This window comes from Lactuca serriola, chromosome 8 (assembly GCF_051521515.1).
Source record: "Lactuca serriola cultivar US96UC23 chromosome 8, Lser_US96UC23_V15, whole genome shotgun sequence".
In the NCBI taxonomy this organism is placed as follows: domain Eukaryota; kingdom Viridiplantae; phylum Streptophyta; class Magnoliopsida; order Asterales; family Asteraceae; genus Lactuca; species Lactuca serriola.
The window spans coordinates 84000696-84072784 of record NC_136415.1 but is presented as its reverse complement, the minus strand read 5'-3'; the positions used below and the strand labels follow the sequence as shown (position 1 = coordinate 84072784).

General features: G+C 35.4%; 2 protein-coding genes and 2 long non-coding RNA genes across 6 annotated transcripts; 1 reads left to right on the top strand and 3 right to left on the bottom strand.

Annotated features, from left to right (window-relative positions):
• Positions 1-33453: 33453 nt before the first annotated feature.
• Positions 33454-34175, bottom strand: LOC145068934 (uncharacterized). Its single transcript, XR_013689177.1, has 2 exons — positions 34117-34175; positions 33454-33999 (listed from the first exon to the last, which is right to left on the bottom strand). It is a non-coding gene; the product is annotated as an uncharacterized LOC145068934 (long non-coding RNA).
• Positions 34176-46147: 11972 nt separating this feature from the next.
• LOC145071041 (2-oxoglutarate (2OG) and Fe(II)-dependent oxygenase superfamily protein) lies at positions 46148-48209 on the bottom strand. The gene is made up of 2 exons (XM_079017981.1): positions 47826-48209; positions 46148-47377 (listed from the first exon to the last, which is right to left on the bottom strand). The coding sequence occupies exons 1-2, from the start codon at positions 48096-48098 to the stop codon at positions 46409-46411; spliced, it is 1242 nt and encodes a 413-aa protein (XP_078874107.1). The 5' UTR covers positions 48099-48209; the 3' UTR covers positions 46148-46408.
• A 463-nt stretch (positions 48210-48672) lies between these two features.
• On the bottom strand, positions 48673-53997 carry LOC145065656 (serine/threonine-protein kinase Nek2-like). 3 transcript variants are annotated; one of them, XM_079012688.1, is made up of 15 exons: positions 53758-53997; positions 52732-52853; positions 52577-52643; positions 52354-52419; positions 51978-52024; positions 51856-51901; positions 51664-51744; positions 51526-51568; positions 51380-51429; positions 51228-51309; positions 50974-51023; positions 50715-50788; positions 50552-50603; positions 49546-49977; positions 48673-49406 (listed from the first exon to the last, which is right to left on the bottom strand). In XM_079012688.1, exons 2-15 carry the CDS (start codon positions 52815-52817, stop codon positions 48894-48896), a joined length of 1689 nt encoding a protein of 562 aa, XP_078868814.1. In that variant the 5' UTR covers positions 52818-52853; positions 53758-53997; the 3' UTR covers positions 48673-48893. The 3 variants fall into 3 exon arrangements, with proteins under 3 accessions (XP_078868814.1, XP_078868815.1, XP_078868816.1); XM_079012689.1 differs by having other exon boundaries at positions 52732-52850; XM_079012690.1 differs by lacking the exon at positions 53758-53997 and having other exon boundaries at positions 52732-53631.
• LOC145065657 (uncharacterized) lies at positions 49348-58637 on the top strand. Its single transcript, XR_013688505.1, has 2 exons — positions 49348-49450; positions 58475-58637. It is a non-coding gene; the product is annotated as an uncharacterized LOC145065657 (long non-coding RNA).
• Positions 58638-72089: the final 13452 nt, after the last annotated feature.

Below are 72089 nucleotides of genomic sequence, written 5' to 3'. Positions count from 1 at the left end.
CATGAAAAGGCCCAATATACCGGGGCCCCAACTTGCCCCTCTTCCTGAATCGAATCACTCCTTTCCAAGGAGAGACCTTCAGGAGTACGAAGTCGCCGACCTGAAACTCAAGCTCGGACCGGCGTCTGTCTGCATAACTTTCCCGTCGGCTCTGGGCGGTCAATAACCTCTGTCTAATCTGCTGAATCTGCTCTGTCGACTGAAGCACGATCTCTGTACTGCCCATCACTCTCTGTAACTGAGAATTACCCAAGATGCAATTCTGCTCTAAATCTCAACAATCACTCGACCCATAAGGGTTAGGAAACCATGAACCACCGAATCCCCGATCCAAAGCCCACTTTGTCCATTCCGGACCGACTGAGAGACCCATTCTCACTCTCAGAGAAACTCTCACGAGTTCTCCTCTTGCAATCACATACACCTGCTGAACTAGCCCCCAACACCCGCAGGTTGGAAGATCTGATACACTGATGATATCCTCGAACATCTCCCAGGATGAACTGCTAATATCCACCCTATACCCTGATCAGAATCACACTGAGAATTCAAGATTCTCTCTCCCCCTGCATCCCTTCTGAGCCTCAACAGACATCCCAAACCGGATGGGTTCCTACTTCACTGCCGCGCACACGATGCTCAAAACCATACTCGAAATACTCTAACCATAACTCTGCTCTGCAGCTTTCACTTTCGTGAACTTGCACTCCCCTTCGGAGTTACGCACCTTTCTCTTTTCCTTTTCCAAGGAACCCTCTTGGCCATAATGCCACTCCAACCAGTGCCACGGTGCTCGCCCCAAGCGACACCACCCTTTTTGCGTAACCGCTATTCACATACTCTGGCTCTCATTGCAGGGGCTCTCAAGCCCATGCACTCTCTCCACTCTACAAAATCACTACCTCAACTAAACAAAATCACTAACCCGGGGCCAGACCTTCCAATGTAATCACACTGCAACATACACAATCCGAAATCTCAAACTGATCCAACAATACCATCAGAGTCCCCAGCATGACTGGACCGACTCTCATAACACACACTAGCCACTCGAGGCTATATCTCTGTGGGTCCGTACACCTAAACTCTGTGAACCCTCAGGTTCTAACTCTGGGAACCTTCCGGTTCCAACTCTAGAAACATGCACAACATAAATCCCGTGGGATTAATGCAGTACAACCCATCACGTACCTCAAGCATACAAATACTCTGATCACATAACCCCGGTTACTTACTCAAACTTGATCCCGGCCTGCTCCCAGGCCTCCACAATCAATTGCCCTAGGTCTGTACCCCGCCCCGCATACCCGACACTCGCTCTCGTCGGCCTATACTCTGAGCTGACAGAACACTGCTGAATCCCAACGACTAAGCACCCTCACATACTCATCGATCTCCCGGAGAATTCTCCAATTCTCCCCCACTTAAAGCACTGACTAACAGCCACCGATCGCCATTAACGACCTTCCAGAACAACCTCGCACAAAGAGAACACTTACACACTGACCGCTTCCCAAAACCATAAGCAACCCTCAGCAAAACACATCTCTTCCCTGATCAATCCGCTCAAAAGAATCCGCTCTTTCGATTATCCACTCCACGACTGCAGATGCTACCCGACATTCAACCCAGTGCCGCATCTCCACTATCAACCCTCACGAATGATAACCAATGGAATTCCCAAACAATAACTCATACCCAAACCCACAACATGCAAAAGGATGAATACCGCATCGAAAACCGCACAAGGATACCGGCACCAAAACAACAAACTATAACCATACCCAAACCATCAGGGAACAACGAATGCCAAAGCGAAAACCTGAAGCACCAATCCATAACCATGCCAAACCCGCGAAACAACGAATACCGCATCGAAATCCACACAAGATACCGGCACAAACAATACGCCACAATCAACGCAATATAATCAAGACATCGAGAAAGCATCATACCCGCAGCTGCCTCCGGCACTGCTCCGACTCCCTCTGCCGCAGGCTGATAAGCACGACCCTGAGACCTTGGGGCTCCGCTCCATCCTGTCCCCCTCCTGAACTCCTCAAGGCGGTCGGTGCTAGAGCCTGCACCGGTCCTGCAGAAAGCTGTGGACAGTTGACCCTCAAATGTCCAACCTGCCGACAATGATAACAAATCCTCAAATCCCGAATCGGCACTGACTGCCGACAATCCCGCGCATAGTGCCCCTCCTTTTCCGCACTTGTGGCATGCACCACCGGACCAGCAACTCCGGTGTGATCCCTCCCACACTTCCCACAAGTGTGGCCGCCTCGATCCCCCACTCTAACATCAACGGTACTGGACCGTTTCGGCGCTGGCTGCGACTGCATCGGAGCCTGCCTCAGCTCGCGCAACTGCAACTCAACCTCTAACTCACGCCGCATGGCGGCCTCCTGCAACACCGACAAGGTCTCGCACCTCTGCGCAGACACGAACTGTCTGATATCCCCCTTGAGCATGCTCAGATATCGGGACATCTGAGCCTGCTCCGAAGCGAACTCAGGGCAAAACATCGCCCTCTCAATAAACATCCTGGTGATCTCAGTCACCGACTCCGAATCCTGCTTCAGCTCAAGGAACTCCTGAGCCAATCTCTCCCTCTCATCTCGCGGAACATAGCGAGTACTGAACATCTCTCTGAACTGATCCCGTGAAACCGCAGCCCTCTGCGCATCGGAATATGACTCCGTGGTCAATCTCCACCAATCCTTCGCCCCGAGCCCCAATAGGTCCAGAGCACCCCTCACCCTCTGATCAGCAGGGCATAAACTCGTGAAGAAACACCCCTCCACGTCTGATAACCATCTCATGGCGAGAATCGAGTCCTGAACTCCATCGAATGTGGGAGGCTTCGTATAATAGAAGTCCCGATACTGAAAACTCCGACTAGCTCCTCCCCTTGCCGCTGCTACAGCCGCTGTAGCCACCGCGGCAGCCGTCTCTGCGAGAGCCACATATCGCTCATCAAAATACTCAATCATGGCGGTCTTGATCGACCCAAACAATTCCGGCAACTCAGCCCGGAACAATGCAGCAACCCCATCACGCAGGATCTCGCGAATCCTCGCATCCCGCTCGCTCGTGCTCGTCTGATCGATAACCTCCGACAGCACAGATCCACCCGGAACTCGCTCTCCAGCTCCCAATCCTGATCCGGATCCACTATCATCATGCCTTGAAATCTCCATACCGAAGACACCATACCAATCTCAGACACTTCCCACAATCCTGGGATCCAACTCTCGCAACCCTACCCTAGAGATCATGGTTTTCCTGATACGCGTATGGGTCCTGTGCTTTCAGTAGTACGGGCCCATACTACCTTCCACACCTACCCATATTTGTATGAAGTACTACCACAATACCCTAGAGAACATGCATAACAACTATCAACCCTCACCACTAGAGGAACACTGCGAATATCCCATAAGGGACCCTAGGCTACAGGCATCACAAATCAGGCAACATTATCATGAATTTCTGAAGATCCCTAGCCTAACTTTAGCATGCTGTTCTATCAAGCTCAATAAAACAAATATCATGTATGGTATCTTGGGGTTACTTACTGGCTCCGGCTGATCGTACCTCCGCGTCCTCCTTTTACTAAATTTGAAAACCATTTTAATTTCTCTTTTTAAAATCCTCCTCGATTTGAGACTGGAGTCACACGAATGTTTCCCCCAATTCACTCAAACCAAGGCTCTGATACCAACTTGTAACGTCCAAAATTTCAAAACAATTAAAACTTTTCAAAAACCACTCATTTTAATAACGTTGTTACAAAAGGTTTTCAATACATTATTTAACAGAGTATTTTCCCAGGTTCATATCATAAACATCAACGCGAGGAACGGTACGATCATGCCTTTGCCTTGCCACAGACTCTTGAGAACCTGAAACATAAAACCACAACTGTAAGCCCGAAAGCTTAGTGAGATACCCCCAAAATACCAACCACATATACGCCCTTCCAGGCCACGACCTTCCGGTCCATGTGTCTCAGGGGACTTCCGTCCCTGCTGGGTAAACCTTCCGTCCTACACACGCCGACCTTCCGGTCCACAACACAACATATTTCCTTCCGGCCCATAACATATTGCCTTCCGGCCCATAACATATTGCCTTCCGGCCCATAGCATAAAATGCATACATAACATAACAAATCATAGAACGACCCTACATATCGGGTCACACCCCAGATCTAGCAATCATAACACATAATCATATAGCAGTTCACAGACAACAATCGATCAACAGATCACATATCATAGCATTACTCTAAACAAGATACAGGTCTAGCCGGCCACTAGCATAACATTACCCTACGAATCAGTCAACATACTAAATGCATACATACGCCTTTCCAGGCCATGACCTTCCGGTCCACATAGCAATGCCTTCCGGCCCATAACATGTAATGACAACTACCCGGATTTCCATCCGATAAAAGGGTAGGCCTTGGTGCCATAAACCCTAGCGATATAGTGAGGATAACTCACCTCGAGACTGCCGACTGAACAGATAGCTCAAGCTGCTCCGATCACTGATACGATCTCCACCTCTGGACAGCCACCAATGCACTGAACTCAAACAATAAACAACAATTACCAAAATACCCCTGGAACCACTGGTCAATCCTTGGTCAAAGACAAGGTCAAAGTCAACCCCTAACTGACCCTACTCGCCGAGTCAACCCTATGACTCGCCGAGTCCCCATACTCAGAACTTCACTCAATCCGCGATCTAACTCGCCGAGTCACCCCAAGACTCGCCGAGTTCAACAACTCTGAGTCCACTCGCCCTTGACTCACCGATTCTCTAAGATTCCCTTTCTACACGTCGAGTATCCCCCTTGACTCGACGAGTTCCTCCTGGACGAATCGCGGGGCCACCCCGACTCAACTCGCCGAGTCTGAAGAACAACTCGACGAGTCCCAGTTAATCTTCAAGCTACTCGCCGAGTCTGTTCATCGGAATCGGCGAGTCCATGCCATGCAACCGCTCAAACTGCTTTCTAAGGTCAGAACTGCTCCGACCATTCATAGGTCTGGCCTTCCTAGACTGATTCATCACGTAAGGTCCTCATTTCGGTGCTCATAATACACCCCATGACTCATAATTACATTTTGACCTAAGGTATAAGGATTCCAATCCAAAACCTCCATTGATTCCCGAAATACTCAGGCATGGGACATTCTGGACTTCCAAAGGTCCCAATACAGGGTTCCAACCGCTTGGGGGACTAAGGTAACACTCAATCTAGCCACAAAAGGGTTCAATAAACCCTAAATCCATAAACACATCAACATAGAAGAATGCAACTCGAAATATTACCTGAATAACGTGCTCTCTGTGTCCCCAATCCTCAGAATATGGCTTCTCTTGTTGTTCCCTTAACCAAGCCTCCTCTTCCTTGCAAAACAACACTTCCAAAATCAACAATGGTCTTCTACCTTGCTCCAGATGCTCTCAATCGAATTAGGGCTTCACTCACAGGACTAGGGTGAACAATGACGGCCATAAGGCCCCTTATATATGTCCCCAAACCTGGATGGTTAGGGTTTCGCTAAACAGCGTGGAATCGCCGAGTCCATATCCGGACTCGTCGAGTCCAGTCGCGAACCCGTGACCAGATCTGTGATCCTACTCGGCGAGTATGAGTTCCAACTCGCCGAGTCCCCTCTTAAAACACCCAAAATCATAATTATAGCAATATCTGGAATTCCGGGCTGTTACATGCACCATCGGACCTACAAACCCCGGTGTGACCCTTCCTACACTTCCCACAAGTGCGGCTGCTATGATCTCCCAATCCAGAATCAACGGTCTTGGACAGTTTCGGCGCTGGCTGTGACTGCACCGGAGCCTGCCTCTGCTCTCGCAACTGCAACTCAATCTCCAACTCACGCTGCCCGGCGGCCTCCTGCAACTCTAACAAGGTCTCGCACCTCTGCGTAGACACAAACTGCCTGATATCCCACTTGAGCATACTCAAATATCGGGACATCTGAGCCTGCTCCGAAGCAAACTCAGGACAAAATATCGCCCTCTCAGTGAACATCCTGGTGATCTCCGTCACCGACTCTGAATCCTGCTTCAGCTCCAGGAACTCCTGAGCTAATCTCTCCCTCTCAACTCGCGGAACATAGCGAGTACTGAACATCTCTATGAACTGATCCCAAGAAACCACAGCTCGCTGCGCATCAGAATACGATCCCATGGTCAACCTCCACCAATCCTTCGCCCCGAGCCTCAAAAGGTTCAGAGCACACCTCACCCTCTGATCAGCAGGGCATGAACACGTGAAGAAACACCCCTCCATGTCTGAAAACCATCTCATAGCAACAATCGGGTCCTGAAGTCCATCGAAGGTAGGGGCTTCGTATTATCGAAGTCCCGATACTGGAAACCTCTACCGGCTCCTCCCTCTACCGCTTCTATAGCCGTTGTAGCTACCGCGACAACTGTCTCTGTAAGAGCTGCATAACGCACATCAAAATACTCAACCATAGCAGTCTTGATCGACCCAAACAGTTCCGACAACTCAGCCCGGAACATCGTAGCAACCTCATCATGCAGGATCTCACGAATCCTAGCATCCAACTCGTCTATGATCATCTGACCAATAACCTCGGGCAGTACTAACCCACCCTGACTACCCTCTCCTACTCCCGATCCTGATCCGGATCTGCTCCCAGCATACCTCGTAACCACCATACTGAAAATACCGCAAAACATCAAATACCTCCCACTAACCCGGGAACCGACTCTCAACCCAGACCTAGGGGTTGTGACTTCCTTGATATGCTTATGGGTCCTGTTCTTTCAGTAGTACGGGACCATACTACCTTCCACACCTGCCCATATTTATATCAAGTATCACCACAACACCCTAGTGAAGAACAGGCATAACAAGCACTCAACCCTCACTCCTAGAGGAACACTGGAAATCTCAAACAGAAAGAAACCTTAGGCTAGCAGGCATCATAAATCAAGCAACTCTATCATGCAATTCCTGAAGATCCCTAGCCTAGTACTAGCATGCTATTCTATCATATCTCAAAACAATGATCTTGTATGGTATTTTGGGGTTACTTACTAGCTCCGGCTGATCGTACCTCCGTGTCCTCCTTTACTCATTTTGAAAACCATTTTAAATTCTCTTTCTGAAAACTCTCCTTGATTTGAGACTGGATTCACACGAATGTTCCTCCAATTCACTCAAACCAAGGCTCTGATACCAACTTGTAACGCTTTAAAAATCCAAGCCAATTTAAACTTTTCAAAAACCACCCAGTTTCATTAAGTTATTACAAAAAGGTTTTCAATACATTTATTATCAGAGTATTCCCACAACCATATCATAAAACAAGAACATGAGGAGCGGTACGATCACGCCTTAGCCTTGCCACGATCTCCTGAAGTACCTGAAAAACATTAAACCACAACTATAAGCCCGAAAGCTAGGGGTGTAAGTGAGCCGAGCTACTCGTGAGCTACTCGGGATCGACTCGTTAAAAACTCGACACGAGATCGAATTAAACGAGCCTGAGCCGAGCTCGAGCCTAAATATGAGGCTCGTTTATTAAACGAGCTCGAGCCGAGCTTCAGTTAGTGGGCTCGCGAGCCTAAACGAGCCTATATATATATATATATATATACACACACACACATACATTCATACACACATAAACACACACACACACACACACACACACACATATATATATATATATATATATATATATATATATATATATATATTTACATGGACGCTCGTTTAGGCTCGATTAGGCTCGCGAGCCCACTAAATTGTTCACGAGCCGAGCTCGAGCTTGGTCAGGCTCGGGCTCGGCTCAGATCGTTTACACCCCTACCGAAAGCTTAGTGAGATACCCCCAAAATACCAACCACATATACCACGCATAACATATCATAACCGAACAGAACAGCCATGCACTTCGGGTCTACTGTGTGACTGGTCTGCCGCATCGGGCCTTCAGTCCACCTGGTCCACCCTCCGAGTCTAGCCATATCCAACGAGTCTGCAGTGTGGTTGGTCCGCCCGCACTGGGACTTCAACCCACCTGGTCCACTCTCTGAGTCTGCAGTATGACTGGTCCGCCCGCACCGGGCCTTCAATCGGCCTGGTCCACTCTCCGAGCCTCGGCATGTCTGGTCCGCCCTCGTGGGGCCTACAGCCTATCCGGACTGCTCGCTGGGACTTCGGGATAACCGGTCCGCCCTGGGTATGTTGGCCTACAGCAAAAAGTAGGACCCGCCTCAACCCAACCCCAGTCCAACAACCATGTGCACATAAACATACAATCATATAACAATACATATCCAATCAAACCGATGTAGCAGATCACATAACATAACATCATCCTAACCAGGATACCGACCTAACCGGTCACTAGCATAGCATCATCCTATATACTAGGATACCGACCTTAACCAGGTCTTTAACATATACCATCCAAACTACCAGGATGCAAACATAGCAAAGCAATAACATAACAACGATACCCGGATTACAATCCGATAAAGGGCCGACCTTGGTGCCTTAGACCCTGTTGATATAGTGAGGATAACTCACCTCGCCACTGATGACTGAAAATATAAGATCACGCTGCTCCAACCTCCGATACGAACTCCACCACTGATTAATACCAAAAGACTGAGCTCAATAAGTACCAATATTTACCAAAATACCCCCAGAGGTCAACTGGTCAACTATTGATCAAAGTCAACCTTCCGGACTGACTCTACTCGTCGAGTCAACCCGCTGACTCGTCGAGTCCCTATACTCAGAACTCCCAGATCACGACTCAACTCACCGAGTCGCCCCAAGACTCGCCGAGTCTAACAAACTCTGAGTCCTTTCTCGCTCAGCTCACCGAGTCGTCCCTCGACTCACCGATTCACAGTTCAACCAAAAAGGTTAAGACTCCAAGACCAGACTCGCCGAGTCCAAGAACAGACTCGCCGAGTCCAAGGCAAAATTCAACATACTCGCCGAGTTGTTCTTCTAACTCATCAAGTTCCTGTCTATCTTCATCCAACTCGCCGAGTTCACCCATGTGACTCGCCGAGTACCTCTAGTTCTTAATCCATACAGTGGCTTTCCAAACCATGCAGGGGCTCCAAACCATAGATCCACTCCCCTACAACCCATCCATCACGTAAAGTGGCAAACTTTACGTGAATCCTAAGAGATCTAAGCATAATACACTCTTGGGCTAAAGTTTGGGACAAAAGAACTTCACCTACATCTCTTGAATATAGACTTTATGGCTCCTTGGGTCATTACAAGCCTAGATCTGAGATAGCAACCTCAGATCTTACACCAAACTCGAGATGGACCTCATTTATGCCCCCAAAACCCTACAATTGATATATCTAGATGCACAAAAGCTCAAGAACAGATCTATTACCTCCAATGCAAGCTCCCACTGAAGTAGACCTCGAATCTATACCACTCCCTTGCTGCAATCCCTTAGTCTTCAAGTTCCCTTTTCAAGATTTCCTTTCCCAAAGCTCCAAATTCACTATCAATGGAGTTCCACTCGATTTCTAGGGTTTTCAGGCTCTCAAGGGTGGTAAGGAGGCTGAAGAAGGAATGATATGTTCTTTATATAGGGCACAACCCTCGGGATTAGGGTTTTCTCCTTTCAGCATCAACTCGTCGAGTCCCAGCTACTGACTCGGCGAGTTGGTTACTTAACCAGCGACCAAATCCCGCTCCAACTCGACGAGTCGGAATACCTACTCGTCGAGTCCCCTCCTTAATTTACACTTTAGCCCTTGAACAATACTTCTTATTTTTCGGGATGTTACAAATACCATCTTCCATTTTATACTTGGAAGTTGGTGTTTTTCAGAAGTGATTATAGGGCAAAATGGTGGTTAATAGTAGGGATGAGTAGTTTGTCCCAAATTCCGATCTCGTACCGGTACCGGTACCGAACCGTACCGAATGTAAAAATGTGAGACGATACTCGGTACTCCAAATACATGAAATTCAGGAATCGGTACCGCTGGTACCGGTGCCATTCCCGATACCGGTACCGATGATGTTAATTCGGTTCGATACTCAGGATTGACTTTCGACCAAATTTGGTTTTCAGAAAATCAGGAACGATACGGGTCGGTACCGATTCCGTCCCACGCTCATCCCTAGTTAATAGTAGTAAGTAAGAGAAAAACTATGGTTAGGGGATCTGCCTCTTGGAACCCTATACATAGAGGCGTTGTCATTCGACTCTCGTATTCCCGAATCTATATTTATCATTTCGAGTGTGTATCATGCACATTCAGTCTCAAATAGTAAACCGAACTCAATCTGTCTCTTTAGTAATAATAACTACACTAAAATATGTTAATAACATTAAAATCACCGACATAAGAATTAAATGATCAATTAACTATAAATATTACAAATATTATATATGTTCGTTGCAAACCTATTTTGTAATACAAAGATATGAATTTTATTTAAGTTTATGGTAAATCTTGAAACACGTTTAATTACACTTTTTAGAATTACATTATCACAAACAAGAATTTAAAAAAAAAAAAAAAAAAAAAGTAAGTTCCTTATCATAGTTTGATTCAATGATTACGTTGATATTTTAAAGTGGCACATTAGTGTTATTGGACACTCAAATCTAAAGTTTAGGTCTCGTTCCATAATCATCATTGGGAAGGACCCATACGGTTTAACAGTATCAATAATAAAAATTATATTGCCTTCTAATATTTGTTTTAATAAATTTATTTATTTATTTATCTAAATGATAATATTTGTAATATTTAATGTTTATTTAATGAAATTTTAGTATATTAATATAAACATATTGTAAACTAAAATAAATCGATTAATGCAAGATAATTTTGCATTAGTTTTCAATAGTGTTTCTTATAAAATAATTATTATTATATTATTACATATAATAAAGTTGTACATGTCAATAATGAGATCTTGATTTTGTGAAATATTTACTCTTACATCCTTTTGATAATGAATATTGAATACCCTTTCGCTATATAGATGTTTTTTTTCATCCACCTTTTTTTTAATATTTTTTTTTATGATTGTTCACTTTATTCACTTAATAGAAAAGGTATTTTGAGTATCTATTTAAGGATCATTTTTATTATTATTTAGAGTTAAAGAGAATAATACTCTTTTGGAAAGTAATTGCTTATTATAGGGTCATATTATTATCAAGACAAAGATTCTCATCATTATTGTTGAAACTTCTATTAATAATTATATAATCTAAAACAATTAAAAACAATAAAAAGTTATTTCTATATGATAATTTTGTCAAAAAAATTGCATATATTTTGAAAGTTACGAAATTCTTATCGTTGGGAAGAATACAACAGAGTTATAAGGTGAAAATATATGTTTGTCAAGAAACTAGTTACATGGTCCAAATGCATTTTAATATATGTATTATTAGACTATATCCAACCATATTTTACAGCACTGAAATGATATAATAATCTTTTCAATTAACTGTATACCCAGATTTGTGTTTTAAACTTTTAGTGCAAAAAAAAAAAAAAGAACTAATTTATTACAATGGATTTTTTTTTCTTAAGAAACCACTTTAACAAGAACTACTAAATTAATGTATGGTATGAGTTAGATAAGTTCTTAATTTCTTATCCATATTGTAGTATATTTCTCTAAAAAAAATTACAAAAAGATAAAGAATTTAGATTTTATTTTTATTTATCCGTTTAAAAAGGGTGACTAAAAAGCCCTACCCTCGGAGGCGGAGCGGCCGCTTTTGATTATATTTAATCACCCTCATCATTTTCTTAATCAACTTCTTGTACCCAAATCATCACCTTCTTACAATACTAGATTCCCTATAGAACTTGATGGATTCGATAATTTTGATCTTTTTATCAGCTGGATAAGGTGCTTTTATATTTAATTGATTACATTAGTACAAAAAAAAAACTGTCAAATGGCTTGTAGGAGTTGATGTTGGTCCAAAGTGTTTACAACATCTAAAATTGTGTTATGGAAATTTATATTATTATCTTAATACTATACTGGAACAATAATTTTTAAAATATACTAATCGTCTATGAATTTTAAAACAGAAGTAAAATTATAATCGAATTGAGCAACGTGAATTAATTTCATATCCTTTTTTATTAGTGACGGAGCTTGAAGTTTTGATTTAGGGGCCGAAAATAGAATACGTATAAAAATTGAAGAACACGAGGGCCAAAGTCAAATTTTATAGTTTTGGGCATAACATATAATCTTTTATATACTTATGGACTAATTATTAAAAAAATAATAATAAAAAAAATGAGGGGGCCACAGCCCCCCGGCCCTATATAAGCTTCGTCAATGTTTATTATGGAAGTCTGGCAATTAAGGCACGAAATTACACACAAGAGATTGAAAGTTCAAACTCCGATACACCCATAATATTGTTAGTGTTCTTAGAGATTTAATTCGGGCCGAAACCGACCTTGACCGTACCGTACCTGAATAACTCGAAACTCGGAATTGGAAGAAAAGTTGGAACCGAAATCCGGACTGATCATACTAATGTGGGACCGGTTCGGTTCGAGTAATACGGGTTTCGGTTCGGTTATTAACTCGAAAGGACCGAAAAAATACGTACACTATGCTTTTGAACTTAAATGATCCGAATAACCCAAAGAAACCGAAAAACCCATATAACTACTCTTTTCAACCGAAATGACCTGAATAACCAAATTAAACCAAAAAACTCAATCATAAACTATAAGGAAATACTATATCTAGTTCAAGAAAAAAAATATTATATTGTTTGTTTAAAACATGAACGATTTCAATAAAGTCGAACATCATTTATTAAACATTGATAATTCATATTCCAAAAATTCATAATTTATTTTTAAACATTAAACAGTAAATAGTAAACATCTAAATTAAAATATAAATCTTAAGTTTTTTCCAAAATAACAATGACCAAATACAAATTAACTCTTTTACGACATCATCATCTTTTAAAACTTCATCAATGTTGTCTACAATTTGTTTTTTGATTTCCTTATCTAATCTTGGGTGCAAATCAAAGTCTCTACTACTTTTACGAACCAATTTCTTCTATATGGATCTAATATATGTTCGCTTGTACTAAAAGCCGTCTCGGGCGTCATGGTAGAAATTTGTAGTCCAAAAATATCTATTAACACAAACAAACAAAGTGTTAAAATATAATTATAAAAAAAATATAAAATAAATAAGGTTATAATTTCCATCATACAAGATAGAATAGAGTCAAGAGATGCATTTTTTTCCACCAGAGTAGAAGATCAAAATCGTTATTGTATTTAGGCGACCACTCGTTTAGGTATCATGTTCACTCTATTTCAATTGATGTTGATGGGTAATCCGTTTGTACCTCTCATGAATTCATTCACGTCATCAAGCATAACTACATCTTCATGAGCACATATTTGACTTCAAGAAGACTCGGTATTGTCGAACTTTGCTTTGTAGAAAATAAAAAAATTCTCAAATCTTTTTTCAATATCTTGTATTAAGGCTTTAGCCTTCAAAGTGACTTCCGAGTTGAAGATGAGAGTTTTTTCGGTATTCTTCAACTTAATCCACTTCTCAAAGGCTTGTTAAAGAAACATAAACTTCAACTGTGGATCTAATACGACCGCAAAGTACAAAATTTCGTTTAATTTTCAAGGTCACCCCAATACTTATCGTATTTCTCAATGATATCCTTCCCGGTCAAACAAAATTGGGGACTTGCCACCCTATCTGTTACGTGTTTGTACACATCGCATATTTTTGTAAAAAACGATGTGTCATTGGTTTTGTTGACGTCGATATTATGTCGGTTTTCACCTTGAATTTCTCGAGAAATCCAACCATAACTCTACAAATTTTGAAATCTTCTTCTATGGGGGACACAACATCTCGAACATATGTAGGATCTATTACAATAAAGTAATGTTAGTTCAAAAAAACACAACTTCAATACCTCCTATTTAGAAGAATGTATCTCATCAAATATACAACCAAAAAAACATATAAATAGTGTAAAAAGTAGGTTAAATTATGAACTGCATGCTAAGAAAAATTAGGCAAATCGTACAACCAAAAAAACATATAAATAGTGTAAAAAGTAGGTTAAATTATGAACTGCATGCTAAGAAAAATTAGGCAAATCGTACAAATAATGAAAAAGCTATGATAGTTCAAAGTTGGCATAAAAATCTGCAAACATGCTGAATCAGAAAGCACAACTTCAACATCCCCTGTTTAGAGGTTTGTATCTTATTGAATATAAAACAAAAAATAGCATATGAATAGTGTAAACAGTAGGCTAAAGTGTGAACTACATGCTGGAAAAAAATCAGACAAATCGGACAAATAACGAATACGGTATATCAGTTCAAAGTTTGCATAATATATATATATATATATATATATATATATATATATATATATATATATATATATATAACAATAGAATGGAATATATAATTACCTTTAGCTTTAAAACATTTCAAAAACCTTTTCTAACTCTACCACAATCTTAAATAACTTGTATGTAGAGTTCCATCGAGTTGAGCTATCATTGCACAAAAACTTCTTGGATTCAACATTTAGTTCTTTCATGCATTCTTTAAACCTTTGTATCCGTTAAGTGGAGTTCCTAATATACCTAACGACCTTTTGCATGCACTTAATGATTGAGATTAGTGCTCAGAGCCATAACAAAGTCTATTGGTATTACTATAAATAACAATATCCTTTTGGGTTACAGGCAAGAATAAAATGAAACAGATCTAAAAATATATTTATTTGAGGGACTTTTTTGTTGATTAATTAATAGTAAATAAATAGAATAGGAATATTCAAGAATTATTTGAATACCATAGATAATTACTATTATATTTGGTATTTATCTCTACGGTTTCAAAGCATATCCTTATAAATAGAGGGCTCTAAATCCGGTTTTGACACTTTAGAAATATACATCTAAGCTACCAAAGTTCGGAATCCTCAAAACCCTAAAGAATCTTGAACCGTCGTTCTCACGTCATGACAGCCTGATCTTCACGTCGTGGTCGATGAACAGAATCAAGATTTCGATTTTGTTTGAGCCTGAAGTTCGAGGATTACTTGGATTTGCTTCTTGTTTGCATATTGGGTACGATCACAAAAGAGGAACTCTTTTTTGGGTTCTCTAGTTCAATCTATTGGCTCGACAAAAGAAGAAACTAACTAAGAAATAAAATATATGTTTTCTATAAAGTTATACTAACTTGCATAGATTGGTGAGTTTAGATCCTTTAGATTTCAAGTTTAGATCATATTTGTTTATCGTTTCTACTGCTATTTGTTTGATCTAATGATGCTCAAAACTTATCAATGGTATCAGAGCGTGGTCAACTCAAGTCTACTGCACTTAGAATTTGTTCTTTGAGTAAGTTAGCATTTGTATGTGTAGCGTTTCTGTTTTAAATCGTTCGAGAAGTCTATAAATTTGCCTTGATTAAAATAGAATTTGTACATCGATGTTTTAGTCAACCGGCCTCTTCGCCAAAACATGGTTGATCTTCCACCACGTTGTGGTATCTACATGGATCACGACTGTCTTCGTCGCCATGTCGTGGTCACCTCTTGGCCACGTCGTTGTTTGCAGTTGAGAACTTAAAATAATAATTTTAATTAAATCGTACGTTTCCTATGTGCCACAATGTGACACACCTTTTTCCCACATCGTGTAACATGGAGTTCTAGATTCTTCTAAAATCATTTTTATCTTTGGTTGATCATCCTTTTCAATTTAATCACATACAAACTAGCCTTTATACTAAAAGACAAAGTTACATTTGATTTGATTATAAGATTAATTAAATGACAAAATATTAGAACTTTTATAATTTAATTGTTGACTTCGAATTAAAAGATACATAAACCTCATTTATGTTATATATATATATATATATATATATATATATATATATATATATATATATATTGTAAAATAGTATTTATATGTATAACATTAAAATAAACATTGCGTTCTCATAGGTTTTTTATCCTGATGTGCGTTTTTCAGACTTATCACGATGAGGCTCATCCACTTTATTATTATAAGGGAGGTTTAAGGTAGGTCTTTTTGATTCCTAATAAGGCCGGCTTTTAAGAGACATTCATTGCTCGCCATCCTCACCGCCTTCTTGACGTTTGAAGTGAAGTTACCGAAAGGGTTTGATAGGAAAATTGTGTGAAAGTTAAAAGTATTAACTATATAAGTAATAAAACAAAATCCTATTATATATATATATATATATATATATATATATATATATATATATATATCTTGCTATTCTAATAAAAGAATAAGTTTATTCTTCTTGCGTCATGTGTCACTCTTTAGGTCAACTAATTAATATCATGCTACTTGTCAATCTATTGATTCTCCATTTCAAATTTTAAATTTTAAAATTTTCCACTCTAATTAAATTAAATTAATAACATTATAATAAAAATTAAAATAACATTAATACAGATTATAAGATCACGTGTTTATTTAAATAAACGATTATAGTTTTATATGACTAAAAAATTATCTCTAAATTAACAATTTATTTAAAATAAATGATTAATATTTTTGATTTTTTACTATGAAAATTTAAATAATTTTAGAAGCGTGATTTCCACGGGTTTATCGGCTCATCAAAAGAAGAACATAGTCAAAGAATGATATATGGTGATCGCGATTGTCAAACGTTACTTGAGTCGAATCTTATTGTAACTCCGCATGGTCGATTCACCATTTGGATTTATGATCCTCGGTTATTCTAGTCATGAATGATAAATGAGAATTAGAAGAGATTAAACATGCTATTGCCAGAAGTCAATAAATCCCATATAGATTGAGATCGACAATAGTTTGTACACCTAAATAACTTTATTTCGTAATTTTCGGCTAATTCACTTTATTTTGTGAAGTCAAATATGAGTCCTAGCCTTTTGGTTAATATTTGTTATCGGGTAATTATAATAAAAAGATTCTTGATCAAACTAATTGTGTTTCTTTTCTTAATAGATGACCAATAGCTAAGGTGCTTCCCTTCCTCCTCCTCCTGAACCAACCACTTCATCAAATTTCTCTCTACTTCAACTCCTCTCGCGAGATAAGCTTACTGGTCCAAACTACCTAGATAAAATTCATAACCTAAGGATCACTTTGAGGTATGAAAAGAAGGAGTATGTCTTGGATGAATATCTTGAAGAGGATCTTCCTGGCGATGCTACTGAAGAAGAAGAAGCCAAACATGAGAAGCATCGCTATCACTCGATTGAAATCTCATGTGTAATGTTGGTAACCATGACTTCTGAACTCCAAAAGAGTTGTAAGAACCTTGGGGCATACGACATAAATGGGCAACTCAAATACATGTTTCAATAGCAAGCATGAACAGAGAGATTCAAGGTGATGCAATCTAGTCTAAGTTGCAAGCAACAGTAGAATGGTTCTGTAAGTGCCCATGTGTTAAAATTGAAAGGGTGCTTTTATAGACTCGAACATATTTGCTTCCCATTTACTCAAGAATTGGCTATTGATTTTATTCTTAACTCTTTAACTAGTGCAAACAAGCAATTCACTATGAGCTACTATATGAATGGTTTGGAGAAGAGTATCATGGAGTTACATGGGATGCTCAAGACAGTTGAAGAAAGCATTGTTCCACCAAGGAACACAAGTTCAACCACTCATGTATTGGCTATTAGGTAAGGTGGTGTCAAGAGAAATAGGTCCTATCATCCCAATTTTAAGGGAAAATGGAAAGGAAAGGTGGGTGCTCCCAATTCCAACCCTAAAAAGGACGTTTCTAACATACCACTAGTGAATGAACCTGAGGAAGCCCTTTTCTACTTCTGCCAATAGAATGGTCATTGGAAACGTAAATGCCCTAAGTATCTGGAGGATCTTAAGAAGAACAACTCCAAGGGTGTTGTTGTTTCATGTATGTTTACAATTGAATTACATTCGGCTTCTACTTCTAATGATTGGATGCTTAACACGGGATGTGGAACCCACATTTGTTCTGATGTGTAGGAATGAAGTCGAAGTAGGAAACTAAGAGATAGAGAGCTTGACTTGATCATGGGGAACAAGAGTAGAGTGGCTATTACCAAGCTTGGATATTAAAAGCTTTCATTACCTTCTAGTTTTTCAGTTGTTTTAAAAGATTGTTGTTATTCACCTTATATGGCAAGAAACATTATTTCATCCTATGCATTGTGGATGGATGGTTTTACTTTTACTTTTGCATTTGCTAATAATGATGCCTATATTTTGGTTTACAAAAATAATGCTATTTATTTTAAAACAAGTCCTTGCAATGACATATATGAATCTGTTATTGGTATAAGTAGAAACAATAACTTAATCTTAAATATTAATTAAACTTCTTTGGATAAATCATGTCTATGGCATTGTCGCCTTGGCCATATATGATGGGTATTATGCCAAACATATAATTCTTATGTGTGCATGCAACCCTAATACTTGATTTACGTTTTCTCTAATTGAATATACAACTTTGAACGACAAAATAGAAAAACTAGAACACTAGCATATTTTCATAAAGATACAAATAAGGTTAGAAGAATCATACCTAAATTGTTATATAGTAATAAAATGAAAATCCTTGTGTTGTTGAAGCCTTAAGAGCAAGCATCACAAATCTCACACCTCTGATGGATCACACCCAACACTAGTAATGAAAGATGATTGAGAAGGAAGCGAGAGGCTCTAAAATTCAGTTATCCCTTCAAAAGAAAGAGAGTGGCCAAAAATCTTAGGGTTTAGTCTATATATATATATATATATATATATATATATATATATATATATATATATATATATATAGTGCAGTCAGGAAACCCTAGATAAGCTCTAATCCAAGATTATCTTAAACAAGGTAATCATCCACTTTCCTGTTTATCCACAAGGGATCATTCTAGAATCCCTTAGGCATGAAGAACCCGTCCATGTCTAATGAAGGGTTCTAGATTGCCTCTTGCTCAAATATTAAACAATTGCACTTCAGCCCCTTCACTTTTAATTAATTCCTTTAATCCCAAAATTAATTCCAATTAATTTCTGGTTAGATATTAATTAAATATTACTATTTCAAATTAATATATTATTCTCATAATATATTAACAAATTATTTTTTCAATTTATTAATCAAATAATAAATCAACCTCTCTCTCCAAAATCTTCATGTCTAGTTGCTAGTCTTGAGAGCAACCCAAAAGAACTGTGCTACTATCAATTTAAGTGTATATCAATTATAGTTATGGGCTTAGACAACTAATTCAACGGTCTCCCACTTGGATAAGTCTAATAACTATAGTTTCCGGTGTAACTTCTAAAACTGATTAGCAAATTGTAGCTCTCAAAAGTCACTGTCGAACTCTGACCTAGTCAGTTACGTGTCCTAAGTTAAGTGATCAAATATTCCTCCATTATACAAGATATCGTACAGACATGAGATATGAATTATAATCAATATCATTGTCCAAGTTTTGTTTCCCGATATCTGATTTATGATGATTGAAATCAGACTACCAATTAAACACATCAATTCAGTCCAGGCTTGGCTAAGCACTTTAGATGTCATCATCAAATCATCGAGGGACCCAAAGATATCGATTTTTCCCGTCAGGGCAAAAGGAACGAATAAACTCTGACATATATGCTTGCACTATTTACTCATCAAATCATGCATATAAGACGTTTTATAACATCAAGTTACTGATGCGTTTACACATTATTGATGCACAACCGACTTGTAAACAACAACTCATATATCTCCGTTTCAAGAATATAAGATATTATCGTCTCATAATTACTCGTGATAAAATCCATGAAGTAATTCTCTGAGCATGGGTTTATCCAGTACTCAAAATCCCCATTTTCTAAGTACTTATGAACATTACAACAAAAGTATTACTATGTCTAATCTCCATAGACAATCTACAATCCAATTCATGACAATCTTAATTCGCTACTTACTTCCAAAAGTACGATCGACTGTGGATGTTTGAATAATCAAAGTATTCAGGAAGTAAAACAGGCAAAGTGAAACACAATAATAACCTAATTAAATATGGTCTCAAAACTATTCAATATAAATAAAACTCATATTACTTAATCACCGTATTAATTTAGACTTTATTCATTGTATAATGTTTCAAGTAACCAATTAAATACTTGAATTAAACATCAATCATGCAATGTTATGAACATGCATGCTATGTCTCTCTATGGTCCTTCCTTTACGAACATATCGAATGGACAATATTCCAATGATGATCAATTCATAATTCCAAATTCTTGTCACTACGTAAAATGTGTTAGAATCCCAACCTTTCATGCATTCTCCTTATGAGATTTCGAAGCTTCAAAGTCACAAAGACTTAGCCAACGATATTATAGAATGTTCCATTGGTACTTTATTACTAAAAGCAATTCCATGGTATGAAGTCTCAAATTCAAGATACACTCCTTGAACACCTTCCTAGCATTAAAGTTTCCAACTCACGTGTAGATTTTAATAATCAACTCTTACTATGGAAATATTTATGTATTCCCATATGGCAATCAATTCGGATCAAGAACCATCTCAATCTAAAACATGTCAATATGGTCCTTCCAACGAATACTATATTTCTAACTGTCTACAAGAAACCAATCCTTTGGTATAACCTCAGAATGTTCTTAACAGTCATTTAACTCTAGTCACACAAACTGCTAGTCCTTTACCCTCTCAATGCCCAATGCATTTGGAAAAATCAGAACACGTGAATATTATAGCATATGTAATCAATCCTATATACAAAGCATATGGGAATCGATTCATAATGTCTTACATAAAGATCTGATATCTGATCAGTCTCTTGCTATGATATTTTCCGTATATCGAATTTCCTATGTTGAATCATTTCAACATGATATTCATATATCCATGACTAAGTTCTATTAAACTATACAATCTAAACTTTTCGATTCGAAACGAAGTATGATTTCCCTCTTCCTTAAGCCTTTTTATAGCGAAACAATTTTCAAACTTTGTAACTTGCAAATTTGCAAACTTTGTTTCCTACAAATAGTATTGTCAACTTGCAACACTTAGCATAACAATTATGCTCACACTAGCATAACACTTATGCTCTCACTCGCATAACAATTATGCTCCCACTAGCTTTGACATGTACCTAGAAATTAACTGAACTTCTAGAAATCAATACTCTTGACTTTCTTACTAAAGTGCAGATTTCTGATACGTGATGCTTCGATAAGTCTTCAACTAGACTTCTCAAGCTTTTACACCTTTCATTACATGGTATATGTGTGAGTGTGTGTTTAAACCCTTTCAGAACATATGTCCTGAAAGTTCAAACAATTCCTTGTCATTTCTCACAATTCGAACTATGAAAAGGGATGCCGTAATCATATTGCAAATTTGAGAATGCAGTTATCACAACTACTAACCATTATGATATTTATCAGATCTTTAAAAACCTACTAGCAAAAGTGTTTCCTCATAACTATTCTCATGAATTAGAGCGAAACCTTTTGCCACCTAGATTTTATTATGTATGCGTTCCCATCCATGTGAATTTATTATCATTTTTCAACCTACAATCATAAGACAAGGTTTATGGCAAACCAAATTCAAATTTAGCTCTCATGGAATGAACTTTTCTTATTCTTAATTTCTTACCATCTGGTAGCACAAGGGCCTACCAGTGCTTCCATGTTGTTAAGCATTTCACCCATATTGACCAATGCACTTTCACTGATCATGGTGCGCTGCCTTTTGTAGTCAAATGAGAACCATAGAACTCATAAGCACTGCTAACCCAATTGGAAGGTGCACAGAAACAAGAATGTATCAACATAACATGATGGGTTATCAACCTCAGGTCGTGTGCTAATAACTAAAAGGTTTATTCTTGATTGATTCCTGAAACTCTTGAAGATCATTAAGACTCCTACTGACTTCTTGACATATAAGTTTCTATCTCAAGGAACATTCCTTGACGAGCAAAACAAATATTCAAAAGTTAGTGTGGTTTCTCGACAAGAAACACTTTCTGGAATTTGCATTAGTTCATCCTTGTTTTAACAAAAACATCACAACTTCCAATTCCAAATGTGCTAGAGTAAGAAAACATTATTACTCCACATTTCATGAGGTGTTATAAACCTACTTAGTATGAAATAAGTTTCAAGAGACGATGTGTAGTAACTAGAGCATGACTCTAAAACTTGATTGCAAAACGAAGTGTTACTCATCTTTTGATTTGAACCATTTCAACAATATCCGATTCCTTTTCGTAGTCAAACAATTTACAAACGGTAATATTTTGGACTGTTTAAAAACGGTCAAAAAATTTATTTTTTCAACTTTAACTCTAATTTTTACACCTATATATACACATCTAAATTTATTTTTTTTACCTACAATCCAAATTATTTCTCTCGTCTTATTTCAAATCATCAAACAGTTTTTTTATTTCATCACTACGGATCAAACCCCCAACACTCCTCCTCCAAAGACAAATACATCTCCGCCTCTCGGTTTTGCTCAATACGAGTTGTACACGAACATCCTCAACACTCAAGACAACTTTTTCAATCCCACCTCACCCCCTACCACAATTCCCTATAACCCTTCCACAAAACATTTTCAACACATTTGGTACAATGCAACAAAATACCACACAACCACCACCCACGCAAGAATAGTTTATCGGTTTTATATTTTTAAATTTATTATGTTTTCGGTCAATGTTTTTTTTTCTGTTGTAATGTGGTTTTTATTTTTTAAAATGTTTGTATAATTGAGTATTTAATTTAATTATGTTTTATTTAATTTATATGTTTTTTTAAAAAAAAATTATGATAAATTAAAAAAATAACACAAATTAGAAAAATATAAATTAAAAACATCAAAAAAAATTTAAAAATAGAAAATGGTATGTGTTATTAGTTTATCACATGTTATTTGGTAATGTCAATCTCCAACTTGGGTGTTATAACACCAAACGTATGAGTATGATGATGAGGTGAATACTTTGGATGTGATAATATATAATAACATAATGCCCTATACCCAACATCCTAAAGTGGGATAACTAATATCATCGTAAGACTTAGGTTAAAAGATAAATAATCAAGGCAAAACTTCGATTGCAATACAATTCATGGCAAGGCAAGTTTCCTTTTTTTGACTCAAAACAAATAGAACAAATTAATAATAAAAAGTCAAAGAAAAATTACTAGGAATTTTTCTTTATATATTTTTTAATTGACATTTGCTTTTATATATTTTTACAATTATATAAAGGGTTAACTAATATCTTTATTTATAACTACTTTTTATTTAACAACTAATTTTTTAGCTATCACCTAATATGTCACACATAACACATAGCCTAAATACTTTTATAACAAACTAGGAGGATATTCCGCGCTTCACGACGAGACAGAAGTAATCGTATATATAATCAAAATGCAAGAATGGCAACGTACTTTAATCACTTTTACTAACAAATAGTTAAAATATAGTTTAGTTTTACAAACAGTTTTCAAGTATACAATGAAGGGGTGAATTTTGATTTGACTAAGTCTGATCAGATGCAATTTACCTTTCTCATAGGTAGTTGTCTCATTTTCAATGTATGCCTTTGAACACTGCAAATCATGAAAGTTAGATCTGTCAAACACACAAAGCATTAAAAACATTGCTACCACTTGACCCCATTTTTGATGGTTTTTTCAAATGAATATGGTTCTAAGATAATTGGATGAATTTTTGAAGTACAATAATAGGTTTTCCAAAGTTTAATTTTGTAATACAAATTAAAGTAGCAGCCTGAAACCAGTCAACCAAAATAAACATAATGGAATATCAAGAAACCAATGCATACATACATACATAAACTTAGAATCTGATGTAAGGTACAACTTATATCAAACATGCATGTGTCAATGTAATAACATCAACAATAAGAAAAGGCACATTCACTAAGGGAGCTAAGGTCTTTGCAAGTAATTTCTTCCCCATCCTTTTAGTCAAATTGATGACATGAAAATCAAAACAATTTTTTTTAATATAATAAACAAAAAAAGAATAAAAAATAAGTGAAAACCTGAGCCAGTTGGACCTATTAACGGAACATTGCTCTTATCCAATCCAATATGATCAACATCTTCGTTTTTAGTTTTTTGATTTGTATGCATAGAGGCATGATAAATTCTCTTGTAATGATTATAAAGAGCAACTGAAATCACATGTAAGATTGTCTATATTGCATAAACGTTACAAATTGAAGCTACATAACGATAAAGAAATCAAAAAGATAGATCATTTCTTTTTTATACAGCTCTACTGCAAACATTGGAAACTAACGCTCCATAATAATTAGTAAAACACACACCTTTTTCATATGTTCTTGCCCAATTACAAACTCATTAAGGCCTCCGCCTATCTCCTTTGGTGTGGGAAATTCTATCTGAAACTTTGATCCACCCGACCACCCCTTGAGATGCTAAATGGATTTGTACTGATTTTTTTCCAGAATATATCTAAGGACAAATTAGTCATTTACTATTATGAAACTTAGAAAAATAAACATTAAGTTTTTAGTCAAGTAGTAAACGTAAAGGTAAATAACATAAACATATCCTATAATCTTAAATCATCCTTTAAGGTGTGATAGTAAGAAATGAATTTGTAACGCTCGTGTTCATAGGCTAGGCATTAATATTGACATAATGGTTTAGGTTAACCTTTGTAACTCATTTAGAAGAAATGAAAAGGAATTATGTGAATTATGTGTTTTATGCTTAATTGTAGGGTTTAATTAATTAAGAATAAAAATAAGCGTCAAAATTAAATTGTGAGATAAGCTCGATATCTTTACATAAAGTTGTAGTGGTCGAAACAAGGATTTCGGGGATATTAATAATGCCGAAATCCGAGTTATAACAAAGAAGTTATGACCTGTCGAAGTTTCGCGACAAAACCGGCACTATGCTGAATGTCGTAAAAAGTGAGTTTTCGATAAAATACTTTTTAGCCTTAGTAATCTAAACGAAAGTCATAGTATTCGTTAAACCGAGAAGTTCGATAAAAAGAACGCCCAAATCTGACTTCGTATGAGGAAGTTATGATTTTTCGAAGTTTTAGCTTAGCAATAGACAACTAAAAACTCGAATTTTAGATCGAGCGATTTTTAGCCGACATAACCTAAATGAGAATTGAAGGTCTCGTCATTAGGAGCACAACGGTAAAAAGTCTGACGAAAACGGACGTCGGATGAAGAAGTTATGAATTTTTAACAGATTTCCTGTCCCGGTCTGTTAAAAATAATAATATAAAATTTAAAGTCAAGATTAGCCGACGAAGTCTAAAAGGAAGTTGTAGAGCGTATTTTTAGCTACGCGTGCATATAAAGAACGTCAAAAACGGAGCTCGTATGCGAAAGTTATGAATTTTAGAAGATTTTGACACAAAATTCGAGAAATTTCGCATAGATAAGCTTCACCCGGAAGTGCCACGTCACCCTCGCCTCGCATGTGGCACGTATCCGAATTCTGCTGAGTCACCGAAGCCACCTGGCGAGACGTGTCGCCTGCCCTCGCATCCGAAGTCCGGTCCACTAGAGGTCCGACGCGTGTTCCACCCCTCGTGTTCGAGCCTCGCAGAAGGAGCCACGTTCGAAGCCTCAGACTAGACCGCGGTCCAATCAGAAGGCGACAACGAGCCCCTCGCAGGTGCGACCCATGTGCGAGCCATGCACAGCCCTCATGCGAGCCTTCCCTGCGAACCCTCGGATCTGCGAAGCATGGCACCTTCTCAGTCGTCCGATCAGAAGCCCTTCCCTATAAATAGAAGGCTGTGAGCCTTCTCGGATATTTTTAAGAAATTGCCATATTTAACCCCTAAACCCATATTTTCTTCATCTTAACATCCCACAAAGCCCTGCCCCCCGGTATCGATTGTAAAGCCCGGAATACTCCACGAAGTGCCCGAGAAGCCCGGAAAAATTATCTTTTCGGTTTCGAAGCCCGACTTTTACAAAGCCCGATTTCTTAATAAAACTCTCGGTTTTATTAGAAACGATCGTTTTAGGAAACGAATTGTTGCCCGATTATCACCAAATCAAGTGAGTGTATAGTCACTTTCATTTTACACATAGATATGAAGTATTTACCTTATAATACGTGCTATGTTTAAATATATTAATTGTTTATTTGAGGTGACTGTTGAGTTGACGTTTTATACAAGTTTTAAACTGTATAAGTATTTTTATCTACAAATATGTTGGGTAGAACATGGGTAGATAGTGATGTGTGATAAAATAAAATTGAGGAGAGGCCTCGATGAGTTTTGAGATCCAGTCATCTAGCAGAGTTTGGATGACGACCACAGACTTTCTAGACAATCCAGTGGGAAACATTAGCAGGTCCGCAACCTGTAGGTGTTAATGAACTGAGAGTGTTCATTCGCTATACTCCATCCCCCTCATGGTTGCCTTTAGGACATGTATGGTTGAGGAAACCCCTTAGCAGTAGTGTCCATCCCGATGATATTCTTTAGGCTAGGTCCCTTGTGAAAAGTGTTTAGGGACATAAAGTAAGGATAACGGGAACGGGTAATCAGGATTATTGTTGATTGATGAACTTAGTAAGTTTATTATTATTGTGGGTTGAAAACCCTATATGCTCACCAGGCTCCCAAGCCTGACCCACTCAGTTTTTATGTTACAGGTAGTGGACCCCGAGCATAGTCGGAGGACGACGAGAGATTTTTGGATTATAGGCCAGTAGTTGTAAATAACTGTTGAAAGGCTTATAATGTCTTGTTTATGCTTTTGATCTGTATCGGAACATGACATCCCAAGGTTTTGATATATATGGAAAATATATACCTTCTTAATGAAGGATTTTGATAAACTTTTATCATATGTTGTTTGGGGACCAATTCCGCAACATCTCTTAAAAAGATTTCTCTGATTTTATTTTAAAAAGCATAAATTAAATCGGTCTTTTCTGGCCAAGAAATTAGGGGATGTCACAGAATCCAAAGTAGGTTACTATTTCTTGGTGCGTACCCATTATGTATTGCGATTACATTGTTTTGGCCATGTTTGAAGGTCCTCGTTTACCTCTAATGGTAACACATATCCTTTGCATGTTCTAAACTCCCACACGCCAAGTGTCTTTCCCTACATGTCAAATAAAGCTCAGTACAATCAAAATTCAAAAGAATCATACTCTATGTATACATGCTACCATCTACAAATCACTCTATATCAAAATTTTAAGAAGAGAAAGAAGTGAAGAGAGATTGAGGGGTGCGAACGCTAGGTTTTGGTCAGCGGTTTTCCTCAGCCTCAGAGCCGACAAAAAACCCCCATGATGTGGTAAAGGGAGGATATTAGGGGAAGCAGTGAGTGGAGATTCCCCTGCAGAGAGATGTGATGAAGGAAGGAATTTTGCGAACAAGCAATTGCACACTCCTGAGGGTACCTTTAGGAGTACCATGTCATTATAATTTGGTGAAAACAACATCAATACTTCTACTATCTTCCCCCTTATCGCTATTTGCATCATCAGGAAGCTGCATAAGCAAATTTTCACTGATTTTTCATAAAAGAAATACATATGAAACATTAAAAAAAATAAATTCTTGAAAATATTCATGTAGACCGCACTCTCAACTCAGTCTGAATAAAACTTACTTTCATAATCAAAATTAAATAGAGAATCAACTACTATCAACTTAGTTTGAATAAATAACTAAGTTTAATCAAGCATTAAGTGGACAATCAATAAATCATGTAGTTCAAACACCTCCCAAACACACGAACGTCACAAAATAAAATATAATGAACCTCAGATATTAACGATACTAATTAAGCATGATCAAATATAGTGAACCTTATTTACTTTCATTCACCGACAATCACCAACTAACCCTTCAAACTGTGTTTTTAGAACTACTTCATCGAAGGGTTTTTAGAACTCCTTAATCGGAATAAAGAGAGAAATACAAAGAGAGAAAGGAGAGCACCAATAGTTCATTATACAAGAAAAAAACAGAAGCCGGTGGGGATGGAAAACAACATACCTGATTACTTGAAGCCGATGAGTTTGTTTTTTTAGCTTAAGTCAACCAAGAGTCCCTTGAACTTAGCCTTCGATGTTGCTGGTAAAAGCAATCCCTAAAATCCAAAAACATAGGTCATCAAACATTTCTATTTGCTTATTGAAACGAACTGAGTCATCAATTTCAAATATTGTATTGGAAGCGTCGATTTCAGTACCTATTTATGTGGTATCGGTTTCACGGTGGTATCATTTTTATTCTCATACCCTTTTCCGATTATAGATGATGGCGATAGAGGGGTTAAGTTAGAGAAGAACTTCAATGTAACACGTCTCAGATAGAGAAGTTGGATATGGGCATCCGCTTTATCTATGGTTGAAATCAATTGATGAAGTCGCATAGTGTACCAATGGTTGATTCCGGTGCAGTGGAGGTCAGATGAGGCGATTTCGTTCGCATAAAGAACAATGTAGGCCGAGATGATGTTGGAAATCATACATTGGCTTGATCTTTTATCTTTGGCTTAACCCAACGATTGATTTCGATTGCTCGTATATGAGAATTAAATAAGTATGTAACATCCGGATTCCCAGGTATTTCATTTTAACCTTTTATTTTGAGTTAGAGAGAGGGACTCGTCGAGTTGACGCCTAGACTCGTCGAGTAGGATCGTGATTCGCTGACTGGATTAATGAATGGACTCGACGAGTCGGCTAGGTGACTAGACGAGTCTGTGCTGACGGCAGAAACCCAAAATCTTGGGGCATGTGCCCTATTTAAGGGCCTTTATGGCCTTCATTTGCGGCCACTACACCCCTGAGAAACCCTAGAGAGCAGAGAGAAAGCTTGTAGTGCTAGAGGAGGGCTAATTCATCATTCTTGGGTGTGTTTTAGCAAAGGGAAGGAAGGATTTCGTGCTAGGCTGACTTGTGGGACTCAAATCTTCCATCATTTCGTCCAGAGCTGCTGTGAGAGGTAAGGATTCATGTCTATCTTCATTTGAGAAATAGATTTCATGAATCTAGGGTTTCCTCTCTTCACTTTGGTAAGAGATCTAGTGTGAGTGATGTCCCCTTGTGACAATGTTATCAGATCCGGAGCTTGAGAGGTCTAGAGAGTCCCTATTCTTCAGCTTTATGCAATCCTTTATGAGTTTTGGGGCCTAGGTTATCATATTAAGGGTTATTTTGGCATATAGAGATGATAGTGTGATGCATAGGCCTAAAGTTCGAACCTTTACGTGACTTTTGAGTGCTAGAAGTTTAGATCTACTAGTTGGTGAAGCAGATCTGACCTCAGAAGGTGGTTTGAGTGTTGCCATGGAAGGAACTTGCCGAGTCCAGAAGGGGACTCGATGAGTCGAGTCGGGTTGCCCCGCGATTCATGACCGGTGGTGACCCGTCGAGTGAAAGGTTCGCTCGACGAGTCGAGTGAGGTTTAGCTAGACCCAGAGGACACGCTTGGACTCGCCGAGTCACCTATGTGCACTCGACGAGTCTGGTCAAAGTCGACCGTTGACTTTCGTTGACTTTTAGGGTCTAGTCAATGTTTGGACTATTGAGCCATTGGAGGGGTAAAATGGTCTTTTACCCTCCTGAGAGAACTTAGAGAGGGAATAGCCTAGCCTTTAAGAGTCGTATTGATTAGAGTAATTATTTTATGTGATTAGGCGGAGGCTAGACCCGTATTTCGAGTTCGAGATTTACCGAGTTACCCGAGGTGAGTCTTCTCACTATACTTTACTTAGAGTGGTAATTAGAGCTACGTGACATAGTATGTTGTATGCTATTATATGATGTGATATCTATGTGATTATGTGCTATATGTGAATCAGAGTTTACAGAGTTAGGGCCGAAAGGTCCACAGAGCTAGGACCAGAGGGTCCACAGAGTTATGGGACTGGAGGGTCCCATTGAGACACTTTGACAAGAGGGTCATACAGAGTTATAGCCTAGAGTGGCTAATATGTGTTGTATGTGGTATTTTGGGGAACTCACTAAGCATTTATGTTTATAGTGTTATGTGTTATGTGTTTCAGGTACTAGTGACGATCGCGGGAAGGCGCCGACATGATCCGTACACACAGACTGGGGGTTTTATTTGTGATCTTGGGACATGTTTTATTTGATGACAAATGTTGAACATGAGATTTAAGAATGTTTAAATGATAATTATGTTGTTTGAAAAATGAAAATTTGTTTTAAAAATTTACGTCGTTACAAAGTAAGAGGTGAAATTAGGGTTCCAATCAAGTTTGTCGTATGAAAGGCACATTCTAGCTTTGAAATCCTTCTTATACTCTGAAAGAATCATCCGACACTTCCAAACTCGTCGACCTAGCTAACCCCCAATCCCTCCTTCAACAATCAACACCGACGAAGCATCGAGTGAGTGGTGGTGAAATTGAGAAACAAAAATAACAAATGATGGAAATTTGGGACCTAGTCCATTGACAATCGGCATGAGAGAAGTCATAATGACGACATATGACAGAAAGAAAGAAATCGAAGGCAATACTGTGTGCATTTTGAGGCGTCCGAAGTCAGTGAAGAAGAACCGAGGTCCATGGGTGGAGAGCGTCTGGAGTAACCACATGACAAAAGAGATGAAAAATCGATACAAAGAAACGGTGAAGAGGTGGAGGAACAAATGGAAGATAGATATTGACCGATAGAGGCGGTGATGAACACGTTGCATCTATAAACGATTATGAACGAAAAAAAGCCATTGGAGGGCAGAGGCGGTACGTGTCCAACAGACACATACACCCATACACCCACTTCCAAATTATCAAAACCAGCAACACTGAGATTAGAAAATTAAAAAAGTTATATTAAAAGAACCAATTACGCAGAAGAAATAAATAAAAGGGGCAAACATGACAAAACATATGAATTTTACTGTTCCTAACTCTTAACTTTTTTAATATATATATATAGGTAAAGTGAATATACCTAACAACCTTATATAAGCTTAGGTACCTAACTCTATAATAGTACATCGGTTTGTATCATATATTTACATTGTAATTGCCTAAGGTTCATAAACTTCAACCCCATAACTTGATTACTTCTAAAATCTTTGGACTTTCACCAATATCTTTTTTTACATCACGTCTTTCTATCGAATACCACCTGATGAGCTTCATATCCTACTGCTACAAATGAAAGAATGTAGGAGAAATATAATGATGAATTTTCATTTTTTTTTTTGAAGTAAATCAAGTTTAGGGATGAAGTTTAAGAACCTTGGATGATTGCAATGAAAATTTAATGCAAATTGACGTAGTTTGATGAGGTTAGGTACCTAAGCTTATATAAGGTTGTTAGGTATATTCACTTTACCATATATATATATATATATATATATATATATATATATATATATATATATATATATATATATTAGTTGGGTCATGAGCTTATCGAAATGTTACAGTCTAATTCAAATAGACTGTAAAATCTCGATAGACTCCTGACCCAACTAATTATAAATGAAGATATTAGTTAACCCTTTATATAATTGTAAAAATATATAAAAGCAAATGTCAATTAAAAATTACACATTTTCTCTATGTCTATGTCATTAAATCAATTACATCTTTCTAACCCTCGTCCATGCAATCCAATGGCTCGAGAAACTATTTTCAAATTTTGGATAACAAACTGGTGGACGTACATCTTGTCCTGGATTGAGGGGATACCAACACCTCTATCTCCATATATACAAATTTTTGGATCATGATCCTTTTTTGAATTTTACAAAACAAAACAAGAAACAAAAGCAATCCGACAAAAAGCATAATCAAACCATTGGATATATGTTCATAAAATCAAGCAATAAAACTAAACTAAAAGTGGATTTATATGGTTTAACTTTTTTGATGATCAAAGAACCAATGCTATAGGATCAAAATTAGAATATCATTATCAGTTCACACGCCACAACAAATCATCTTCAAAGCAAGGACATCTTATTTTTCTTACTAGTTTTTTGTGATTTTTTAGGGAACAACCAACCCCTCTTTATGGAGGCTAAAGCTTTCACAAATATAGGCAAACCTTTATGCCAAATTTGCACACCAAGCAATCGTCTTAAATAAGGCGAGCTTTGATGCTCAACATGCCAACCAATCAAACATTTTAACTAATGACATAATTATCTATAATTAGATCGATAATTATACAATCATAATTAAATATGTGTATTTGCAAATTAAGTTCTTCTCTTTTATAAGTTTTAATTAAACCATTCAACTATTGATGAATAACAAAATAATCCATTTATTTATTATTCCTGTTTTTAAATTGTACTTTATGAGGAATCCAAAAGACTTATGCAACCGTTGGAATGTTAATAATCTGTTGTGCCAATGAACATATACATTACACAAACATTGTTATCATATCATTCACCATTATACAAGCAAATATAATATAATAAGTATGACATTCACTAGATCTATAGTAAAAACACCACCACCATAGAAACCCCCACATACAGAAGCACCAACACCTCCACCACATGATGAAATCATTAGAAAGCTGGTCGCTCATGTGGCCAAACTAAAGAAGCAATTGAGTTTCTTATACGGTTATGTGGAGTTGCAAGATGAACATACAACCCTCCTTGAGGGATGTATACGAGAACTTGTTAGGGTTGAGGTAAACATTTAAATTTCTATTTATTCGATTAACGTCGTCTAACCTATAATAGTGGGGTAGGTAGTCTAACATGCCGGAAATGTTAGATACGTTTTACAAATGTTTAAAATCTTTATACGATTAATTAACGTCGCCTAACTTATAATGAATATACAGTGGGATGAGTAGTCTAACATGTTGAAAATGCTAAATACATACTTCAAATATTTAAAATCTTCATTCGATTAATTAACGTCACCTCATCTATAATGAATGTATAGTGGGTTGGGTAGTCTAACATGTCGAAAATGCTAGGTACGTTTTTCAAATGATTAAAATCTTTATTCGATCAGCTATAATGAATGTCCAGTGGGGTGAGTAGTCTAACATACTGAAAATGCTAGATACATACTTCAAATGTTTAAAATCTTTATTCGATTAATTAACGTCGCCAGACCTATAATAAATATACAGTGGGGTGGGTAGTCTAACGTGCCGAAAATGCTTGATACATTTTTCAAATGTTTATAAATCCTTATTCGATTAATTAACGTCGTCTAACCTATAACGAATGAATGTACAATGGGGTGGATAGTTTAATTAATTAAACTTTTTATAACCGTATTTTTTATACATTAATAATTGTTCTAAATGTTAACAAAACACATCAAAAGTATCGACTAATCAATCAAACCCCTTTCAAGTTTTAACTGATTAAAAGTCGTTACAGTCTCACTTTTACTCCGCCTATTTTACAACGTAACAGCAGTGCTTTCCAATTGTACAAGTAGCTTAATGCAGTGGGTACAAATTTCTGAAGCATGTATGGCAACAACATATCGTCTGCAAAACACTGTATCTCTTTTGTGGATGAAAACGATGCATCACCGATCGGGGACGACGACGGATAATGAGATTCTCGCGGTGGCAGAGGCAGCTACTCGTATTGGCAATATCACCGGCCGACCAATCATTCCGATCGCCCCGACATTCTTCACCTACTCTGATCCTGTCTCCCTCACTGCAAATACTTTTTTGTTCCATGAAAAATCCAAAAACGAACAAAATTCTGAGATCAGAAGAGGCGTGACACTGACATCATGATCGTCGTCTTCTTAACTGGAGCAGTTGGATCTGATGACTAAAAGGAACATATTTATCAGCTTTCACTCTTTTCCAAAAACAAAAAGAAGAAAAGCGAGCAAGGTGGACCATGACTTCCGACGATCTGAAGATAAAAAAAAAAAGGGTACGTTACCTTTATTCTCTGTGTCCGCAACTCCCGATCGTTAATTTGGTCTGGATATAAATTATAAAGTGTTTGTCAATCTGAAAAAATAATTTTTTTCAGGGGGTAAACATGTTCGTTTGAAATAAGTTGGGGATGGTTTTTGTACTTTCACTTGTTCACGGGAAAATTCACTTGAAAACGACATGACATTATATGATGTTTTCTTTCATTTTATTTTTATGGATTAAATTGGAATAATGAATTCATTTATGAAGAATCTCTCATTCGTTGAATGTTCTCTCAATTGTCATGTTCATTCCTTCAACTTAAATTCAACTGAATATCATTATTTATCAAGAAGTAGAATACCATTTTCACTATTTTATGAAGAAAAAAAATCCTTATTTTTATTGCATAAACCCTTCTTACTTTACTTGCTTATTCAAAACTTAGAAAAAGTTTTACAATCGGTTGCGTAATAACATTTAAATAAGACAGATACAATCTAAGATTTTAATCACTAAAAAATGGTGACCTGATCATTTAAATGGTATATATGTATACATTTATGTAGGTAGGCATGCATCTATGTTAATATGTATGTAAATATGTTGAAAAACTTAAAGGTAAAGAGAAACAAGGGTTGTCATATTTCCTTGTTTCATAAAAATTGATTTCGAACAAATGATCAATTGGAAAAACTCATCAAAGAGGTGATTCCGTAACCCAAGAGCTTTCCAAATGGCTCCTAAAACTGGCATATGATCAGGAAAGGTTTGATCATTATGAATAACAACACAAATATGAATTCAAGTACCCTTAAGAAAATAGTTGTAACTGATAAAGACTTTACTTTTATAAAAAAAAAATACAATTTGTGCTTGCTATAAAATGATTGCTTATAACTGATTTTAACATAATATTACAAGAAATTTTTGTACATTTCTAGCTATTCGGACTGTATAAAAATACTATAAGATTTTGAGGTCTGTATGTATCTAGGAATTATATGAAACATAGTTTGATGAATGACATTGATGTTAATAATGGTGATTGTTTTGACATCGATGGCTGATGGATGAATAGTGGTGGTGGACCTGTTGATGACGGTGGAGGTGGTGGTGATATACGAGACATTTGATATTATGGGTTGGTGATGGTGATGCCCAATATTTAAGCAAATCATAGCAAATCGATATTTTGGAATATGTGGCCATTCGCTTGAAAACGTACAAAGGATAAGGGCAGTTGGTGGTTGAAATGTCAAAAACAAACAAACGGGAATTTAATGAGGATTAAAAATTATTTTGCTCAAATCGAACAACCATGCTTTTGTGTATATTCTTATTGAATTTGTTATATGTAAATCTGTGGTTTTTTGAAATAAGAAATCTTCAGAAAAATTTTAAAATTTTATCATAATTTACGAAAAAGTTCTAAACTAGAATTTGTTTACGAAAAAATATGAATTACCGGTAAAAATAACGATTTGACTATATTTTCCCGGTTTACCGGTTTTTTTACTTACACGTTTTATTAAAGTCTCATTATTTTATATTAATTTACGAATAAATTACAAACTAAAATTTAGTGATGATTTGACAATTTTCTCCATGTAACATACAATTTATCGGTTTAATTGATGACCAGAACGTCTAATCATTAAATGAGCTGATGACATGGATATGTTGAGTTATATAATTTTATGTTTACCATAAAACTTGATATTTTGATATCTTGTATATTTTTTTTGTAATATAAAATACATCCAACAAAAACTGTAATAATTACATAAACTAGCAACAACTATTTTATTTTTTACGTTTATAAGAAATTTCAAATTGTCTACTAATCTTATGTAACCCAATATATGCATCTCATCAGACATCAACTCATTTTCTGTCATTTTTCCTGGAAACTCACATTTTATTGATTTCATTGCTAACCTAGATACATAGTTATAAGTGAGCCGATTAGATGGATATATAAAATTTTACAGTAAATATAGTATTATATAATCTATCGTATCCATCTTATCAACTAATTTAATGACTATGTGTTTAAATCATCAATGAAACTGATAAAATGTAGGTTATATGGAGAAAATGGCTAAATCATCACTAAATTTTAGTTTGTGACTTATTTGTAAATTATGGTAAAATAATGAGACTTTAATGAAATATGTAAGTAGTGAAACCAGTAAACCGGGAAAAAGGGGGTCAAATCGCCATTTTTACCGGTAATTCATGCTTTTTCGTAAACAAATTTTAGTTTGGAACTTTTTCGTAAATTAGGTAAAATTTTAGGACTTTTCTGAAGATTCCCTTTAAATCCACATGTCATTTTGTGTAGGGATGGAAATGGGACAGGTATGTGGCAGGGTTGACCATCCCTGTCACCATCCGCAAGTACCTAACCTCGTCCCGATCCTCATCCATATCCCTGATGGATACGGAGAATTGAAACCTTTCCCCTTTAAATATTGGGTTTTTCCCCGGCCCATCCCTGATGTATCAACAAATAAATAAACTAAACTTACGCAAAGAAATCAAGTTTATTAAAGTGATAAAAAAACAGAGGCCATAATAGATTATGTTACATAAATCATAAAATATAACAAACAATGAAAACAAGAAGTGACGATTTGGTAATTTCATAATCAATAAATTATCAATATATATATATATATATATATATATATATATATATATATATATATATATATATATATATATATATAGGGGTGATCGTGGTGCGGTTCGGTGTGGTTATTGGCAAAAACCTCACCACTAACTGTAAATGCGATTAATCCATTTTCAAAACCACTTGGTGCAGTTATTTTTGCGGTGCGGTTAGACGGTTATTTTTGCGGTGCGGTTAGACGGTTATTTTTGCGGTGCGGTTTTGTTTTTATGTGTTTCGATTATTAACCGCATGAATTTGGTGTGGTTATTTTGTGTAGTTTTTAATCGCACTTTAGAGTTCAAACGGTTTTAAGAGTTTAAACATATTACTTGTAATAATAAAAAACAATAATATATAAAACAATTAACTTAAATTACAAACAACTAATATCTTAAAAACTTTAAACCGCTAGTAATTAACAATAAGTGTCTGAAAATTCTCAAATTTCACCATTTTCAAAAGTTAAACATACAAAAAAACCAACATTTTTGTCTTCTACAATTTTATCATTTTTTCATCCATGAAACTTGTCCTATTTTTAATATTTAATATATTAATAATTAATAAAAAAAAATGTATACAATATATGTGGTGCGGTGCGGTTTTTGAAAACTAATAACCGTACCGCACGACAAATTTGCGATTTTTGAAAAACAGAGAACCTCACCATCGGTTTTTATTAATGTTGCGGTTAATCGGTTTATGCGGTTGAGTTTAGTTGTGGTACGGTTTTTGCTCACCCCTAATATATATATATATATATATATATATATATATATATATATATATATATATATATATATATATATATATATATATAGGGTTAAGTTCAAATGAGAACATTCTTTAATGTGAGAACGTGAGAACACTAATTTGTGTTACTATTCTACTATGAATTTAATATGTATAGTATTGTAGTAATTATAATATGAATATATTCAATTTTATATTGATATTCTACTATAAAATTTATATATACATGTAGTAATTTAGTAAATTCTAATGTGAATGTTAAATATGTGATTGTTCATATATTCGGTGATGAATAATATCATAAAGTTGTACATACAAAATTTTAATGTGAATATTAATGTGTGATTGTTCGTATATTTGTTGAATAATAATACCATATCGTTGTATATACAAAATTCATAGTAGAACAGTAACATAAAGTAGTGTTCTCACGTTCTCACATTAAATAATGTTCTCATTTAAACTTAACCCTATATATATATATATATATATATATATATATATATATATATATATATATATATATATATATAATGTCATCAATGCGGGGGCGGGGCGGGTTGGGGATTGGCGTACCCGACCCCGGCCCCGTCCCCAGTTTTATCATAATGGGGATCCCCAGTTCCATACCCGGTACCCGTTTTTGCAGAAAATACCCGTCTCCAATTGGAATGGATCAACCAAGTTACCTATCGGATCGAGTATAATTTTCATATCTAATTTTATGATTTTTTTGAATTAAATCTAATTAATGTTTTTATTCTATTTAATGAGAGAATGAATGCTCCATAGATGTTTGATTCACGAACACAATACCCAATACAGCTTTAATTGAGGAGATATTGGTTAATTTAAAATTGAAATTCCTTATTCTTCTAATTTTCCTTGTGGACATATCTAATCTACTGTAAAAATATTTATAATATTTAATATTCATACTTCAATTCCTCACCGTAATAAAAAAAAATATTTTTAGCTTCAAAAGATTTTTATTTTGTTTTATTAGATCATACTGTATACAATAAAAAAAGTATTTTTAGCTTCCAAAGGTTTATAATTTATTTTATTAGATCATAATGTATACAGTAAATATAAAATCTTGATGTTTCTCGTACTGATAATTTCATTGATATTTCCTGTAGTTTTATTTCTTGTATTATAAAATAAGTATTTTTAAACACTTTTATTTAATTACACACATACACAAAAACAGTAACTATTTAGTATTGTTAATAATTATAATTTTACTAAATTAAATTTAATGTTTAATATTGTTAATAATTATAATTTTACTAAATTAAATTCAATTATATCACTCGTAGATAAATAGACCACAAATAAGCAAAAGTCATTTTTGCAATTTTTTACTTTTCATTTTTTATATATATAAAATAAATTCAGTCAATACATATTCATATCATTCTAAATTCAATTTTCTTACCGAAAATTTGAATTACATGAAAATGTAAACTTGACTTTAACAAATCGTTCTAAATAATAACGCTTATAACCGTTTCTTATTTCAGTTTGATAAATAATAATTCTTATACCCATTTTTTATTTCGGTTTTAAAAGGATTGTTTTTATAATTATCTGTTTTGAAATCATTTGTTACAGATATCAAATACCAATATTTATAGATGCATGCAATAACTACTAAAACAAATATCACAACCAATTAATATCATTTTTACTTTTCACTTTTTTTAAATATATAAAATAAATTCAGTCAATACATATTCATATTATTCTAAATTCAATTTTTTCACCAAAAAACTGATACATGAAAATATGAACTTGACTTTAACATATCGTTCTAAATAATAACTTTTATACGTACCCATTTCTTATTTCAGTTTGAGAGATTTTAAAAGGATTGTGTTTATAGTTATCTGTTTTAAAATCATTTATAACATCCAGAATTAGAAGGTCAATTATGGAAATAAATTCCCTTTTTAGGGGCCAACTCGTTGAGTTTATGGCATAAACTCGACATGTTTAAAGCTTTTGGGGTGCGTGTTTTTAAGGACCAACTCGTCGAGTTGGTATAGGAAAACACGACGAGTTGGTCGTTGTTTGACAAAACCCTAATTTTAAGGTTTTGTACCCTATTTAAAAACCTTAACTCCCTTTTGCAGGCCTCCTTACCAGCCTCCTTCTCCAAAAAACCCTAATTTCGTGTATTATCCTTCAAGGTTGAGTGTGTGAGCTTGTAGTGAGTTTGGAGAGTTGGTTTTTGGTGTTCTTTTTGGAAGGAGTTTGAAGAATGAAGGTGCTTAGTTTGGAAGGAAGGCTTTGGATCCAGAAACTCTCCATTTGTTGCAGTCATTTTGAGGTATAAAGTCGAAACCTTGTGTTTTTATCTTCTAGATCTCTTTATGGGATGTTTTAGTTTGATTTTTGGGTGTTTGATTGGGTTGTCCAAAGGTTAAGAGTTTCAGGGATTATTATGCTAGATGTGACCCTTTTATGACCTCTCTTGGCATAAAGTTGCAAGCTTTGCTAAGTCCTAAGTCCTATCCATGCATTAAGCCCTTTATTAAGCCATTTTGGGCTCTAGATTTCCTTTCTTACATGCATGAACGTAAAGTTGGAAACTTTACGTGATAATCCAGCCTTGGGATGCTAGATCTGTGTTTTAGGACTATGTTTTGAGAGTTTAAGGGCTTAATGGGTTAAGCCTCACTCTATTAAGTCAAGGATTCGGGTCTGGGTTCATTGTAGTGGTTTTTAAGGGTAAAGTTGGAAACTCTACCCTTTTAGTCATCATTTGGGAGGAGATATGAGAATGAAAGCCTCTAGATTCGACGGAAACGACTTAATGCATTAAGCTATTTGATTCCTGGCCAACTCGACGAGTTCATGAGGAGAACTCTATGAGTTGATGTGAATGTTCCCGATCTGTGCATTTAATGGGAGAACTCTCAACTCGGACCGTTGACTTTGAAATTTGACTTATAATTAAGGGGACTATGGGCTTAGTATACGGCTTGTATATGGTTGGGCCCAATTTGTAAAATTGGGCCATTAGTGGGCTTTGATGGATCTAGTTATTTGTGGTATTTTGGGGTTGAGTTGTTCATGGGCCATTGAGATACAAAGTGTGTGGACTAGAAAGAATGGTTGGGGTAGGGACATGAAAGGGGTTTGGGACCAATTTAGAAAAGTGGGCCATTGATTAGTGGGCCTTTGGGCCTTTCAGATTGTAGTTTGGATCATGGGCTTGGTCAAGGCTAGGTTGGGGGTAAAATGATCCTTTTACCCCAAGTATAGAGTTGTGGTTATGGATTGGAGCCCAATTATTAATTGGGTGTATTATTGATATTGCTAGTTAAGGAAGCCGTTAGGGCAGCAACTTGGGATTGTTTCAGTGAGCTTCTACAGTTCGAGGTAAGTCTCCTCATTATATCCATGGGTCGAAGGCACCAATGACGACCCATTATATGTTATGTGGTATGATAGTTGTAATGTGATATGTGTTATGCTAGTTGTCTCTATGATACTTGCATGGAAGACCTCGGGGTAGCCTGATGCAGTTGGATATCAGACCATGGGAGGTGCCCATAGCATTCCAAGAAAAGACCATGGGGGGAGCCCATGACATTCCGGATAAAGACCATGTGAGGGAGCCAATGGAAATTATATGTATGTTTCATGATATTTTGTGGTTGTATGTTTATGGTATTTTGGGGAACTCGCTAAGCTTTGTGCTTACGATTTTCAGTTTATGTTTCAAGTACTCCAGTTTTCAAATGAAAGTGCTCGGGACGATTGCAGGGCACACACCACATGTTTTCTGCATTCTGTGAATTACTCTGATTTGATAATGTCTATTGGTTACCTTGGTTTCATGAGAAAGAAATGTATTAACGATTTATTAATCAAAAAGAAAAAAAAAATTATGTCATGATTTTGGGGGCGTTACAAGTTGGTATCAGAGCCTTGGTTTGAGGGATTCAAACATACTCTTGAGTGCGTTTGAACTCAAATTGAGGATTTGTTAAAGTTTTCAAAAGAAAAGTATTTTTAAGAAGAGATTTTTCTAAAATAAGAGAAGGTTGTGGTGCATGCAATTAGCTGAGCTCAAGTAAGTTTTCCCGAAATACCCATACATGTTATTTGTTATGATTTGATTTATGAATCGGTGAATCGCATGCTAGTTAGGGCCAAGGATCTGCACCGTTGTTGCATGATAGAATGTTAGGAAAGAGGCCGTTATATGTGTATTGTATGAGCTGGTAGACTTGCATGCTAGAGATGATTAGTAAGTGATAGATTGGATTGATATGTGTGATGCTTAGTAGTCTTGAGAGTATTGAATGCTATGTTGTAATGGGAATATCTATAGGTATCAGTAACTGCTAAATGTATGCTTTCAAAATTGTATACAGTTAGGATCTTATAGCCCTAGAATAATTGATTTGGACTTATTTCCCGTTCCTTGTCTGATTGTGGTTCTGGGGTAGAGTCTATTATTCGATAGTCTATTTGATACTATTCTGTGTATAATTTGCATGCATAAGGTAGCCGGTAGTAAGGGTGGAATTTCTTGCATCAGTGGTAGTGTGTAAGGTGAATGAGCTATGATAGCTTTATAGATTGGAGTGTTACTGCACAAATGTTGTTTGCTTTGTGCTATGTGGAACTCTTGGATGATGGGAGTCAGCTACTAAGTGAATATGTCGGTATTCATGAAGTGGACGACTGGCATTATGAGGAGTTCTTGAGCAGCTGATGGCAGGGTGAGGTCGGGAACCTAGAGGGAAGCCTAGGAAGTGATTCGGCGGGTGTTGTGTTGCTGTTTAGCGAATATTAGTGCATCAGTGGAGTGGGTGACTTAGAGAATTCAAGATGGTCCTTGAGGAAAGTATGGGTAGACGTGGAAGGTAGTATTAGGCCCGTACTACTGAAATCACAGGATCCATACTCAAATCGAGGAAAGTCTTGGAGAATCTAAGAAGCTTTGGGAAGAGGATTCTTGACTATGTTATGATCTTCTGCATGATTGCATTTCGGTTTCATGATGGGCTTCCAGGAAGGAGGTTTAAGTTCTGATTCTGGCTCAGGTAAGGGTACTGAGCCGACTAGTGAGTTGACGCATGAATTTATTTCGTCATGAGATTAGCCGTGGTGTTTTGGAGAAGACTCCTGTAATCTTTGGTTCGGTCAAGGAGGGGTTTTTGGAGATCTTGGATGAGTGCTTGGGAGCGTTCTTTGCTGAGGTTATGGCGACCAATAGAGCTCGCATTCTTTTTTTCCAAGAGTTTCGTGCTTGTGGAGCTCCTGCATTCGATGGAGCTCCTGTAATCTTATGGATTACAGACGTTTTGGTTGATTTTTCTTATCTAATTTAATATGAATTTTTATCATAGATTGATATACTACATATTAAATCTATTGATGTTTGCCACTTTTAGCAGTTAACGACCGATGACAATTTTCGCCTGAGAGAGAGAGAGAGAGAGCAACCGCCTCTGCCTTTATACAGAAAAATTTCTTTCTAGTGTTACCGGAGACGATAAAGATATAGATGTGGGAGCGACATAATCATAAAGAGGCGAAGAGAGAGCTGCCAGAGGTGCAAGACACATGCCAAAGGCAAGAGTGAAAAATCTTCGTCGATGGGATGAAGCTTATTGCCATGTTTTCAATAATTTACAAAAATAGTCCATGAATTATCAACAACGTAGAAATAATTGAGAAAAAAAAATGGTATAATTGTCATTTCTCAAGCATTTAACGGATGATAATTCGCAGAGTTAGTCACAGAGACAATGCATGCAACTTAGAAAACTACAAGAACAAGCCATGTCAACAATTCAAAAGTTTGACTAAAACTATAGAAACCGAACAACGACCAAACCATCTTATACCAAAAATAGGGTCGTGGTGCTATGCCCCATGAGCCAAATCAAGGGCTGAGTCAGGTTATGACACACTTAAACCCAAAGCAACGTCACAATGCCAAAAGCGTCATGTCCAATTCCAACAAGGGAACCTGAGCCACCCACAAACTACAGAAATAGTATAATGTTGCAAATATTGTCTTTCTCGCTAACACTACAAATACCTACTGCACAAGAGGTATCAACAAATAGCAGTTCACTTCCAAACTTTCTATATCATTCTCATACATTCTCTTAAGTACACATCCCTAATTTTGGCATCATAGCGTAATCCTCAGACACCTCCAAATTACGGATGGCTCGTTATCTTCTTTGTGATCAACATGTCTTGGAGCATCCAATTGAAACAAGAAGATTATAAGCGTTTTCTATTCATCCATCCTTAATATCTTCCGTCGAGGACTTGATTGCATCAATATATTAGTTATTTTTAGATTTTTAGATATAGTTGTCATTTCAAAATTTTCTTATCTTATAGAAATGTTGGTTTTTTCATGTTTGAGCACAATGAATAAAAACAAAAGGACCCACTTCAAGCATTAAAAATTGAATGAAACAAACATGAACACTTGACAATATTTAAAGTCATAAAGTATTAAATAGTGAATTTTTATTTCAACGTAGCTCCATAGGTTGGCCAAAAATACTATTATGCAAAATCATGAATCTAAAGAACACCTGAGCACCCAATAATTTTTCAATTTCATTTGAATAAGACTGCAAACAAGTCGAACTTTCAATGAATTATTCTTGAGCTATAATTATTTTTTAGAACCGCATATATGCCTGACATAGAACCTATATTAGACCTCCTTAATTGACTCGATTCGATTAGTCAAACCATTTTTAATATAAATCTAGTGTAATTTATCAGGTTTTTTGAATTATCCTTATCAAAAATTCACTGAAATTAAATGTTAAACATGCATTCCCATCTCCTAATCAATTTGATTTTTGATTTTGGGCAACAAAACTTGGGTGGATTTCCATTAGATCAGATTACCTCGACAATCACGAGTGTTGAATTGATGTTCCAATTCCCATATGTCAATTTATGAAGTCTCAGTCTCAATGGGGGGTCACGAGCAATAACTTTGGTCCCCTACAAAATTAAGTTTCATCAACATCATTCTCAAGAGTCAAATAATGCCATGGTGAAATGTGAATATGCTAAGAAGCACTTATGTCGTATCATGGAATCAATTTAATTAGTACTCACATTGGATTGGTTGATGATGTTAAAGCATATGATACATCAAATCAACTGCATTTCATGAGACTCAACACACGACTGTCCATTTACAGTAAATAAAAATGTTGGACTAACTGAATGATATTGTATTTTTGATGGTTGTAAACAATCCCACTATGTTTACACTTTTTTTCATACAGCACTAGAAGATGGGATGGGACCCCATAGAAGGCTTAAAATGGCACAGCACAGCACGACTATTTTCATAAAAGATGTGATCTCTTAGAAGATATTTCAGAAAACGATAGCCTACTCGAGGAAATGGAAATAAAAAGATAAAATAAGGAAAATTTTGTAAAAGAATTAGATATTATCATAGCATAAGGTGACAAATCGGACAATCATGATGTGTTTTTTAGCTAATACGAAATGACACGACAATTTTTATATGACACGAACACAACATTATGCCGTGTTTTGTTTTACTAACACCAAAACGACTCAATCAAAACACGATAAAAACAACCGACACAACAAACATAAAAAAGATAAAATTAATAAAAACCATTAGTTTATTTTGTTCAAAATTAATCTTACAAAACACAACAAACACATAAACACAAATACACGACAAACACAAGTTAATATTGTGTCAATTTCATGTCGAATCTTGAATACGAACACGACACGACACTACGTCATGTTTTTTACACTGGACACAAAAACGAATTCAAAATTCAATTTTGTCTTAATTTCGTTTCGTGTTATGTATTTTCGTCATATCGTGTCATGAATTGTCACCCTATCATGAGAGTATGTAATATCTTGGATTCTTAACTTCAAAATTTCCACATATCACTTATTTGTATGTGTATCATAGTGTATCTCGAGCCCAACATCAAAACTCTTTTTATATGAAATTTGATGTTAAATCTCTCCAATCCAATACCATTTGTCACATCATTTTGGATTTTGGTGTTTACAATTTATTTGCTCCATATTTGGTGTTAAAACTTTTTTTTTTTCTAGTTGAATCCGTAGTTTAAATGTTATGTATTTTTAGTTTATTTACTTACATAATGATTATTTGTTTCTTTGTAATATACTATTTATATGCCCCATATTTGGTGTTCAACTTTGGTTTTTTGTTGAAGATAAATTAAATATCCTCCTTCCTTTGTTGAATCTTTATGTTTAAATGTTATGCATTTTATGTTTATTTAATAACATATTGGTTATCTGTTCCTTTCTGATATTGTAGTACTGAATTAAGCGGGCATTAATTTAGTATGTATACCAAATTTAATTTTTTTATATTTCAAACTTATTTGAAAATTCAATACTTCTCTTTATATTAAACGTAATACTTTAATTTCTATGCTTTGAAACTAATTATATACGAATAATTTATTTTTATTATATCTGTCTAATAATATAACTTACAGAGTTGCTATAACAATAAAAAAAATTGGATCCAATTTGTAAATATACTAATAAATATAAGGATTATTGTATATCTATATTTAGGTGTTAAAATTGGTGTAATTAGTTTGGATTTATACAAAAAAATCACACCATTTTGTGTAAAAATGTTGTAATGGATTGAACTAAATAGCTTTCAGAGTTACATTAACAAAACTAATTGTGTCAATCATCTTCCACCATTATAGATGATTTCCAATGATTACGAGAATCAAATCAAACCACTTTCATTAATTTTAGTGATTCAATAAATTGTTATCAACATGTTAATTAGGCAAAAGCCAATCAACTTTCCACCATTCTATCTATTCTTCGACTGCACTCCACTGCTTCCATAATATTGCTTTGTTGTTTCTTTTGAGAACTCTGCAAATGTCATTCCATCTTTCAATCGATCACAAAGTGGTGGAACTAATTTTCCAACATCCAAACTTGGATTTTGAAACTGATTATCCTCATTACATATTCTTGAATACCCATCATTCAAACTCAAATGTTCCACTGAAAAATCATAAACAGAAAGTTTCTTGTTCCATGAAGGCTGCAAGAACACAACAAATGTCTCCCTGCTCATGTTTTCCAAATTTTTAGGTCTACAAACAGAGTGAAGAGTTGCATGAAGCTTCCCCTTTGACAATATATCACCTGATTCCCCTACTTGAACAATAAAACTCCCAACAGGTGCCTTCACCATTACAACACTGTTCTTATTCGGATCAAATATTTGCAAATACGTATGTCCACTAGGGGAAGGGCATTCTTGTCCATCACATGATTGGGAAGATTCATTAAATATAAACATTGGAGCTGTCAAAACAGTGAACACACCATAATCATAATGCCACTGCTGCCATAAATCAGAGTGATTACTAATGGTTTTTTTGAATGTCTTGTTTTGGGGTTGTTTGGTATTTGAAGCTTGTAGAATAAGGTTATCTTGAAATGAATGGTAGTGAATAAGACGCCCTTTAGCACAGCATGATTCTAGTAAGCTTTGCTCTAGCTCATGTCCACCAATGAACTTGTCACACACCCTTGCTACTTGAATGCCTAGATCCATCATGCAATTTCCTAGCTCTTTGAATATGTTCCCAAGATTTTTGAATTCGTTCAGATTCTCAATATCTGAACTGTGACATGCAGTCTCTGAATGAATTAAGTTACAGACACTGGTCATGTCTAGGGTTTGATTGTATTTTAATTGCATAGCGAAAGGGGAAACTGTTCTATCTATGTTCTTCAGTGGAACATCACTCCCTAACCCATGACCCTGCAGATATGCCTCCAATAACTCAGCTTTTTGAAAGAAATTGTATCATTCTGTTACAATTTAGGGGGTGTTTGGATGTGCAATCTCAGAAGTGATATATTGAATGATATAATTTAGAAGTGAAAGTGATTTATTGCAAACTTCAAGAATTTGAATGATATAGCTTAGATCTGACTGAGAGTCAGGTAGTTTATATTTAATTGTCAAAATCAGAATCAGAATCCAAACAGATAAACATTAGATAACTGATCGCTGGCAGCACATCCAAACACCCCTTTGTGAACATATGTAAGCAATAACTCTCTTTCTATATTCAAAACTAGCTGATCAATCCAACTAAAAAAGATCAAAACTCAGAAGCTAATTCACTTGGTTCAGGCATTTCATCAAACAGGTAAGCAACATCTCTCGAATCAACAACTTATTTTTGCGTTATCAAACGCATTACCTTGAGTACGCGTTTGCGATCTTCATTGTTAAGAAGAGCAAGCTTTCGAGCCATTGGAAGCAGTGTTTGGCGGAGAGCGGAAGCATTGGGGACTCCGGTGACGGCAAGAAGACCAGAACCGGACGGACCTAGGTTTTTCATGACCGTGTTCATCACTGATTCCAAATATGAGGTGTTTTCGGAAGTTGTTGGTAACCGGTGATCTGAAGAAGACAATGCCATAAGATCAGAGTAGTGGAGATCATAGAGTTCCAGGGTTTGACCATCTTCCATTATGGTTAAGGTTTTGGCGGGCAAGAGATTAATGTCAACGCTCAACTGAACGCTTCGTTTGGGGATTAATGTCCATCGCCACTTGCTATCCCTCTGCTTTTTAAAATAATATTTTCCACTCCTCTATTTCTTTTTTAAATATTATTTTGACTCTTTTTTTTGAATTTTGTGAAATATTATTTTCAATGTCTTTATTTTCTAAATTTTCATGTTTATCCACGTAATATTTATAATTTGATATTTTTTAGTAACTATCATTTATTAACTTCATAAAAAAAATAATTTTTATATGTTTATTTTTATGCATGTGGATGAGCCGAGAATAGCATTCTAATATGATTTCTTAAGAAAACCTCAATCTGATTTTCCTACACTTTGCACCATTTTACTTTGACTCCTTAGCATTTAAATTTTCCGTATAATTAAAATTTTCGTATATATTTTACACACGCAACCCCTCATTTGTCAAATACATTTTCACAACCGGCAAACAACACGTTATTTCTAATTTTGATCATATTCTTCTTAATCTTTTATGGTTCCTGGTCCGGTAATCAGATTTCTGAACCACAGATTTAACAACTAATTTTTCAAAAGAAAAAGAAAAGTATTATGTGATTCGTAAATTAAATCATCTTAGAAGATAGAACTCACAGATCATCTCAAACTTGAAACAACCCCCTTCTATCTCTCACGTATTTACAAATTACAATTCACAAATCATCAAATCATGAGCAAGCAGTTCACGGATACTTACAAAGGCAATTGCACTCTTGAAATCAAATTCCAAATACCCTAAAAATTCCCAGCAACAACACCACCACCACTTTCCTTGAAACTTTTAGACAACCAAATAGCAGTTTCTCTCGGAGACACCTTCTCCGGTCCAAACGGCTTCAACAAAACCGCTAGTTCTTCGATACGTTTTTGCTGCATCAACTGCGCACTAAACTCCAACAACCCTTCTAACGCCTCTGCTCGTTGCTGATACGACGACGTGTCAAACCTACGCGGACCATCCCCCGTTATTACGGTTTTTGTGTGGGTTTGGTCAATCGTTTTGACCGAGCAATGGTCGGTTGTAACGGATTCCTTCCTGCTGTTGATGTAAGTACCGGAAGAACATACCGATGAGGTTAGGATCAGGCGTTCTTCCGTTGAGCCTAACGGCATCTCCGTCATCTTGTTGATCAGTGGATCGTTGACCGATACATCTGGAGACTCGATACTAGAAAGACATGTGTTGGATTTTGGGTCAGATATCTTCCTTCGCGGTGGTTTTCTGGCTGGAGTTCTTGATTCCGGGAGCTGATAATCAAACAACCACAGAGTTCAAATATTAGGGGTTAAATGTAAGAAATCAGTAACCTACTCTGCTTTTGTTTATTTGTTTATTATAGCATCTGTTATTTCTTTTCTAATAAGTAGTTTAATATTATGGACATACCAATTGATGATCCGAACCACCTCTGGTTATATTTGGCAAGGAAGAATGTCTTCTAGGAGTAGCATTAGCTTTTACAGGTGTGGATCTTAGGGTTTTGGTAACACTTGGTGTCTTAACAACTGGTTTCTTTTCATGGATACCACGAGTTGATAGGTTTCTAGTAAATGATGTTGACAAATCATGTTCAGATACACTAGGATTTAAGGCACGATCACTGCTGAAAGATTGGGTTTGTGTTGTATGACTATGAGAGTGAACCATTTTAGGTTGAGGTTGAGGTTGAGGTTGAGGTTCAATGAATGTTGTTTTCTTTTCGTATGTATAATCAGTCCAATGGACTGGATATGTATGGTGGTGTCTTGGGGGGTTCAAGTTTAGATTAAGATTATGTACGTATGGTTGTAGATGTGAATGTCTGAGCAAATCTGCAGCCTGGAAATGTGTAAAAAAATAATTTCAATTTCCAAAGTATACACTGTTTTTAATGTTTTTTCACACAACCAAATGAATTTAAATATTGCAAGACTAAGGTTTTTTCTTTCCCTTTTTTTTTCTGTTAAGTTTTATATGAGTAAACTGACTGAATATGCAATGATGTTTGTTCGGATAAATTATTGCATACATAAAGTCTGTTTTTTTTGTATAGACTGAATAAGATTAGATGATCATTTTATGATTTTATTCTTACATTCCAAAAAACAAATTTCACAATATTCATGTGAGATGTGTTGAGACTTAGGAGGAAAAAAAGCAAATAGGTAAATGGTTAGCATCTTAATACATTAAGCCAGGTTTTCCATGAAGTCAATTTGTCCAAATTAACTCAAAAAGAAACAGTCGTGTATAGTTAGCTGTCCAGATTAAGTGTTTAACCCATTAAACATATTAAATCAAAAAGAAACAACCCCTAAGTTTAATATCTTTAAAATTATTTTATAGCAGTGTAAAATGAATTAAGCTCTAAAAAAACTAATAAAAGGGTAAAAAGAGGAACAAGTTTGCATACACTTGGTCTCGTTTCTGGATTTTTCCGCAGCATGCTCTTAACAAGCCCACGACTAGAAACAAAAAAAATAAATAAAAAGTCAGAAAAATAAATCCTTTAAAGTTAAAGTTTTTAGAGGCTCATAAATATATTTAAAAAAAGAAAAAAAAAAAAAAAAACTCACAATGCACCGGAGTACATGGTTGGAAGTGGGGCGACTATAGATTTGTTTATTTTGTTGATTAAAGCTTGCATATCCTGCTCAGAAATTAGATTTCAAACCAAACAATTAGTTATAATCCAGGGTATTTAAGACATTTGGTTACTAGTCAAACTTATGTTTAAAACTAAGTGCTAAGTCAAAGTCAAACACTGCAATTTCATGGAATGAAGGGAGAAAGGACTAAGGAGTAAAAGTTCATTAAAACAAAAGATAGACTTACAAAAGCTTTGAAGGCAGGCTTGAAAGCCATCATTTCATATATACAACATCCTGCATGTAACGAGTGCATTATCTAGTTAGGATGGAATCAAGGAAGGAATGGAATGGTTCATTCCATAGGAATGTAATGACTCATTCCATTATCTTGCTTATTCCAATACCTCGTCAATTCCATTCCTTTGTCATTTCATTCCATCCAACCAAACAGACCCTAACAACTAAAATGAATCTGAATAAAAAAAATATGGAAATTACCTAAAGACCAGATATCTGACTTAGAACCATAAGGTATATCTGCAAGAAGCTCAGGACACATGTAGCTAGGAGTACCCACAACCTTAAATTAAAACACATGTGAGCAAAAGTTGGCCTTTAGTAAAACAAGACCATTATAGCAATATACTTACAGAGGATGCAAGATCATCAGAAGTCAACATTTTAGCAAGACCAAAATCACCTGAACATGACAAAACAAACTAATGCTAATTAAAACCATGAAGTGCAACATTTTTAGGATTTCATAGTTTTAAAGTACAAAACAGTCAACCATTACCAAGTCGGATTTCTTGATCTCTAGTTAAGAATATATTTGAACACTGAAATATAAATGGAATTATCAAGTTACATCATATTCTGGTTTTCAAATAAATCCAGCTGAATATGTAGAAACAATTCAGAAAAATGTATTAACCTTAACATCTCTATGGAGGATATGATTAACGTGCAAGTAATCAAGGGCCACTAAGAGTTGAACAAGCCATTTGCAGAGTTTCTGCATATTTAAAAAAATATAAACATGAAGAAAAAGTTTAATATATTATTAAACCATGTGTTTGATTTCCCTTTTCATGCAACTCTAACTGTGTACAAACATTGAGTTCACCTCTTCAGGGAAATGAGTTCCATTGGCTCTTTTGATTGCTTCAGTCCTAAATGAACAAATAATTGTGAACATCAACAACAATCTTATAATAAAGTAATAAATTGATAAACAACATAGCTTACATGTCGCCTCCTTCGCAATGAGCTATAATAATACACACATAACAACCCTGAAACACAGAAAGCTTCAGAATTCTAGATGGGGGTGAGGGCATAATGGCCAGAAAAAATAATTTATAAGACTTCCCTTTCCATTATGTCTCATGGAAATTGCAAAATCTGTGTTTTGGCCTTTTTTTTTATGTTACGATTACCTATTTATCCTCATGATCATTACATGGGAAATGATGATATTTATTTAGGTTCACAAGATTCTTCTATTTATATATATATTTGAGAAATAGTTGCATAGTTTCCTTAAACCATGTGTAGTAAGATGCTGCAATTTTCATGAGACTGAGAAGTTTCATACTCCAATTGATAATACAAGAACCTATACCTTTTCTACCCATGAATCTTTGTATTCTACTATAAAAGGATTTTGTACTTTGGAAATAAGCTCCATCTGCACAAAACAGAACCAGATAAGTTCCCATAATTTGGATTAAATTTAAAATGATGCTGTTTTCCAAAAGGTTAACCTCACATGCACCATTAGGACAACATACTATTATATGAATAATGTTTGTATTACTTATTCAATATATGAAAGGAATAGAAACCTCCAGAAGGGCAGATTTACGGGTTCTATCAGACTGTCTGGCAAGTCGGATTTTCTTCAAAACATACCTGAAAGTGTAGAGTTTTCATCAATCGAATTGACCTAGATCAATACCATATATCTGAAAGATTTAAACAATAGACATAGAAGCCTCACATTTTCTTTTCACGTTTATGCCTCACAAGTAGAGCAGAAGCAAAGGAACCCTTCCCAATCTGCTCTAGTATTTCGTAGTTCTCCATCTGATGAACCCCAACACTCTCTTATATTCCACTCTGCTTTATTTGCATGAATTTCAGTACTTGTTTGCAACCATTATAACATGCCTCAAAAGTGTCAAAATCAATTGTAAATGAGACCAATTTAGAGCATGTACGTACGTATCATGTCTAAATAACACATGTTTTCAAAAATGTTACAAGCAAAAGTACTTTCAAAGCTGTTCTTATACAAATACAAATTCAGATTACAACAAGTGACATGGGAACGTAGATTGGTTTGGTGACATTTTACTTGCAATAAATGAACATTACAACTAGAATATGACTATTGTTGTTATAGGTTCTCTATCAACACCAACCTTATATCCAATCAAATAGGTAAGTAAGTAAGCTGGCCTTCGCATTCATCCTTCCTAATTAGTCCTTCTCAATAATATGCAAAAGCATCGGAATATCATGACAGGGACTTGCCTTTAGAGTGATAATGATTTTTTTAATAAAGTTGATGTACCAAAACTGAATATCGAAATGTAAGATTACCTATGGTTTTACTCAAGTTATCTTCGGATTCTTCAATCGCATAATCACTTTAAAACATTTCAAATGCAATCACCCCCTAAATACGCCACTTTAATTAGGCAACCTCCTATGGAATGGCCTGTTTTCTTAATAAATTGTATGATTATCAATTTAAAACATAGTAATATGATAAAAAAAAAATCGACCGTTTCTCCTAACTCTTGATCTTACAATTGAAACATCAAATCAAAATATAACACTAATTCAATGAATTATCAGTAAAGTGATCGATGAACAACAAATTGAGAATCAATTAGAGAAAACCTAAAGCGCAATTACTAAAATTCACAAAATAAACCAGGATGATCGATCAATGTATGTAGCTTAGAAACCAAAATCAGGCGAAATGTAGAAAGAGAGATGCAAGGAGATAATGTAGTACCTGGTATCGAAGATGAAGCAAAGTCATGAAAACCGGATTTCCATTAAAAAGAAGCAAACAGAGAAACGGTTTAAATTAACAAACAATTGTTTTCCAGAAATGTACAGAGAAATGAAGAAACTGTTGTATATTGATTTGACTGAGCATTTGAATTAAAATAAGGATAACGGGTTGAAGGTGTCATAGACGGAGGGAACAAGAAGAAGAGAAGGGGGCGGCAAAAGAATTGAAAAGAAAGCAAAGCAAAAGCAAAAATAACGTGAATTTAAATACTAGAAATGGAATACGTGCTCTCAATGTTTCTTTTTGTGAAAGAGGTGATCAACTTTCATCACGGATTGTTAGAAAAACACTATTGGTTGGATACTCATTTTTGTCATTTATTAAATTTGTTAAATTATCTTTAAATGTCACAGATAATATATATATATTTTATGTAAACTTATTGGTAATATATATATATATATATATATATATATATATATATATATATATATATATATATATATATATGTTCAGGTTCATTTGAGATCATTCTAATTTTGTGAGACCGTGACACCAAATCTAAAAATAATTTTAAAATGCAAAATAAATGGAAAAATCCAAAAATTCTTTTTTTAAATATTATTTTCGGAACTTGAATTATCTAAAAAAAATAAAAATAAATATATAAAATCCGTTTTTTTTGAAAAATACGTGAAATAATCTAAATAGAATATTACACTGACATATTCTAAAAAATAATTTTAAAATGCAAAATAAATGGAAAAATCTAAAAATTCTTTTTTTAAATATTATTTTCGGAACTTGAATTAAATAAAAAAAATAAAAAAAAATCCAATTTTTTTTGAAAAATACGTGAAATATTCTAAATAGAATATTACACCGTACATATTCTAAAAATAATTTTAAAATGCAAAATAAATGGAAAAATCAAAAAATTCTTTTTTTTAAATATTATTTTCGGAACTTGAATTAACTAAAAAAAATTAAAAAAAAATAAATAATAAATAAAAAAATGTGTTTCACGGTCTCACAAAATTAGGCCGTCTCACATGAACCTAACCCTATATATATATATATATATATATATATATATATATATATATATATATATATATATATATATATATATATATAAATGTGTAGAATCCAAAACTCAAATTATCTTTACAAGTCATTATCTAATTTAGATTTGCAAATATGAACATCTGATTTTCATAAAAGAAACAATATCATCTGTTATAATAACATCATCAACATACAAAATAATTTTCATTACTATAGAAAAACAAAAATATATAAAGATTATAATTAGATAGACTTTTTAAGCTAATAAAAAATAAATAAAATAAAAATACAATGTTATATAGAAAAAAATAAAGTAGTGCTATAAGAAATAAGTAAATATATGATATTTGATTTTTCCAAAAAAAACTACAACAACAAAGTTGACTTCATGTTGACCTTGGTTTTCCAATTAAGGCACGTTGGGGTGGGGGTGGGAACAATCTAGTCGGGAATAGGTATAGAATGGAGGTTGATGGATGAGTTTGGCGAACTAGGTAGTGATTTCAGAGGAACGAAGACAAAGTCGATCAAAATGGGGGCTATAAGAGAGAAACGAGTAGACCAATTCAAAATACCTAGATGTGTGATGTTGATAGCCTCACTTCGTCTTTCTAATAAAAAAAATTTCACTATCACATGGATTCTACAGCTCTGTGGAAGTGGTGTATGTTGCATGGAAAAGTCGATAACATGTATATAGCACAAAAACAATCCAAGGCAAGGCGACATTGGGCTTTATTCTGTTCATTGGATTGGTGAATGTAATTGATTTTGTTAAAAAAAACTTTATGAAGAATGGATTGATCAGTTTCGTTTGTTTGTATCGTTGGCAAGATTTAAACATGATAACCCTAACTCGGCAAGGAAAGTGGAGGATGCAAAGAATAATTATAATTATAATTATAATCATGGGGTTGGTCCTTCATTTTATTCAAATGTAGTAAAAGGGGAGATGTTAAAGACCATCAAGTTATCCCTCTTACACATATGAAAAAGATAGTTCTTGAAGATAAAGAGTTGTTGCTGGTGAAGGATTCAGTAGACGTGGTGTTGGCTTAGGTTAAGGAGGTAAGTTGTATGGAGAACATGTATGGTATTCTTATAAATAAGGTTTTTCGGAGTTGGTGGTTAATCATGTAAGGGTCTTTGGATGTGGATCGTATTTAATTCTAAATCTGCATGTATGGCTTTTAAGAAAAAACAAAGTATGAAACAAATTTTCTCAGAAATTAAACATGTAACGAAAAACTATATGATTGAAGAATGGATGGTTTGGATTGAAGTAGAAAATATCTCATTGCTTGCATGGAGGAATGGAGTGTTTAAGAAGGTGGTGGGATTGTAGGGTAAGTTAAATATGGAGGGGAACATGAACTGTGGGAGAATGTATATATGTACTATGCAACAAAAAGTAATTTATTGAAAACAATTATGTTGTGCTGGAGAGGTTGAGTACTTGATTCATGTAAGAGAGGTAGTTAATTGATCGATGAAAATAACTAATGGGATTGATGAGAATGTCTCCATCTATAAGACTAACAATAACGATGATCAAGAAGGGGGCGAGGACTATAAAAAATAGTCTTTAGAAGATTAGAGGAAAGAACAAGAAGTAAAAGCTCAAAAGGTGGATGAGGTTATTACATTGTGTATGCGACCAGTGAAACCTATGAAGGATAATAGGATCGATTGTTAGTTAACATATGTGGAAAAGATCATGGAACCGTTTGAAAACCTGTTGCCAAAGTTGGCTCGACTTATAATGTAAAAATATGGGTGAAATCTGAGTAGGTGTAAGGGTTATGGAGGTAATTAATGATATTCCAGTCTCGAAATCAAAGGAAGAAAACTGTCCTCCAAGATTTGAACCATAACTTCCCAGAAATTACTATGTAAAATTTTATTTTAAAACTAACATAAACATCATTCATTCGTTCCAAAATCCATCAAAATGTGATAATGTATAAAATAGCTATCAGAGTAAAAATCATGTCATAAAATGCGAAATGTTGATAGATGCGGTGCGATCATGTCAGGCCTTCCCTTTCAAACCAGAAGTACCTGAAACCATAAACATAAAACTGTAAGCACAAAGCTTAGTGAGTTTCCCCAAAATACCACACACTAGACATACATAACAGCTCGAAGCTAAATTGGGTCTATTTCACCCCCTTCGGTATCTTTCAACAGCTCGAAGCTAAACTGGGTCTATTTCACCCCCTTCATGTAACATCCGGATTTCCAGGTCTGTATTTTCTATTATTTATTTTAAGTAAAGGTGAGGAACTCGACGAGTTGATGCCTAGACTCGTCGAGTTGGATCGCGTCTGATGACTCGGATTAATGAAGGGACTCGACGAGTCCGCGCTGAGGTCAGAAACCCTAAATCTTTGGGCCTGTTCCCTATTTAAGGGACCTTATAGCCCTCATTTGCGACTACCAGTCCAGAGAGAGAGAAACCCTAGAGAGCTTGAACGAGTTGTGTGAGAAAGAGAGCTATTTTGATCCTTTTTGGTGTGGATTTGCAAAGTAGAAGGTGTTTCCAGCAAGAGAAGGTCAAGGGGGTTGTTATTCTGTGGTTTTCAAGCTTGGGTCTTCATTGTTGAGGTAATAAAACGACCCCTTCTTCTGTTTTGTATGAGATCATTAAATCTAGGGTTTTCTCTACCCCTTTATTGGCTTGAATTGATGCATATGTTGTTCCTTTGAGTGTTAGACTCTGGATCTGGACCTTTAGGGGTCCAAAGGGCATTATCTATCCTGATTTATGTTGTTCCATGGAGGAAATGAACCTAGTTTGCCATTTTAGAAGCCATTTCACCAAAAGAAGCCTTGTGTGCGTTGCATGAGTGTCAAGATTTGACCTTTATGTGATTATTGGGCATGGGGTGGTCAAATCTATAGGTTAGAGAAACAGATCTGACCTCAGAAGGTCAATTGAGCGTTGCTATGAAGGAAAATCTCCGAGTCCAGAAGGGAACTCGACGAGTCGAGTTGGTTGCCCCGTGATTCGTTTCCTGTGGTAACCCGTCGAGTGGAAGGTTCACGCGACGGGTCGAGTGAGGCATTACGAGGAGTTAGAGGACACGCATGGACTCGCCGAGTCACACGAGTACACTCGGCGAGTCTGGTCAAAGTTTGACTGTTGACTTGAGTTGTCTTTCGTTGACTTTTAGGGTTTTAGTCAACATTTGGACTTTTGGGTCAGGGAGGGGTAAAATGGTCTTTTACCATTATGTGGGATTGTAGAAAGAGCAACCTAGCCTTTGGGGGCCGTTATTTATTGTGGAAATTGTTTATTTGGTTAGGCGGAGGCTAGATCAATATTTCGAGCGCGAGATTATCCGAGTTACCCGAGGTAAGTCTTCTCACTATACATTACCTAGAGTGGTATCTATAAGTAGACCGGTGTGTCTTGTGTGCTATGTGTATGTATGAGATTATGTGCATTGTGATATATGTATGCTATGTGTTGTATAGACCGAACCGAAGGGTCCAACGAGCTATGACCGGACCAGAGGGTCCAACGAGCTATGGGACTAGAGGGTCCCATTGAGACACATCGACCGGAGTATGTGTTGGATGTGGTATTTTGGGGAACTTACTAAGCATTTATGCTTACCGTGTTGTGTGTTATGTGTTTCAGGTACCAGTAAGGATCGTGGGAAGGCGTCGGCATGATCTGTACACACTTATGGAGTTTTTATGTATTGTGATCTTGGGATATGTTCTATTGACATGTGATACACTGGATTTTGATGATTTGTGAATGAAATGATATTTTTAAAAGTGAAAATTTGTTTTGAAAATTTACGTTGTACACTTCGACCCGCGAGTACAGTGAAGAGACTCGCCTAATAAATGATGATCAATTGCTATTGCTCCTACTGCGAAGAATACAAATGCTATAAACCACCTATACAGCCGTACAAAATACACCCTTAACTTTCCTTCCAAAACTAGGGGTTTGACAAAAAGTCAACACAAGTCAAAAGTCAAAGTGATGCAACGTACAAAAACAAACAAAGATAAACAAGAATGAACTTGTTGATTCTAAAAGAATAACAATGAAAATCTCTTTAAAACCACGTTAACTCTATGAATATTGTGGGATTAGCTTCAAAATCCGGGTTAACACGCACAAAATTTTGGGAGAAAATTGAAAATTCATAAAATTGATCACCGACCATGCAAATTACATCAACAACAGTTAAGTAAGAAACAGAAAGTAAAATGAAACCCTAAAGGTCCATGGTCCAAATACAAACCCAAAAATTATGGAAAAATAACAAAATTGTTCATAACTCCCTTTAGAAAGTGATTTTTGGACTAAAAAATGGGTAAGTCCCCTTCAGGTACTTATCTAGACGTGCTCATTGCTCCAAGCTTCGATTTGACAGGTCGTAGGCCCAAAACAGAGCCCCATAGCCAAATTTATGGCCATTTCTGTGAAACCCCTTTTGCCACACGATCGTAGGCCTCTAGGAACACAAGGGCCTGATCCTCCACACTAGGGCCCGCATCACAAAATCAAAACGGTCAAAGTTGACTCGCCATGTCGTGGCCATCCTTGACCACATCGTGGCCCTCAAACGAAAAAACATACACGTTTTTCCCAGTTGCCACTATGGCCATGTTATGGTTATTGGGCTCAAAGTGTCTTAACAGGTTAAGCCAATTACTATGATCCGAAAGGTTTTAAAGTCCATATCTGATCATTTTTATTGTATAAATGGATAAAGTTTTGAACTTTATCCCTTGAGACTCACCAAGGGGGTCTAGATCTCAACTTTTATGTCCATAAGACACAACCATGGCATGAGCTTAATCAAGAAGCACTTAATCCCTTAAGTTTCTAACCCCTTTTCTCCAAAAGAGCTTATAATACTATAACCAACTTAAAGATCGGTGCTTTTTAGACATGCATGTCTTGAAATCAATATAGGTCAAAATGGGGTTTATGAACAAAATCTTATGCATGGCTCAAACGACCTAACAAACTTCAGATCCAAACCGTGAACTACTGCAAATGATCCAGAGATTCGTAAAGTTGCAACCTTTATGAAATCTCACCATCCCATCTAACAAGATCAAGAAGAAAACGAGACAAAATAAAAGATCTAGCACCCTATAATAAAAAAAGGTGGAGCCTTGAACACTTATAAGGTTCCAGAATCAAGATAAGAAGGGAGATGGGGACTTTCATGCTGATCCTTGGCTTACTCCTTCTTGCTTCTTCCTCCAAAACTCTCAAAAGCACTAAAAAAAGCTTTAACAATGGAGGGAAAAGGAATTAGATTTTCTTCTGAGTTAAAGATGGTGGTGGAGGCTGAGGGTGAGAAAACCCTAGCCTCCTCATTCTTATAAATAGAGTGAGAAACTTGGATAATTAGAGTTTAAGACGTCAAAGGTGGCCATGTCGTGGCGAGTCAAAAGAGACCCGCAACGAGAAAATGCCTCACCACGCCGTGGCGACTCCCAAAGTTAAATTTTAAATTAAAAATAAACTTACATGAAAATCGGATGTTACATGTGTTGGATAAGGTGTCTAAGTTCGTAACTATATTTGGTCTGTACTTGACCCGACCCGACATGCTCCATTTCAGTTGCACTTCACCGAAACAATTTGTATGGATAATATTTTGAGAATGGTATAGTTATGACTTATTAATATATTATAAGTTATAATATATTAATATGAAATCATATTATTTAATTAAGTATTGATCAAGAATTAATTTGAAATTAATTTAGTGGTCAAAAGAGACTAATTAGATATGGACTCTTATATATATATATATATATATATATATATATATATATATATAATTGGCCAAAGTTCATTTAAAATGGGTTAAGCTTGCATGGATAGTCCATGGAGTTTTTAACCCATGGATCCTTTGGAAATGAATGGTCATGGGTATTAGGGTTTACATGGATGTAACCCTAAGCCACCATACTATATAAAGAGTTCTTTGGCACATGAAATGACACTAGTGTGTGAGTGAACAAGGGTGGGCCGATTTCTACAAGTGCATACTATTCTCTCAAGTTTTCCAAGTTGTTTGGTGATCTGTGATTCCACTTGAGGCATCCACATTATTGGTGCTAGACTCTTATAACTCCAAGCAATCGACCACAAGGAAATTATCTTTCCTAATTTTAACCTCTTACCTTAAAAACATTGGTTGATAGGTGAATAAATAATTATCTTTCCTAATTTTAACCTCTTACCTTAAAAACATTGGTTGATTAACAATTTTTATTTCTTTTTTCTGTTTTAGGTACCTGAGACAATGTTGAGGCACTTAGGAAAATGAGTGCACCTCCTAATAGTGTGATACCAATAATCACACGAAAAGATCTCCCTAAAGCATATGGATTTATATTCAGATGTCCAACAAGATGTGTGATGGTTGCTCAATTTAAATTATTTCTTAATTCCAACAGTTGTCGTTAGAGAACATAAAAGCTTGATGTGAAGCCTGATGGTATCTTTTATAGCAGTGGGTGTATCCGTGTGAAGGTGGAGGCCAAGAAACTACTTCGTAAGTTCCTATTCAATTTGTCCTTTGAAAAATTTAATTTAAATGACATTTTTAGTCCCTCTGTATTGTTAATTTTTGCACGTTTTGTCCTAAAAAGTTTCTCTTGCAACTTTTGGTTCTTATTCGAGGTTCTCATAATGTTTTGGTCCTAAATCCAAATAAAATAAATTTTTTTGGTCCTAAAATGTAGTTAATATAATGCAATCTTGGCCCCAAAAAAAATTCTCCTACAGTTTTAGTCCCTTTTTGAGGTTTTTGTAATGTATTTCATCCTAAGTCCAAGTAAAATGACTATTATTGCTTCCCAACTAGAGTTGATATTTTTAATTTTGGTCCCAAAAAGTTTCCCTTTTCCATTTTGGTCCTTGTTCCATGAATATAGATGATTTTTATAGCTTTGGTGAACTGAAAGAAAACCGTTTCGTAGGTAAATCCCTTTGCTTACAAAAGACTTTTATAATGATGTCTTGATGCATTTTGATGCACTGAAAGCGCTTCAATATAGATCTAGGAATGCTTTTATTATTGTGATGGATAAGTCAATTAGAACTAGACGACTTTAGATGATTATGGAAAGGGTGAAAGTTGGGAATGAAAAATTAGAGGAGATTGATATGCTTCAGGAAGTGAATAAGCATATTGAAGCGCATATAATTTGGGTAGTTGAAGCGCTTATTATGCACTTTTTTAGGCCTGAGATGAAGACAAGGATCATGGAGTGTGCTGATAGAGAGTTGCTCCAAGCATCTGATTGAAATCAGGTTTGCAAATTGTATAAAATAACAATATACTTTACTTTTATTAATTTTTACTAATTTAAATTGTAAGTACATTGTTAGATTGCCCATGTCGGTGGAGAGAATAAAGTATGTTGTTATTATACTTATACGCAGTTCACCCTTAACAATATAAAAAAGGACTAAATGGAAGAAATAGCATTGTGTTTCATTCATTTCTAAGAACAAGAAGATCCAATCACAGAAAACATGAAAATTTTAATCAAATATATCATTTATCAGCATGAAACCACCACAAACAAACTAGGAATCGCTTATGAAAACCTACTTAAACAGCTCCAGATGAAAGAAAAAACAACAAACAACCTTGCACACCAACTTTCGTTTACCTTTCGTTCACTACGCACCAAATTATTCAAGACGACACATAAGCAGAGGAACTTACTTCCACTTTTTTAACGTTATCCATTTATTTCACATCTTTTGCTTATTTACCAACGTTATTAACGTTTATTTTGAAATGCAATCTATATTCACATATGTTCATAAAATCCAATAAAGAAAACCCATATGAACCATGCAAAGCATGGACCACATTACTAGTTAAAATTAATTAAAGGTGCAAGGGTTGAGCTATAGTTGTTTAATAGTCGAATAAAAGAGAGGATCAATAAACTCCCTATATGGTGGACGGTTTTATGCCCTTGGATAGGGTTTTTGGAAGCCTCCAACTGATAAAAGGAAACTAGATAATTATTGGATTAAAATATTATTATTTTGAATTCAAATCCTAGGTTTATGAGATTATCAAACATCTATATAAATGGGCATACCCTTTGTATTTTCGGCCACCCCATCTCCACATAGAGAAGTCTGAATTTCTCCATCATCTCCCCTCTCTCCTTCAATCTTAGGGTTGCTTGATTTTTGGGGGTGATGTATTAGAGGATATCATATTTTGGAGCTAGTATTCCAAGGAGACTTCAAGTGTCTGATTAGCTTGATTGGAACTAAGAAAAGGTATGTGGTCTCATGATTTTAATTATCATATGGTTTCTAGTTTTTGTTTTGTAAGTATGTTGCTATTAATTGAGAAAAGACATAGATTTATTTATGTTGCATGTACCCTTAAGAGTTAAGTGAAATTTTGCATGTACAATGTAATTGTAACCTAAAAACCTCAATAGTGGTATTAGAGTCATGCTTTACTATTACTAGTGCATAAAATGAAACCTAAAAAACAAATAAATAAATAAATAACTATAGGGCCTGGCACGTCTTTTGAAAAATTCAATTTTCCGGATTTTGCTTGACTAATTGGATTAATATGTTAATTATTAGTCATCTTCTATTAGAGTAAATTACATGAATGGTCCCTATGGTTTAGGGTAATTTGCACGTTTGGTCCAAAACTTATTTTTTTAACTCGGAAGGTCCCTACTGTTTGTTTTTGTTACACACTTGGTCTCTATCTTACCTAAAAAAACTATTTTGCCATTGATTTTTTAATTTATTTAAATAAACACACCTCAACCTAACCCTCAGCTTACCTTACCTATCCCATTATTTTCCATATTTAAATAATATTCTTTTTAGGTAAGAAAGGGACATAGCGCATAACAAAAACAAACAACAGGGATCAAGCGCGTAACAAAAACAAGCAGTAGGGACTTTCCGAGTTAAAAAAATAAGTTAGGGACCAAACACGCAAATTAACCCAAACCATAGGGACCATTCATGTAATTTACTCTATCTGTTATTTATATGATAAAATCTAAACCAATTAATGCTATATAATTTTGAAACTCTAATTCGAATTTCGAGGAAGTAAATAAGGAAACTAAATATTTAGTTATAAGATAATTAAATGGAATTATCCATAATGGATTTTAATATAATATTTAATTATAGTCTAATTAAAAGGTAAATATTAAATCCATAATTGGTTTAAAAGATTATTTAATTAATTGTTAATTAAGATAATTAAATTTAAACCTTGTATTTTCAAAAGGTTTTAAAATACACCCTATACATATGTATGAAATTATTAATACTATATGTATTATTAAAAGTCAGTCAGATCAATAGTATGCTTTATTCATGAATCCACACTATAAGAGAGGTATAAGGAAATGACCTATAAAATGACCGTTGCATGAGTGTCCTTTTCACCCACCACCTCTTTGTGTAGTGGAGGGTCGTTAGCCGAACGAGTTTGATAGAACATAATCATATTAAAAGTATTATATATAAAGTACTAGAAACTTCCAAAATCTCACTCTAATTACTTAGGATAAAAGTGATGGATTTTGATACAAAACATAAGTTAGTTTTTCATAAAAAAAAGGTCAACAGAAGTGCTAAAAATAACAAGTTTATTTTTAGTTTATAACAAAACCATACCATGAAGGATCCATTTATAAAGGTTAGAATGAAATAAAAAAAAAACCAAAGAGTTTTTAGAATGATAACCTTTGAGGTCTTTGAACCCACTTGGTTTTGGGATGTTGATGAAGATAGCAAAAAATCAAAGAGTATGATTTTCTCTCTGTGTATCCACCATCAAGAGTAAGGCACATGGAATGCTAGTTCCTTCTTGTATTCTTGAGTGTCTTAAGCCTTTAACTACTTAAATAAAATAAGCACTAAAGGAGACAACCCAAGGAAGCTTTAAATCACTAAACGAACTTCAAAAGAGAGAGAAGTGAAGAAAAGAAGAGAGTTTTAGCCATAATGAAGTAAGAAGCAAAAAACTAGTAAAAGCTAGCCCAAATTCATGCAAGACACACCCTTTTATAGTCCCATGCAAGGTAAGGGCTTTATATTAAAATACTATAAAGTATTATAGTCTTTAGAAGCATGAGAGACATGGTGTGGAGGTCGACAAAAAACCTCCATTCTTTAAAAAAAATTCAGCCATGCCTCTTGAAAAAAGGAGAATCCTTTATTATTATAAATTCAAAGTTTATAAAATATAAAATTTGTCTTTAGGTAAAAGACAAAAAGATTCAACTAGTCCAAAAGGTTATGCATGACTTATTAATTCATACCATATCAAAAGATAACTAGTTATACTATCTTATAATTATTATTGTCATAAGAAAATAATTATTTCCTAATTAAATACTAGAATTGATATTATTTATTAATAATCACATTAATAATAAATATACAAAATGTGTCAACTTGATAAAGGTGTGACCCTATAAGATCATATATTATTAGCAATGTCACTCAATAATGCTTCTTTGGCATACATATTCAACAATCTCCCATTTTCACAAGATTCATTACATACTGACATAGACAGTAGTTGACGTCTAGCAACCGGCAACTGCCCCTAACAACATATGAAGGGTGAGATCTCATCAACAGCCAATTCTAGGAGCTCTAAGCTACAATTGGTACTAAAGGTGTGATATCAATTATTCCTTTGTCTCGTACATCATGTTGAACATGAGATATACATTGTGATCAATCTCATTTAGTGTTCAACTTTGAGTAAGGCCTTAGATGTCTAACTCTCAATGAATAAGAGGGACAAATCCCATCTTGAATATGTACGCACATCAATGTAGTTCATGTTATACGCAACGGTGGCCGTTATGATTGCCTTTACGAAACAACGTTAAACCATGTCAAGTCACAACAATCGCTACACTTCAAGTCCCAAATATGTATCTAAAGTCTAAGAATACAAAGATACAAGCTTGATCAAAACATAGCTCATGACTATGATCAATAAAGTGATTTTGATGTGGGTCAGGTCCAATACCTATTCTCCTAATCAAGTACCTATGAATTTGGTAGCAACTCTTTCTATTTTCATCTCCATGAAAATCAACCAATCCACTCATATTAGTCTTACCTCATAGATGCTCCCATAACTATGAACGACTATGGACATTTAGAATAACCTAGTTATTCAAGAATTTAAACATGCTAATATAGAATAGAACAATTATTTAATGAAAGACTCATATCCAATATCTCAACTCATTACAATATATGTTGCTTTTATTGTTCCAATATCCAAATACTAAATTTCAATCAAATACATTTACTTATATCAACAAGGCCCTATAGCACCAGCTTGACTTTCATGCTTTAGCTAATAAAGGAACTTAGTTAAGTAGATTCGACAAACCTGAGTTGTATAAACTTTGCGAATGCAAACATTTTTATATTTATATATATATATATAACTCATTATAAATGAAACTATTGAGAATGCACTTAGATGCTTAAATATGACTTAAATACCAATACTTGCGCAATGGGATTATTTATAGTCATAATGAACTATAAGCATCTTAGTATATGATTCTACAAATCACAATGTAATATAACTCTCATGTGTAACTGTAATTAAAATCTACATGGAACTACTATCCATGTAACTTATCTTCATTCATAATGAGAACACGACCGATTGAGAAACATCTCAATTTATTTTCAAGTTTAGCATATGTGAAACAACTTAAACATAGTTTCCTTTCAAATACTCTGCAGATTAGGAATATTCCTTTAGTTCTCATAAGCAGTTTAGAATGTTCCTTTAAGTCACACCATGAATTTTTCTTAGATTATAATGGTATCATTCGACATGCTCTAAGCATACAAATTATTTGGCCTTTATGCCTAATTCTGACATATATGATTAATCCAATTGCAGCAGCATATGGAATACAATCATATTATCTATTTCAAAACATTTGCACTAGGATTTGCTCAAAATCATGTTATGTGGTATTTGACAAGATAACTCTCTCAGAGTCCTTTATCTTAAGCTCTTTAAGATCCTTGATAATTAATGTAATTTTACTTATTCCTTTAATTTTCCATGATCTATCTATATAGATCTTTATTCCAAGAATTAGTATGGCGACTACATATAAGACTAGGAATGTTACTGCACTCAGTGGCGGACCTATGTGGAGAATTGGGGGTCCTGGGCCACTGCTCAATTTCCGGCTCGTAGTGTAAAAAAAATTTAAATTTTTCTATTAGGTGCACCCGCTTGAAGTACGAGGGACACCCCTACTAAAATAGTATGCGTCCACCACTGACTGCACTCCCATTAGCTTTCTAGAAAACACAAGAGTCTTCTTGATTTATAATTAAATCATATTATGTACTTATCTTATAAGAGAGAAGATTCTTACTTTGAGACGTTAGCTTAAATCTTGGAAATATTTTCATTCATGTATATTTTCTTCTCTAAAAACTCACCTACTCTTTATAGTCACACTATATCAAGGAAGATTAATCAAGTCCATACTTGATAATCATACATTAATGCATCTCTATGTGTTTTATTAGTTACTGATCAACTATTGAGCATATTCAACAACAGTTGAAAATTTGCTAGTTCCAAACTATGATGCATTTAGTTTATGGTTTATTAGCTCTTAAAGTTACATATAGATCCCACTTAGAAAAAAGAACTTCCTAAGCACTTTTCTACTAGAATGATAATTAGTGGGATGGTAGAAACTTCATCTTAAACAATCACTTAGGATAGTCTACATAAATGCAGTTAGTAGATGCTAGAGTGGTTAAGCTCATTGTCTAACATAAGCTTCATAGCTCCATACCTTTTAGATAAGGATAACCATTACATTCTTACACTAATGAAAGTATTTAATCTACTTGTTTGGTTAGAAATATTTATATTCAATACATATTTATTGCAGTGAGCGTAATTCCAAAAAATTTATAAAGTGAATAGCTCTTTTAAAAAACATCATATAATAGACTGCGAGGTCTATGTTATCCTATTTAAAAACTTGTACTATCAGCATTCAACCAGTGGCCAGGTGACCTTATCCCACAAGCGAATTTGAAGGCTACCTCGAACATCATAAGATAGATCCAAGTGACCAGGTGATCTTGTGCTACAAGAACCATACTAATGACGAGTGATTGTTTTTGACAGAATGAGTTGTGAATCGATTCCAAAACTCCTGAGATGTTACAAGAAGACTCGGTTTTTAAAAACTCATTTTCTTTATCACGATGAAAGGTTAATGATGATCTCATTAAGTTTTATTTCAATCTTCACTATAAAACAATTTGAGCTAATCAAAACTTTCAACAATAACGAATAAAAGCCGTTAGTGAAATTGATTAAGTTTCTATCACCAAATCTATTAATGGATTGAAAAGATTACATACAAATGGGATTCACATATATCAAATGAATCAAGATACTTGCGAATCATCTTCCCATATAAATAGCAATCACATATATATCAAATGAATCAAACTCATTTTCCTTCAAAAATTTCATCCTGTTGAAATTAGTATATGTGTTTCATATGTGTATAGTCATGAAGATTATGACATAGATAAGTTTTAATCAAATATCATTTGATTATTTAGGTGTTATGATTAGAACTATCAATTTAACGAATGATTGTAGATTTACTTCATAAATGACATTATGAGAAAATATTCTTTAACACATAATATTTTGTTTCAGAACATGAATGTGAACATTAAAGATAAGTAAATCTAAATTTATTCAAAATTTACAATTGTCACATGTCCCTATAAGAATAGGTAGAAAACATTTATTGTTTAAATAAAGACTATAACAGCATTTGTTATATCTGCAACACAAAATATCATTCGTTTGTAATCAATTGATTATTTCTTCCAATCCTTGTATGATAACCAAGTATAGACCTAGGTTTATCAAGATCCTGGTCATAAGACAGTAGTTTGCAAATAGATCTTGAAGAATAATGCTGACATGGATTATAATGTACATACCTTCAAGGAGAGTTTGGTTGCAAAAGGATTTACTCAAACCCAATGGGTTGACTATGATGAGACATTTTCGCCAGTTGCTAAGATTAAGTTAATTAGGGTAATGCTAGCCATAGCTTCTTGTTAAGACTATGAAGTATGGAAAATGGATGTTAAAACCACTTTCCTTGACAGGAAACTGGTTGAGGATGTTTACATGGCTCAACCAAAAGGTTTTGAACATGCAAAATTCACAAACAGGGTGTGCAAGCTTCAGAAGTCCATTTATGGACTGAAATAAGCATCTCGTAGCTTGAATATTTAATTTCATGAAAATGTCAAAGAGTTTGGATTTTCTATAAGTGAAGATGAGTCTTGCGTGTATGTCAAAGCTAGTGGGAGTGTAGTGAGCTTTCTAGTCTTGTATGTGGATACTCTTAATAAGAAACCATGTTCCAACTTTGCAAGAATTTAAGTCTTGGATTGGGAAATGTTTCTCTATGAAGGATCTAGGATAGGATATATACATTCTTGGAATAAGGATTTTAAAAAATGCATAAACATTTGCTAGGATTGAGCCAGAGTACATACTTGGATAAAATATTGAAACGATTTAGTATGGAGAATTCCAAGAAAGGGACTTACCCATGCATCATACTGCTAAGTTGAGCAAGTCTTAATGTTCCATTAGTGATAAGAGATAAATACGATGAGTTGAGACCTATATGCTTTTGGTATAGGATCAATCATGTATGTTATGACATGTACTTGATCTGATGTGGCTTATGCTTTGAGCAAGGTTAGCAGATGTAACGCCTGCAGACTCAGGCTAGACAATTGAAATATAACAAGTGATAAAAATGACTTTTTAATAAAATATTATTTAGGATAAGTAATCTTAACCAAAAATGTAGTATATGTGACAAGGATTTTGTACATACAAAGAACGCCTAAATCTAACTCCGTAAGAGGAAGTTATGATTTTTCGAACTTTCAAAGTAGTTTTGTTAGCATAGAAATCAAATTTTAGATCGGTCGATTTTTAGCCGAAAAAATCTAAACGAGAGTTTTATAACTCGTCAATACCTATCCGTCAATATAAAGAAAGTCGATATTGGATATTGTACAAGTGAGGTAGGAACCTTTAACGAACATTAACAATCTAAGTCTGTTAAAAATATAACTTTAAAAAAAATTAAAAATTAGCCGACAGAGTCTAAATGAAAGTTACAGATCTCGTTTATAGCTACATGTGGATAAAAAACTCATCGAAAATGGAGCTTGTATGGAAGAAATTTTTTGTAACGCCTGAGTCGCCAGGTATGAAATCAAACCATTATTCATTAAAATATAAGGAAGGGGCCATGAGTATGTTGGGCGTACACTAGATACGCACGGTATACTCCTTGCATGCGCGCATCGTGGTGATCCCTGCGTACACTGGGCGTACCCATGTGTATGCTAGGCATACTCAAGCCAGGGGCAAACCCTATTTTTAGGGTTTGCACCCTATTTAAGATCATTAGGTCCTTCAAGTTCATCACCTTTTCAGCCCCCATTGCCTTTTAGTGCTAATCTCGAAACCTTAGCCATCTTGAGAGCTGTTTGTGAGCTTACAAAGAGTTTTTGGATGTTCTTTTGTGATTTTGAAGAAGAAGGAAGCTTGAGGAGAAGCAAGGGAGAATAAGAAGCTTGTAGATCCAAAGTTTGTGCATCATTTCTAGCTCATTGGAGGTATAACGTGTAAAACTTGTTCATCTAAGCTTAGATCTAGGTTTAAGGAAGAAATTAGCATCCTTTTGTCCCATAACCTGGTCTTTTGGAGTATGGGCTACTCCATACCATTTGAGTTGTCCTTTTGGACTGTTAGGGGTGCATGGAGTCATAAAAATCGTATCTTGAAGGTTAAGACTCAACCATGCATGACTTGGTGACCACTTAAGAGATATAAAAGGCTTAATTCATGGTTTGAGTCCCAATGAGGCATGCAAGAGCATAAATTTTGCAACTTTATGGCTTAAGAAACTTTTATGATCTTGGATATAAGTTTTGGACATTAAAGCTTAATCGGTTAAGACATTGGAGCATCTTTGGGCTAACTGACCAGTACACCGGGTGTACTCTTGGGTACGCTGCATGTACTGGGCCAGTGCCCCGATTCCGGATTAACAATCATACGTTTGGCTTACGAGCCATGTACGCCACGCGTATGAAGTCTATGGGCTTAAGAGATTTTGGGTCGAGTTTTGTTGGGCTTTTTTCCTTGTTTAGGTTTGGGCCTCAGGCCTACCTATAGAAGCAAGACTTTTTTAGGCATTAGGCCATTTTGGATGCTCTTGGGCCATATTGGTCCTTAAGGGCCTTGTAGTTAGGCTTGTAATGCCTTTTTGGACTAGTTTGGATTTCAGCCTTGGTGAGGTAGGCCCAATGAGGCAAGGGTTAAGCAACCCTTTTTGTTTTTAAGTAAAAAAAATTAGGGTTTGGGCTCTCGGGTTAGATTATTAACCTAATTATAATTATGGTTTTATACTTGTTACTTAGGGAGAGGATTTCAGGAGTCATCCACTGAGTGTGATTTGATACCTTCAGTCTGAGGTGAGTTTCCTTCACTGTATTTGTGGGTCGAAGGCACCAATACCAACCCATTAGTTTATGTTGTAGTATGATGATTCTCTTAGTGACAATTGTCAGTTATGCATGTATTTTCTTAATGACTCTTGATTATTTTTGTTATGATATTATGTGGTAGTGATAGGGGTGAAATAGAACCGATATGTGGTTGAAATAGACTGTATGGGATTGCAAGTACCCAAATATGCTTGACTGTATCCGGTTGCAATAGACTGAAGGGAATTCCAAGCACCCAAATATTCTTGATGATATTCGGTTGAAATAGACCGAAGGGGATTCCAAGAACCCAAATATGCTTAACGGTATCTGGTTGAAATAGACTGAAGGGGATTACAAGCACCCAAATATGTTTGATGGTATCCAGTTGAAATAGTCTGAAGGTGATTGCGAGCACCCAGATATGGTTAACCGTATGTTTGTGTGGTATGGGGTATTTGGGGGAACTCACTAAGCATTGTGATTACGGTTTTCAGAATATCTTTCAAGTACTTCCAGCTCGAACGGGAAGGGCCCGGCCTGATCGCACTGCATCACCCTATGATTTTCCACATTGTGTTATTTTGGGAATTTATACTCTGATTAAAGGTTGCTA

Bases quoted from the DNA above. Each gene is read 5' to 3' on its own strand.
- LOC145071041 (XM_079017981.1), bottom strand. From the start codon at position 48,098: ATGGAAGATGGTCAAACCCTGGAACTCTATGATCTCCACTACTCTGAT. The intron at 47,378-47,825 runs GTAATGCGTTTG...GCATATCTGCAG, and splicing joins ATCGCAAACGCGTACTCAAG to GGTCATGGGTTAGGGAGTGA.
- LOC145065656 (XM_079012688.1), bottom strand. From the start codon at position 52,817: ATGGAGAACTACGAAATACTAGAGCAGATTGGGAAGGGTTCCTTTGCT. The intron at 51,430-51,525 runs GTAATGGTTGAC...TGTCATGTTCAG, and splicing joins AGATCAAGAAATCCGACTTG to GTGATTTTGGTCTTGCTAAA. The intron at 50,604-50,714 runs GTGAGTTTTTTT...TTTTGTTTCTAG, and splicing joins ACCATGTACTCCGGTGCATT to TCGTGGGCTTGTTAAGAGCA.